Here is a 72,089-nt window from a genome sequence, read left to right as displayed (position 1 = left end):
TCATTTTACAACTCGACTACTGGTTATTTGTGTCTATGTGTCAGCCCTGTGATGAACTGGTGACCTGAACTGGGCAGAAAAACATCATGTTTTTATGGTGATAAAGTCCTGAGTTTGAATCCCTGATGTGCCCCCGACCTTACTGTGAGGAGCTTGCATCTTTTCACCATGTCCTGAGTTTCTTCAGGATGCTAGATGTGATTGCAAGTGTCACTCAATATGTGATGGACTGTGACAAACTGTCTCTCACCCCAGATATGCTGGGATAGACTCCAAACCCTGTGACCATGTAAACAGATGGATGGAAGTGCTTAATATGCTGTAACACATTATTTATAGGAGGTGAATGTGTGTTGGTTGGTTGCTCAACCTGTTTGGAGACATGGAGCTTCCTCAGTTTCCTTTTGTTTCAGCCTTTGTACTAAGCTAAGCTAACCAGCTGCTGACTACAGCTAGATATTTTGCAGACTATTCTCATAGCTGTGCATCAAGCCAAACAGCAAGCAGGCCATTGAGGTGTCTGCACATAGGTGCATCGTTACATCTTAATGCTAGTACTATTACATACATATGGTTTACATTGAGATAATTGTTTGTGTCGCTAGCTGTTATTTTGGTCCATCCTGACTTTAAGGTTATTTGGATAGAAGAAGATATACTTTATTAATCCCTCGATGGGGAATTTCTTTATACCAATTCATGGTACCAAAGAACCAAGGAGCTGTCAGGGGTGTTGATGATTGTATGTTAAAAGAGTCATGTAAGAAAGAGTATCTTAAGTCCCATACAGTGCTTTTTCCCATGTGTGTGTTTCCTTTGATGTGCTTAAGGGAGAGATTTCAGGTCAAAGGTTAAGAGAAAATTGTTGGGGCATCCTGGGAGAGGGGCCTATCTTTTCTTCTGTCCCTATCTTATACTGATTTATACTATTGTTTATTTAGACTGCATGTATTGTATTGCATAACCTCCACGGTATATAAGGGCTCCTCCCGCATAGTTCGAGAGAGTCTCATTATTCAGCCGGAGGCTCTCCAAGTAACGTTTTACTTGTTACGATACTAAACTTATTGTAATAAATTTGTTACAACTAAGATAAAACTGGAGAAAGAGGCAAACAGCAAGCCCTTTTCTTTCCAAACTTAAGCAGTTCTTTTTACAAACCAAATGGAAGCCTCCATGACTCTGAAATGAAGAGCCAATACGGAAGTGCCAAAAACTGCAGTTGCTCAAACATCCACTTGGTGCTTGACAAAAGGCAGGCCTGATAAGATGGTGGCAGCCAGAGCCGCCACACTCTGAACTTTAGTACACTTCTGAAATTTCGATTTTCTGTGTCCACATTCAGAGAAGAGAACAGGTACACTATACTACTGTATTTTTGTAATTGCAAATTTACTGTACTACACTACATGCAGCTGTTTCAACAGATTTTTGTAAAGTTCATCACTCTATGTATTGTACTGCATGAATAGTTTTTTGTAACTGCACATCTACTTTTTGTAGAATTGCGATAAATGAACTGTCTGGCCCTGAACATTGTGCTCAAAAGACAAAATATGAAATTTGTTTTGAGATTAAAAATGTACTTCTCCCTGTGAACTATATGTTTTGAACAATGTATTTTCTATTTTTTGGTGTATTGTTTACTGACTGTAATAAAAAACTGTAATACGTAAATATTACCAGGAACTATTGGCAGCAGTAAGTAATATGTCACCTACAATATGTTCTATTTGCAACAGGGTTGGTAATCAGGCATACATTTCAAGTTAGAGAACTAACACATGTAAGCATATTTTTATGTTGCAAATCTATTTTGTTCCATCTCAGCATAACATCACAGTGACAAACAGCTCTCAAAACATGCTGTTCGAGTTTAACATACGCTCACAGGTTACTTAATGGGAACACACACAACTTATGTTGTTCTGCTGTATATTTTGTACATTTTCAATATATTTTCAGAGTGTTGTATTAGTCGTTTTTTTTCTAAGTTCGAAGTAAAGAATCTAAATACTTTTTCCACTGCATATCAGCATGAGATGCATGTGCAAGTGGTATAGAAGCAATACAGGACCAACAAACGCCAATCAATATTATTTCTCTTTTTTTTTATTTTTATGTCATACCACTAATTGGTCTGCGGGGGAAAACTTAGCCGGTGTTGGTCTCCTCTCCTCCAGTTGGCGTTGGTCTCCTCTCCTCTCCTGGGCTGACGCAAGCGCTGAAGGGTCTTCGCAAGGCTCTTGTAAAACAGGAAAATTTCTTCCTGATGGAGGAGCACATGCTGCTGGCAGAGGCAGCTATCCGCCTGATGACTGGAAACTGGCGTTGCTCTGTTTGGCCTATCTCTGGTTTATCTGTACTCAAACGGCCTGTGGAAAAAGCAAAACAACAAGATAAATATGAATTTCTTCTTGGACCTAGTAAATACATAACACAACAATTTGTGAATGAAAAGCTGACATATGCTTGTTAGTACATGTTCTGAAGTAAATGCAATGAACAATAACAGACAGTGTGCCAATGTAAACTTAAGATAAATCCATGCAGGATTTTAAATTGTAACAATGAACTTAATCAGACCTTTTAACTTACTGTTTTCTTTGTCACTGAGTTGAGAGGTGACTGGCGTGATGGGGGAAGTTTTATTGCAACACAGCTTTTTACACTTCTTGAAGAAACTGCAGATCCTTTTCTTGGCTGTCGGCTTATTATTATTGGAACTGGGACCCTGTGATGTCAATACCATGCCCTCTCGCAAGGAAATTTCATATGTGTTGTAGGAGCCGTGAGAAAAAAGTGAACTCGGGCCAGGTGATGTTATTGGTAGATTGTCTCCTCCTTCAACTACATGGCAATACTCAGAGATATATATCAGAGAGTCCTCGTCTGAAGTGTATGGATCATCAGAATTCACTGGTGTGAGTAGTGCTGACCACAGGAGAATCTGTAGAGCACAACGATAAATAACTTCCTCTGTCCTCATGTAAAGAGCGTGAGCGACAAGGCCTGAGTTTGTGTAGATCCCTCTCCGTAGCTCTCTATAGATCACTGTGTTGCACAAACGTGTTCCGGCTGGCAGTATCGTAATCGGGTAGTCACGCCCCATCATCACCACACTGAAGAGTCTGTCTGTGATTTCTTTTAGCTTAACTTTGTCCTCTAGCTCGAGTGCTTCCTTTGACTGACTGCTTTTTAAGAATGTTTCTATCAGGTTGTCAGTAATTTCCCTAATAGAATCCATCTTGTCGAAATCTAAATAAGGAGATTTGTTGATCCCTGTGGCAGTTATCATAATTTGGCTGTCAGGTATAGGTGATTCACTCTCTTCTATAGTCAACATTTGTATGTTTCTGCCAACTCTAAGAAGAAAGTCTCTATGGTTGCTTGAGGTAATTGGGAAGTATGGCATTTCAGCTCTTCTCCGTAGAACATTCACATTGCGAGTGATGTAAGTCCTTACAAGTTGGCTCAACATCATAACAGTGTTACATGGAAAAAAGACCTCAGGGGACAGTTCATGTCTCATTCCAGCTAACTGATGACCTCTAGTTAGGATGTTGATAAGCTCAAAAGCCATATTCTTGAGATCACTAATGGAAGTGTAACAGCCGCTAACATAAAACACTGGATTTCTGAACTCCAGCATGGGAGTCTGTGTGGTTGAAGCCAAGACTGAGTCGACTGTCTTTGAAATGTGCCTGCGAAGCAACTGGGAGAACACCTGGGTGTCTGCAATGTCCTGCACTTCAATCTGCATGCACTCAGCCAGGGCCTGTTCAATAGAATCCCCCAGATAGTTGTGGATACGGTCCTCAGTTAGATCAAGGACGGTTGGAGAAAAGGTGCCGTAGGTCTTCATGTATCTGTAGACTTGTGGCATCATGACATCCAGGATGGCCTCTGCAAGAGTCTGGACAATATCCATGCACAAATTTCCTACCCAGGTTATCAGTTCATAGCTCGTCACATTGACTGATATTAAGTCCCAATGCCTGTAAGAAAAGTGAATTAAGTTAATTTCCATCTAAACAACTTATGCATTCACATTTTTACACAGTGGAGTTTTGTCACAAATGTCTCTAACTGCCATGTTGTCACTTTTGTAAGAACAACACGGCCATGTCCTCAAGAGAATACTTGTAAATACTGTAATATTTTTAACTGCAGAAACTTACAATGCTGTGAGCTGTATCAAACATTCACCGATGATTAAACAGACGTCGTCCAGATCAGCATGCGGCAGATCAATATGCAGAGTATCAGGCATGTGCATTGATCTGGCAGAACACCCTGCTTTGCTCTGTGCTGGTTGTTCCGACATGGTGATTTTTCTCAGCAGTTGATGAAATCTGAAAGGAAGCAAAGAGACCAAAAAAAACAAAAAACATTTGCATTGAACTGAACATCTGTGCAGAGGTGGTATTTGTTGGAGCTTGCTCAGTAGCAGAAGTGTGTAGGGTCTTTGAATAAATACTGTCAAACACTGGAAAATACTCGTACTATGAAAAAGATTTGAATATGAATATCATGCAAAATATGCAGTTATAATAAAGTGTTACAAAAAATGGATCCTAGTACAAATGATGAAGGAAATCTGTCATGTGGATTTCTTTGATTATTATCCATTATGTACTATTTTCGTTGGTTCAGATAATGTCTGTATCAAAGTTTGTAGGTTTTTTTTTGCATGATATGTGTCAGCATCATGTTTACAGCTACTAATTTTAAGCAAAAAACAAATAATAATTAAAAAAAACAATTTAAACAAACAATTTAAGGTATTTTTCCAGTGTACCTAGTCAACGTCAAAACCAAAAGACTTGTAATCTACCTTGTTGTGTCTTGAAGAATTGATGGTCCGTTTGTTTTCTGAAGAAACAAGTGAACGCTCTCTGACTCGACACTTGAATGAACCTCAAACCAAAAGAAAGTCTGTCCTATGTTGTCAACAGTTCTAGAATCAGAATGGAATTTTGTCTGTGCGCCTATCCATGGCAACTGGAGATGTTTCATAATAATGAGCAAATTAAGAAGTGTGTGTTTTGTTACTATGTATGAGTTAATCTCTCTCTCTCTCTCCCGCTCGTCCACTCACACCTTACGCACATCTGTATTTCCAAAAGGAATGACGCTATTCTTATACCCTACGATAGAATAAGGTAGAGATAAGAAAGGAAGCAGTGAAGCTACTTAGAGAAGTCAAACAGCTCTTATCATGGCTGCTATGTAAATACTTCTGAGTAATTTCACGCAGCTTCCTAAAGAGAATAGACTATTCAATCCAACCCCTGGTCTTTAGTACTGTGTGGGTTGATTGGATGATGGATGAGGAGTAGGCGGTGAGGTGATCAAGCAGGTGTGAAAACTGGAGGCCTGATTCTACAGTTCTGTAGTTTATCAGTACAGACTAAGTCTGGTCAAAGACAGAAACTCACCTCCTCTATAAAACCTGGTCTGTATCCTCACTGCACTGCACTATTCTAAACTCTGATGAACAGTTTGGCTTGTTCCTCTTTATTTCCTGTTGTTGAGTGTGGAGCTGCGTTCACACACAGAGGTGTTCAAGCCTGCTGTCTCCTGTCGTGAAAACCTCCAAACTGTTGTAAATTCTTGTTAGTAACTGGATACGTTACACTGCCAATTCAGATTAACATAAAGCATAAACCTTGCACACTATTCAGTGTCATGGTCAATACCTTCACTAACTGTGAGCTTATGAAGCATCCATCTTTTGCTATAACCTGCTCATATGCTTATATATGAGTAGACAGGAAGGAGAGCGTTTACAACAGGTGGCCTATATTTTATTCTGATGTTGGTAATGATGTCATTTTTTCACTAGGTGGTCCACATTTATATATCCTGCATGAAATAACGCACAAGGGGAAGTATCTAAAGTAAAAATCTTTTGTAGTCCATCTTTTGAACATTGTAGTTTCACCACAGACCACATCAGCAACATCTGCTGTTATATAATTACGTAACCTAGCAGCAGTTCTAATGAATTGTCATTCCCATCTTTCCTTGACCTCATGACCTCTTTCATTGAGGTCAAGGAAAAGGTCAGAGGAAATCAATTTTTAGTTTTTGTTTAACAAATCGACTGCGGCCACATAAAGGACGTGGAAAACGACAGGAAACACTAGGAAGGAGGAAGGCAAACAGCTTCCACAGCGCACTTGGAATGATGTGAATAAATAAATGCAAACAACTGAAGTGATGAAGAACGTCAAGATAATATACAATATGTACAAAAAACAGCATTATATGCTCTAAAAAATAGAACCAGAATAAAGTCTGTATGTAGGATTTAATCAAACACACCAACTGTTATTGTTATTATTATTATTATTATTGTTGTTGTTGTTGTTGTTGTTGTTGTTGTTTTTCATGTGACATCAAGGATGGAGGTTTCAAATTGTAATGCATGATCTGGTGGACACCAAGCACAAAAAACAAACAAACAAACAAAAAAAAGTGAGCGCCTGAGGTAGCAACATCATTTTGAAAATTCAAGATTTTGCAGCAAGAAGAATCAATAAACGTGATTCATCACATTCTTAAATTCTCTGAGCATCCAATGAAGTTCTTTGACCTTCTGTCAGGATGATAAATTCAGAGCAAACTTTCACTCTCTGCCACAGATGGCACGGCTAATATTTACCTTCCTGTCATGACATTTGCTCGGATTTGTGTTCAAACATCCTCTAAGTGCTGAAATATTTACGAATAATCTGCAGTCTGAGGAAGAAGCTCCTTGCCTCAACAGCTTGTTGACTGTCCGTTGATGGACAATTCATAAGAACAATATATGTATATTGTACATAACATAACATGACCACCTGCCAAATATGCGAGGTGGGTCTTCCATGGACCTGAATTGTTTGTCCAGCACATCTCAGATCCTCGATTGGATCGAGTTCTGGAGACTTTGGATGTCAAGTCAACACTGTGAACTTGTTGTGTTCCTCAGGACTCATTAACCTGCTAAAAGTGGCCACTGACATCAGGGAATACCGTTTCAATGACTAGAACAAGGCACATGTGAAAGTAAAGTCCACATGAATGGCAGGGTCCAAGGTTTCAGGACATTGTCCAAAGCATCCAACTACCTCTACTGGCTTGCCTTCTTCCCATAGTGCATCTTGGTGCCATGTGTTAGGTAAACGATGCACACATACTTGGGCCACGTGAAAAAGAAAACGTGACTCATCAAACCAGAACACCTTCTTCCATAGCTTCATGGTCCGGTACTGATGCTCATGCACATTATTGGCACTTGGACTCATTATTGGCAGTGGACAGTGGTCAGGACGGGCATCCTGACAGGCAAGTCTGAGGGCAAAATGTTGACTTTTCCCTCAGAGTTGCCCTTAATAACTCACACTATCACTTACAAACTGTTCTCTGTAAAGATTTAAGAGCCTCCCACTTAAATGAAAACGTCCTTGTAAAATCAGGTGACAGCTGATCAATAGACCTCTGGGCCACCAGAACTGAAGGGCAGGTTATTTTTAAACAAGTTGAAGACATTCCCATCAGCCATGTGTCACCAATAAGTAATGTTTTTTTTAGGTCAGACTTTAAGGCAACCTGCTGTGACAAATAGAGCAGGGTGAACCAGCGCTGGATGTCAGCTGGGACTGGGAGTATGGAGGCTTCCACATGTTGGGAATCTTGATTCAGACTTGTCCTGCTGCAGCACCTAGTGGTGGATTACAGTCATGTCACTCAGTAGGATAAACATAAAAATATGATATATATGAATTACATCACTCAGACCATCAATATGCTGCATTCTGATTACAGATACTTTAATATTATGTATATATGATGTAAATGCAGTGCTGTAAACTGTAATTATGTACAATTTTATGGTACTTTACGAAGTATTTCCATTTTTATATCATTTCATACCTGAACTTCTATAGAAAGTATAGAAAGTAGAATTATAAGTAAGTCAGATTACAATTTGACATAAAGACAAACATTTTAGCTCTCTTACATGGTCCTGTTCAAATAAATGATGGTCCCACTAAGTGCAAACCAGATGAGAATCAGTGTTGTTCTTTAAATCTTTATTACTATTCTTGCATGTAGGTTCAAATATATATGGCAAAAACTAAATACAAATAGAGCAGACGTCATTAATTAAACACAACCACTCAAAATTGATTTCACTTGTTTCAAATGATGTGACACAACCAATATAAGCCAGTTTAGAGAGCAAACAGGTTGTTGAAGTTCATCACTCTATGTATTGTACTGCATGAATATTTTTTGTAACTGCACATCTACTTTTTGTAGAATTGCGATAAATGAACTGTCTGGCCCTGAACATTGTGCTTTCCATTTGTTTACAGCACTGACTGCTCAATCGATTTTGACTGGTTACAGGTTCATATCAACAAAGAACAAAAATGACAGTATCACAGAGACAAAGGACAAGTTTGTAAGATGCAGGGTACAGTACTGTACAAGGAGGAGTAGTCATTTCTGATCAGTTTTGAGCTGCAATGATAGAACATGTTTTTGTTCATCAAAAGACAATGATGGAAAAATATGAAATTTGTTTTGAGATTAAAAATGTACTTCTCCCTGAGAACTATATGTTTTGAACAATGTGTTTTCTTTTTTTGTGTGTATTGTTTACTGACTGCTTGATAGTGTAGATCATTTTAATCGCTTTGGTTATTATTTGAGAGCAGTGTTTGGTTTTGAGCACAGGTAAAACAGGAGTCAGAGGTTTTGTGTTTAACGTTTTAAGAAAATGGAGCAGGGTTTCAGAAGTTGTGTTTTAGCAACTGAGAAAAACTGTAATCCTGCACCAGTGTACACTGCCCTCTAGTGGCCAAGCGTGTGAATAACAAACATGTTTTCATAAATGCAGAGGCAGTGCACTGCACAAGTACCCCTGGCTGCAGCCCGCAGATCGAGGCGTGCCTCAACGTTGAGCCACGCCCCCAACGCTTGACTCCTTTCCGGGGGCCATCTGGTGGCGGAGACTATGAACTGCAAGTGGCCGCTCTGTGGACCACTAAAGAATATTGTGCGCAGACGAAGACGACATAAATCAGTTTGCAAAATCTTTTTTTTTGTTTTGACGTGCTATTTTGTGATATATGTGACAGGCAAGGGGCAAGGAAGTAACATTATTTTATTTCTGAAACAGGTTAAGCTCTGTATGTATTTGCGTTCTACACTGTAGTCAAGCCAGTAGCTCCAACATTGCAAATGCAGATAGATTATAGACTGCAAATAGACGTAGATGATTGAGAAAGTCAGCACTAACCTACTACAGAATGTGGAAAAGTCCAGTTTTCAAAACAAACGAGCACTGCCTAAATTTCATTAAAAAGCTGTGTCTCATAAAACAAGTGTTGTACTATGCTCCTACACCCATTTTTAAATATGAGAATTTAGCTTAATAGCTTCGAGGTCGTGTGACAACCCTGTTGTTGTTGAGCCAATTTCTCTTCCCCTTTCAGTCTGCAGGAAGACCATGAGGCATTCGCACTGAAGTTATGGACACGCGACATTTGCAGGCATTTCTGCTTTTAAAGTGTAGGCTACTGTCTGTGTCTTTTGTTTCCTGTTTTACTCCTCTTTTATTTTGAAGTTCAGTGTTCAGTGTGTTCAACTAAGGAATAAAATATATGCACTAAATGTAACACCTGAAAATCCCTCCCAGTGTATATATTTTTCATTTTTTAAACAATACAAAAATAAATAATATTAATTATATATATATATAATATATATATAATATAATTTATATTAATATATATATATAATATTATATTAATTATATTATATATTTATATAACACAGTAAAATATTATTCCAAAGAGGCGGCCACTTGCAGTTCATAGTCTCCGCCACCAGATGACCCGGAAAGGAGTCAAGCGTTGGGGGCGTGGCTCAATGTGGGCGTGGCTCAACGTTGAGGCACGCCTCGATCTGCGGGCTGCAGCCAGGGGCTTCTCGCACTGCATGCAACAGCCAGCCAATGCTGACTTAATAGGATCTTATTGTTGCATTATACTATATGTTCAACTTAAGGGTAAGTTTGTTTGTATCAGAGCTTTACTGTACGTAACAAACTGCTACAGTAACACGTGAAAGAAAACCAGTGACAATAAAAGAACATGAAACAGGTCAAAACAATTCAGCAATAATTCATTATATTATCATTAAAATTTAAATAATACAAAATATATAATATATCTAACATATGAATAAAATATGTAAAAAAAAAACAAGTGAATTAAAAAGAGGGGAAAAACATAAATAAGTATAAGTATCAGTTGAATTTAGTACGTAATTTTCACTCAAACATGCACTGCAGAAGCACTTACACAATCATTAATAACATTAACTGTAATATAATGTTAACTATACTGCCATCCGTGTCTATGATCATATTTTCTTGATCAAACAGCTGAGTGCTGAAAATCCTCTGGGGGGAGCTGTTGCTCTTTCTTTAAGTTCCAGAGCTGCTCGGTCTCACAGACTGCAGCTTCAGCATCAGGCATGAATGATAGCAAATCTCAAATTATTTTTCATGCTCCGAAAATGAAGTCATTGGTTCATTTTTCCACTATTATTGATTTTGTGTGTGTGTGTGTGTGTGTGTATGATGCTTCTCTTCCCTCTGCACCGTGCATGCTGCACTGTATTTTCACCCCTGTGGTCATCTGTTCCTTCATCCTCACAGTTTTTGCTCCCCCTCCCACTTTCCCATTTCTGTGATATCTCTCCCTCTCCCTCATTTTTCCATTTCACCATTTTGCTCTTCTTCTTGTCTTCCTGTGTGGGTGGAAAGAAGAAAGGGAGGGTGACTGGAGCTGGAGCTGGAGCTCGGCCTTGCATATATGCAGGAGCTCTTCAAATAAACAGTGTAAACTTGCGGTCGGTGTCGGTGGTGAAGATGGCGATGCGGTGGCCTTGCTGCTGTTATAGTAGCGATCACAGCAATAGTAGCAGAAGCAGGAGGCTGGCAGGATGATAAGCAGCAGATAAAATCCAGGGCTTCCATGAATTTTTCATTTCTGGAGAGATGCAAGCAGGCAGGAGAGGGTGAGAAGGAGTTTGGGGGGTGAAAAAAAGTGGCAGATATAGAATAATCCTGAGGTTCAGCTGCTATCTCTGCCTCTTTCTCTTTCTCACTCCACTCATCTGCCTGTTACTGCTTTGTTCCCCTTCCCTTGCACCATGCCAGATGGACTATTTTCATTATGGGATCAGTTTTCATAATTAGTATCAATGAGCTTCCCAGTAATGCAATAAATTTAGAAGCAGATGTGGGAATGTCATTCCTTTCTCTCCCTTGTTACAGGTCAAAGTTGCCAAAACACACATGCAGATGGTTGGGAAATAAAATATATTTCAGTCCTTTAGATTCCAAGCTTCCAAAAGGTCGTCCCCTCAACTGGTGTTTCAGTTGCGGTGGTACAGAGAGATGTCTGGCAAGTACAGTAGTTGGATGAGTATCAAACCACCTTCTGACTTGTATGGAAGCATCTGTCTTAGTACAATAATCTTTCTCTACTTTTTCTTTCATTTCTCATCTGTCTATAGAAAACTCCATGCAGATAATTGTTCCAGAGATGGGGGCCACAGTTCTAGAGGCAGACTCTCCATATTTCTTTATGGAGGTCCTTGGCATGACCAGGAGGATCTGAGGGACCTGCTTGGCACATATCTCTGTAGTGTGTCTAAAAGATAGGTGGGTGCCAGACCATTCAGTGATTTAAAAATCAGAACGAAAGAAAAGAAAAAATGAATGGGCAACCAGTGCAATGATTTTAAAATGGGGGTTATATGTGCCCTCTGTTTGGGGGTCTGTATTTAGGCTGCAGAGTTCTGTACCAGTTGTAAGTGGCCTAGTGTTTTTTGGGGAAGACCAGACAGAAGGGCATTGCAGAAATCAAGCCTTAAGGTGATAAAAGCATGAATTAGTTTCTTTGTGTCAACCTGACTGAGGAAAGATCTGACTTTGGCAATATTTCTAAGATGGTAACATAAAGTTTTGTTATGTTTTTCATATGAGAATCAAAGTTGAGGTTAGAATCTGAAGTTATTCCCATGTTTTTGACCTGGTCTTTTGTCTAAAGAACTAGTTGAGATAAGTGGTCTCTGTGGTCTTTAGGCCCGAATATTCTTCTGATTGAGTTGTAGAAAATTGTTGCCCATTCAGCCACACTAAGCAATGTACTAAGTTGTTAATTGGGCTGAGTTCATGCAGGGTTACAGCAATGTATAATTGTGTGTCATCGGCATAGCTATGGAATTACATTAATAATTAACCCCCCCAGCCCGTCAACTACGCTCCGGTACTGCCAGACATTTTATTACTACCTCACTACAAAGAGGACCCACCTACCACTCAACAATATCCAGAACATTTGCTCTCTTTTTTTTTCTAACTGTAGCACTTGAAATTAAGGTACTTGCCTTATTCTAGGAATTTTGGGGGGGTATCCACATGGATGAATGCACAATCAGATGTGTTAAAAATCAATGATAAGGAAGCCTGCAGTCAATCAGATGAAATATACTAAATTATATTTATGGCAGAAGAGAGTTACAATTGGCAAATTTTACCCAAAAAACAACAGAAGTGTTGATAGTTTTACACGGACTTCACACATCAGTGGTGTTCCCAGTCAAAACTGACCAGCCATGAGAAAAGATGTGTGTTATATATGTGTATATATAACCCATTAAACCCTTTTTGACATGGTGTGTCTCAAAAAGTCAAACCAAAGGAAATGTGGTCTCCAATGTTCCACGTATTTTGTTAGCCAGGGAATTTGAGTAGTCTTTACAGTTATTTTAAAGCAGAGATTCAGTCTAAGGTTCTTGAAAACATGTAATAGATAAAACTTTATTGTTTAACTTTTAATGTCATGTTAGCTTTTTTCACCATATTCACATCATTCCTATCGTATCCTGTAACACCATTAAACAGCGCTAAGAAGTGGTAACATTAGCTGTTGCAGCTCGAGTGATGTCAGAGGAAAATGGCCTCCGTGTAAACGGTAGATGTTAGCAAATTTTTATCCCAGGGTCATGGCATATGTATCATCTGAACAAGGCGGGTCAACTTCAAGGAATGCAGAGGAGGTGGAGACAGACAGGCCTATACTGATGAGTGTGCTGAGTAACGTTACAGGAAAAACCACAACAGTTGGAGTCAATGAAGGTGAGCAGTTATCGTTTAAAGTAAAACAGAAACACAATTTAGGTTTTTATTCCTAAAAATATCCAGACGCTGACACTTCTGTGGTCCATGGTTTGTGATACCTTGGGTACCTTTAACCTTGATTTATCCGGGGAGGCTTTGCTAGGTAGACACAACCCTTTTCAGCATCGTCCAACTTCCCACTTTAATCATCTGACACCTTCACACATGGAAGCTGCCCAGTAAACCCTCAGTTTTCTTCCATTTGTCAAAGAGCAGCATCACTGGAGCAGTTAGTTAATTTACTAAAGGACACGCTGATGGATGTAATTTGTTGAATAGGGAAGTCATGAGCAGCTGTTGCTGCTACATTTTGCTTTATTTGACTCTTCTTGAATGTCAAACCTGATTTCCTTCTGATCTTGTGATTAATTAGCTAATGGCAATCGTTTGCAACGCCTGCCTGTTTTTGACTACATTAAAATATGACGCGTTGGCCAGTCTGATTGCTGTAAGTCTAAACTCTTGACTACACTGTCAGGTTTACTAGGCTTGTCTCTCATGAAGGAAACAACTGAGGGGCAAATGCTGTAAAACACACACATGCCGGCAATCTGGTGATTGCCATAAGTGGTGTAAAAATAAAAATAGGAACCACAGCTGCTCACAAACAGTGTCAACTGACAGAAAGAAGCCTCATATGATGGAGACTGACCTTGAGCATGACATCATCAAAAGAGGTGTGTGTGTGTTGGGTGGGGGTTCTGCACATTCTGCGGTGTTGAAACTTTTGATAGGTGTTGTCATCTAACAGAACTACTTCTGTAGTGGACCAAAGACTCTTTTCTAGCTTGGAAAACCCATTGAGGTCTAGAAATTTGTGGGTCATTGACATGGCAATTTCTATTGATGAAAATTAATATAATAAACATTGTCATCATTTAAACTAGAGTAAATGCTTAAACATTTCTTAGTAAACTCTGTTCAATTCACTCAGGCTTCTGAAGAAGCTCGGAGCTTGTGGAGCTCAGTGTCATGGGCCATTGCAATCTTGGCAGTCCCTCTCTACGACCTCTCGGCTAATCTAAAAATCCACAAAGATGTGGATTGTCAGCAGACCTGACGGGGGCTGTATAATGTCTGGGTGTTCAAACAAACTGCCTGTGATGGCACCCGCCTGTCAATCAAAGCAGTAATGCTGTTAATTATGCAAAATCTTAAGCTTTAATATCATTTGAACAGGTGCGTTCTATAAAAATTCACTCTTAGTACAGTTGTCATGAACGGGGAAATTAGCTATAGAGACCAAAACTGTTTTTTGTACCAGGCTGTAAACATGTTAATTTCTGCTATGAAGTTGGACATTTGAACATGGAGACTGATTCACTTCTGGAGCCAGCCTCAAGTGGCAGTTTTTGGCACTTCTGCATTGTCTTCACTTCACAGCCATGGAGGTTGCTGCTTGTTTTTCGTCTCAGAATTGTTCAAATATTCAACTTTAACATGATAAAAGTGTTACATTTTGTTGTCCTTTGGTTTCCTCCTCATACAGACGAGATGCCTTTTAAGCACATGGTTAACGTTGGTTGCATTTGGGTTAGGTTCAGGAAATGATCATGATGACAAGTCATGTAATGGATCCCGACCTCCGGGGTCAGAGTCCTGTGTTTGTTTGACCCACCCCACCTTATGTAGACTTCGTAACTCTTTATACAACATCACTTGGTATCAATGGGTTACATTGGAGTAGATGTAGACGGCAGATGGGATGACAAACTATCGGCAACCTAAAGGAATGAGATCTGGCTGTGTTTTCAGCATGCCGATTCAAATTTACCAGTGAAATAAAAATGAAATTGACAACAATAAAAACAACACAAGTCACTCAGGCGTTTCATAGACAAAAGCTCTTTTAATGAAAATCATGTTTTTTTTTTTCTGTCAAGTAAAAAAGATTGATCATATGCATACTATTTATAGCTTTAACATAGCAGGCAGTAGAAAAAGAGTTTACATTTAAAATATTCAGAGCATTCAAAAGCATACTTCTTCTAATAAATTGAAACTGAGACATTCCCGTACATCATCGACTCACTACGGTTCTACTTTTGGCTGGTCTGATCGGTGGTGTTCAGCTCCTCGCTACAAGAGAAATGTATACAGTATGCAAGCCTGGGCTCAAATTCTATCCAAAATCCTTCCACATGTACAGACCGGTGCCAGAAATGGGCTGTTAGGAAGATACAATAGATTTTATTGAATCTTTTCTGGGCTCAGTGTTGCTGCATTTGACAGACGTCATTCTACATTTGCAGAGTACGTAGACATGTGAACCAGTCAGCCACATACTAGTAAAAACTTAAATACGGCACAAAAACACCCAAATCAAATGAAATGAATGCAGCAGCACAGACGCTCTGACGCTGTAATAATAGTAATGTGGATGCTGTAATGTGCAGCTCAATCAGTCGCCTTGCAAAAAAAAGGATTCAGGATAATATTTTCACCCAGGTGATTTCACTTTGACACATCTTGTTTTTTTTTGTTTTTTGTTTTTTTAAATTCCTCTTTTTTTTGTCAGCGGAGATAGCGAAGCTAAAATGTCCAAAAAAAGTCTTTTATGGCTGATGAATGATCACCTAGACGTCTGCGTGTATGGAAGACCGCGTGTCCGTTTCACTGCTGCCGTGAAGCTCTGTGTTTTGTCACATGGTGTGACATCTGAGGCTAAAGATGAGTTCATGAACTGCAACAGAAGTCACACACGTCACTAAAATATACGAGCTGACATATATCGTAAATCTATATGCTCTCATCTAGTCCTCACTGGACATCGTGTGTGTCAGTGTTTCAGGGCTAATACATGCCGGTGTGTCAACATACTGATGGTGTTGCAGCTATATTATGCATGCAGTATGTTTCTTATGCTTGAACATGATTCATTTATTAACTGCATTTGAGGATTTGGGTGGATTTATATATGGTTGGCACAGTTAGTGTTTGGGCAATGTGACACTAGAAAGCTGGAGATGATTCTATATTACAATGTTTTTTAATCAACATGGAAAATGTATTGTAAGTTATTTTTTCTATTTAAATTCTGACAGATTTTTTGTGCTATTCTCTCATTTTAGAGACTTGAGAAATAAATCCTTGAACTCTGCAGCCGCACCAGCATTTCTGTAGCCATCAGGCACCACGTCCATACTAAGTCAGCTAATTTGTTTCTGCAACATGCGTCTATGTTCACGTTTTCGGATCAAATTTGTATCAAACAACTAAACTGTGTGAGACAAACAACATTATTCTCATTCGCATAATTTTCTGTTGTCCTCAAAGTATGGTGCCACTTAGGGGTCAAAAAATGTTTCACGAAAATCTGTGTGTAGGTATTGCTCAACTTAGTAAATGGATTGCTAAAATGAACACACAGGTTTGGAGGTTTCGATCAAGTTTCTTGAAACCTTCGTCATCCCATCCACTGTTTGTTAAAGATATATCCACTCAGGAGACTTTTGGAAACACACAAATCCTACACAGCCTGTGTAAGTAAAAGCAGCACGTTAGCATAGCAGCAGCTTCAGTGCTTTGTCTGTGTCTCTACGTGATGCCTTCAGGCACTGTATTAAGCATAGGACACCAGCATTTTGGCAGGGCAGAAGACAGAAGGAGATAGGCATGAGGCCTGATGAAGATGATTGATAAAACAGTTTCTGAAAGATAGTTTCAAATTTGCTGGCTTAGTATGGACGTACTCTAAAACCTAATATAGTTCGGGAGCTGCAATACCTTTTTTCTAAACCAAAATACAGGATTAGAACTGGAGAACCAACTCAACATTTTTACTCTTTTTTACCCCTCGATGCACTACCAACGACTTTCCATCATCACTCCATCGTTTGCTAGCAACCTCGCACACAGTGATCGTCACAGACTGTAAGAAAAAATACTATGTACAGATTTCACAGCTCACTCACTCTCACATTCAGCAAAGGCCAGAGGACTTTCAGTCCCTATTTACACATAGATTCATATACATGTCAACTGGATTCATTGCCAAAAGTCTTCAGGATTTCTTTTTTAGGTGGAGAGACAATTCTATGGGAGTAATTATCGCAGCAGTCCTCAGCAGGGAATTGAGACTGCCTCAATAGGTTGTGAAGAAAAGCAATCTGAATAAAGGGGATAGAGTGGAAGGATATGTTAAAAGGTAGGTAGTGCTGTTAACAAGATTACTAATTTAGTCATGTATATATATATATATATGGAGGGGAGCTGCAGATATATGACATAACCTAATGAAGGAGCAAATTATAGAACCTGTGAACACAGGCACAATACAATGACACAAATATCTAAAGGGGGGGAGACTGGTGGTGTTAAAAGCAAGGCGCTCGGGAGGAGAGGATGTGGAAGTGTAAAAGGAGGAGGTGAGAAAGCGAGGAGGTGGGGTGAAGGGGGAAGAAGGTTTGGATAAGAGGGAGAGGTTGTGGAGGAGAGGAGAGGAGAGAAGAGAGGAAGAGGAGGCATGAATAATCCATCGGAGAATCACGACAGGATTAAGACAAGGTGGGAGCCAAAAATATCCCTGGCCAAGGCAGTTTGGCGCAATAACGCTGCAACGGAGCACAACACGACAGCAGCCACTCCTGCTGCCAGCCTCCGTCAGCTCAGGAAGTAAAACGTTAGGGGGATTATAAAAAGCCACTGTGATGTTGCTGTGTACAGTGAAACTTCCAGTGTCGTGCAGCATAAAGCCGAGCCTCACATTAGTCTTTTTACTTTCTCGTCTGTCTGTACATAAAACTGAGATTTTCGTAATTATTCTATCAAATGTGGGGGAAAAAAACACATACTCAAATTTCCTCAATCATACGGATAGTTCTCTGAATCCAAACTTTGAAAAAAAAATCCATCTTTAAAGGGGTACTCCAGCTATTTTACAGATCACATTCAGTGTATTTGTCACTGATGGTACTACTCATTATGTGAAAACAGCTGTATACTGTCTTTTCTGGCTCTGCAGGGAGCAATTAAAAATAAAAATAAAAATCCCTGATGATGTCATCTGGGTTATTTTGGCTCAGGCTTGGATATTACAGATCTGAACAGAAAGCTTGCATCATACACTGTGATGGATGGAAAACATTCAGGCATTGAGGTACTAATAAAACATCAGGTGTATCAGGTGTTTTTGTAGCCTGACTCATAATGTGCGCCACTGAAGCACAATACAACTGTCATCCTGATTGGTCCATGAAAGTTTGTGACATCGCCACAGACAAAAACACAAAAATGTGAAATTCCTCCTGTCACTCTGTGCCCTGCAAGAAGTACGTAACACATTACAGCACTAAGTCACACCCTACCAACTATTTCGCTGAATCTGATAAACAGAAACAAATATTGATATTATAAATATTTTATGGAGAAAATGTTTTTTGGTTTTCCCTCTGCATCAACTCTCTGAGAGTTTCCTGATGGACAGTAAACTGCAGCCAACTGTAGCTGCTGTTAGCTGAGTTTGTTAGCCTGGCTGCCCATACTGTGATCTCAGAGCAGTGGGGGACTGTTTAGCATTTGTACCACAGGTGTTTTGGACTACCTAGAAGAGGGGGCTTGCAGGTGTGGGGTCCAGGGGAATGCTGAGGAACAGAGCCACTGTTGTGCCAGAATCAGAGCTAGACAAGCGAGCAATGTAACCGGGCTCAGCAGCCTCTATCAACATAATTGCGGAGACGCAGAGGACATTGACAGAGGGAGAAAATGAGAGACTGCCCAAACAAGAAGATGCCGGACAAGAGTAAATCTGGAACTGAATTTTAGTAATTAGTGAGAGCTTGTTGAAAGACAGACGCCGAGCTGGGCTTCTTGCTGTTGGACTAGTAAGTACTATTAGCTGACTGCTATGTCTTGTGTTGTTGCACTTGCTTGATTTTTGGCTAAAGTAATATAATCTTAACAAATATACGTGTACAGCTGTCCATATTTACCACAGTGGAATTGCACCTCAGGAAGTGCAAAACTGGGGGTGTTAATTGGAAAAATAACAATTTCTTCCCAACATTGCTTTAAAATCTTTCTTTCACAAGACCCCCATCTTTAAGTGAGTAGCATGCCAGAATACCTTAAAATGTCCCTTTAAACATGCAACACAATCTGAGATCATTCTCAGGTAAGTCCATCTTCTTCTAACGCAACTGAACCTTGTCTTGACTGTCTTCAACCCCCCACCCACCTTCCACCCAACCCCTCCATTCAGACAACATCCCCCTTCACCTGAAACCTTCCCATCATCCCTGCTGCCGGAATCTACTTCAAATTCAAATGAGGGCTTACCTCCTGCATCCTTTTTTCTTATCTCATCCTTCCTCTAACTCTTCTCTCATCCTTGCCTACATTTACTCTACCTCTTTTTTTCCTCCCCGCTGTATTTCTTTCTCCGTCACTTCAGTCAAATGAGGTTAAATCTTCCTGCTGCTCGGTAAAAAGTATAGATTAGCAAAACAAGGTTCAAGCTCTGCCAACACCCAAGAAGTTGATCGGAAAAAACAAGCGCCACAAAGACCCAGCTGGTAATTTCCTGTTCTTCTTTGAAGAGTATACCTTGGCAACATGTGTACATGTATTTGTAAATGACACACGGGTCTAACAGCTATGTGACATCAGCATTTACATGTCATGGGGAATGTTAACTGTGACGGGGTGACAGGTGGTGAGAAGGGGATTACAGCTCATTCTATAGCAAAATCCCAACATGTAAATGATCATTTCTGGGCACAAACATGCATGCTTCTTCTCTCAGCTTCATAGCAACAGCATAGGTACAACTTCATGTGATTGTGAGTAACTGTTGTGAGTTGAATATTCGAAGAAAGGCATTAAGAATGAACAGCATTTAAAAAGCCTAAGTTCCACAGTACCGCAACAATATCAAATGACAAGTTACCCTTCAACTCAGTGCACTTGCACTCACACCTATTACACAACAGCACGCAAATGACCAACATTAGACAACATTGTCATCTCATCACAGTGTATCTTTACTGCACCTAGTTCTAGAGACGTACCTCAGTCACAATGTAAGAAAAATACTACGCCTTTATAGATATCACATCTCTATTAAAATATTGGAAAGCATATGTGTAAGGCAATGCCACTGGTTATATGAAGAGCACAGACTTATGAAGCTACCAGGCGCTTACAACACTCAAAAGAGGAATACCACCCAGTCTGAGAAACCAGCCCTGTCCAACCTGTCAGATATAGAAAATCAGTTCAGTCATCATCGTCACGATCAAATGTCAAAAACATGAAGTGTAGCAAATGAGAAGTTTGGAGCAGCTCAGAGGAAGATCTGAACTATATTCTAAGATATATTGTTGATTAACTGAAGAAAGTTGTATCTAATGTTCCCTTGAATAAATGACTTACAACCCTTTGGTACCAAGATTACTTCCTGACCACATAAGTCTGACAAAATGAATGAAGAAATAAGATATTCTTCCTCTTACAAATATAAAGTTAAAGTTATTAGACAGTAATTACTTGGTTCAATAGATCTTTCTTGTTCTGCATAGCTAACTTTAGATATTTCCATATGAAGCGACCTACCATTTTGTAATATTGTAATGTACACTATGTGAAACAAAATCATTTTCCTCTTACAATTAATATGTTTAATATATAAGCAATAAAACATACAGCATACAGGGGCTTTGACAGCACAACACTTGACTAATAATAACGAAGAACTTTTGGTGGCTAACGTTAGCAAACTTTAGATGGTGCTGTACAGTATATCTGACATTACTTGATGACTTCACTGTAATATATTTGTGCTGCTTTTGGTTTACGCTTAACAATTACAGTACCTTTACACCATAACTGTCACTTGTCGATGTGCTTAGCTGTTTAGCAGAAGTTACATTGTTTGAGAGTTTTGAGTTATATGTAATAAAACTAGTAATTTAACTACATTTGCAGTAGCTCCTTGGTACCTCAACGACATTCACATTTGCAATTGACAATATTTCCGACATTTTTTGTGAAGTAATTGTAACTAGTGAAATAACAATTACAAATTATGATTGCTTCTCTATGCTTCTCAAAAATATCTGACTATTTGCTATATTTTTTTAATGCTTTGAATCTCAATTTGCCAAACTAAACTTGAATATAGTATCAAGTATTTATTGTTGCTTTTGTAATAACGAATTATCAGAGAAGTTGTTACATGCATTTTAGCTAACCCTGCTTGAACCCCTACTTTGACTACTTTCTGGTTCAGATAAGACAATTAAACATCTCCCAGCAAGAATTGGTAGCTTGCAAAGCAAACACTGAATTCTGATAATGTTCATAATGTGACATAGCTGCACAAAAACACTAACGGTTAAGCCTGCTGACTGAACTGCTTAATTTGAGGCTTTCTAACAATGTTGCAGAGCAAGTACTAACATGGTACAATTTGAACAGACAGCAGAAGACACTTGGCTTGCTTAACTGTTATTGCTTCACTCAAATTACCAAACTGATGTGTTAAATGTTAAATGTTCTTGTACATATTCATTTATGCACAAGGCACACAGACGGTGTGAAGTGTTTATCTCTGTGAATTTCTTTGTATTTTCTGATTCTCATTTGAGAGCTGGTCATGCCAATATGACTGTGTGCCCTCTTAAACTGAGTGGTATACCCTTTTAAGACACAGTATATAAGGCTCAGACTTTGGCAAAATCAAACTGACCAGAATCCTCCACACATGATTATAGTAATTAGAACAAACAACAGAGTCTGGATACATTATTTGCTATCACTGTTCCAGGTGGTTGGGCCACAAATGTCAAATCAGGCAGACCATGAGCAAGAAGAGAGAAACAGAAGCACAAAAATAGCTTTTTAAAATCAACACAAACCTGTAGGTATTGTCATGTTAGTATTTCAAATTAATAATGAAGTAAAGAAATCATTATATAAACATATTCTAGATAGATAGATAGATAGATAGATAGATAGATAGATAGATAGATTCTTGTATTTCAGACTAGTATTAACAGAGTGTGTGGAGCAAACATTATCTGTTTCACCAAGAGGAATTGGACTCAAATGGGACTGAGGTTACTAAAATCACTTCCTCGCTTCCTTTTAAGCTTGTTTCTTTCTGCACATTGTTGAAACATTATGAAAGAATTGGAACTAGACACCATTAAATAAGAGGATTTGATGAATGGAGGTGACGTGAGCTTGTTTTTTTTGGCTCAGTTTGGTTGACACACAAGATGGATGAGTTAGAATAAAACAGTAATTTGTCCTCTGAGACTGTGGTCGAAACAGATCTGCCATGTAGATTATTGAACAAGCAAAGAGGCGATTGCATATTTTTTATTGCCCTGTATTGTGGAAATATTGTGCTGCCCCTGGTTGTAAAATCTGAAAATGTGCTGGTGCATGGTCAAAGGACTCTGTGAGACTTACAGTACACCCATCTACCAGCCCAAACATTGACTTTCAAAATACCACCAAAGATTTGAGCATATTTATTATTATTTAAATTATATTTTGGCTTTTTGATGATCATGCATCATACTTATTAGTTTAGAGAAAAATAAATTCTGAGGCAACCTAACATCCCATTTGAAGCCTATCTGTCATATGGACATTTTAGCTGTCACAGTATTAAATACATTGAAGTTATGATATCTGAAGCTTAAAAAGGACTACAACACACCATACAGCAGGAGCTTACAGAACGTGATCCAGTGAGGCTGATCTATAACATTAGAAAATGTGCAACACTTGAAGAGGTATGACTGTAAAATGGTTGCCATTATCTGTTTTTGAGAAGAAATGCTGCGTTCATGGGTGGTTAGTTTTGACACAATGTTATAGAAGGTAAATAAATGTGACTCAAACAACCTCATTTTTACTACATAGGAGTCAAATCATATTTGTGCACAGAAACATACTCAGATGAAAATATGAAAAAAAAGTTACAAAGCTTAGCTTTTTAGAACAGAAAGCATGTCATTTCTTTTTTTTTTTTTTTAAGGAAAGGGCTGGAATACTGTTCTTAATGTTACTGTCAACAAATCCCATGAAAACACCAAAACCACCAAAGAAATATTGTGTGTCTCCAAGGCCTGAAAGATCTTATTCTCTTCATGTCATAAAGCTTCATTGTTCCAAAAACTATTAAAAAACACAGTTTCATTAGGTGACATATTCCTTCATTACCATGAAGACGGTTTAGTTTGTTTTGAGTTAATGCCACATATACTTATCACACTGCCATAAATACTGTCATACTGCCAAAGGTTTTTTAATATTCAATTGAAAATAGTTCTACAAATACACTGGTTACTATACTGATTACTAGACATCAAAATTGCTTGGTTAGATTTAGGGAAAGATCATAATTTGGGTTTAAATAAATGTTATGTTATACATGCCATGTTGCCATTACTGTAGCACAGTTGTCAAGGTCACATTGACTAGTTTCATACTCTTGTTGGAGAATGCCCTGTAGATCCATCCAGCAAAGGGGTACCTTGTGTGCCTGTATAAGATGCCAAAGGGCATTTGAAGCCTTGGGATAATTGGTATGAGTGTCACAGACAGAGTAGGTAAGTTAAAAACTGTTGAGAGACAGACAAACACATTGTTGGTTTTGGTCTTTGGTCATGGGATTTATTGACAACAGGAACAACGTTTAATAATGTCAAGCTCATGCTTGTTGGATTTTCATCAAAAGAAGACTGAATACACTTTAAAGAAGTGTTTAACTAGCAGATATCACATGCTGTTTTAATAACCCAATAGACTTGTGGCAACTAGTGTGTCACCACAGAACAATCATTTCTGCTAATTTCTAACGACGCTATTTCAATACACAGTACCCTAATCAGACAGCATTTGGTATTGGGAATGATGCTAATTGTAAGAAAGCTGAAAAGTTGTGAATGTGGCAGCAAAGTAACATTAATCGCTGCCAAGTATATTCAGGACTGATGTTCCATAAGGATTAACAATAATGCTAAATATTGAACTTTTTGCTGCTAAGCTTAACCTGCCTTATAGCAAACTGTAATAGATGAGACGCATATTGGAGATTTCCATCTATATTCTGGAAATTTCTAACCTACATTTCTCTTAAAAGTGATCATTATAAAGCCTGATAGACTGCTGTGTTGTTTAAAAAATGGCTGCTGAGTAATGAAGGACTTCTTTAAATGTGAGGGCTAAGAGTCAAGACACACAAACAATAAAATGGTGGCCACAGTTTCCCATATAAAAACGTGAATCATCAACAAACATTGACACTGCAGTGTGCAAGGAATAAGATCTAGTATACTGGTAACATTCCACTGTTTAATACTGGCCTACTGTGTTCAACTTTTTACCCTTTTTATTATTTTTTTTTAAGAAAATTCTGTCATTAAAAATCTTTCTATAGTATATTTTTTTCTTAGAAAATATAGAAAAAGAGTAATTTACAGTTATTTTACACATGAAATATCCTCTGGCTTTTGTTTTGGAACAGATATGACTCATTTTGTTCTTTTGCAGCACATGGTGTTACAGAATATGCATCGAAACAACAAACGTAAGTCACTACAACGTAGCAAAAATGAAAAATACGCAGACTTCATACAGAAAAATCAAATACATGCATACATACGATACAGTGCCATGCAAACACAGTCCATTTTGGGAAGTAAATTATTTAAGAATTGCATTTCTTTCCCGTGTTTCAAACATTTCATGCCTTCTTGCTATACATACATGACATGGCTTTTACATAATGTGATGCCCACTGCAGCTTCTGCAGGTAGTGGCTTACCAAAGACTCATCATTTCTACGTAGGGCAATGTTAGGTTGATGGTTTTTTATCAATTCTCCACAAAAGCAGGAAATGTGTTTGTGGTAAAGTATGACGGATAAAAGATGACTCTTTTTCACTGTGTTCACTGATATTAATTTACACAAGAACCGTGTTTAATAGCCTTTTTGACAACTAGTGATTTCTCACTTGATACTGAATGACAATCTTCTTCCCTCACACACTCCTTTGTCAAACATCAACACATATTTTGGTCCAATGTGAACAGTCTGATTTCTCCCCAGCTGCCCGGTTAGCTGTGCTGCATGTGAGCCGTTCATATTCTCAGTGGCAGCGCAGAGAAACCAGACAGCAGTGACAGCCCTTTTAAGAACCAGCCAGTCCCCTAAGAAGGTATTGACTGTTCTGCAATCAACCACATCTGCTCACATATGGGGCGTCTCTATCACATGCCACCAGCTAAGCTGAGCCTGCCAGGGGTCAGTGAGAGACTGGTATCTGTCGGGGCTGCTGACCTTGAGTGTGTTTGTCTTTGGACTGCAACAGAGATTCTTATCAGGCCTCGGCACACGTAGATAATACTGTTTACCCTCTGGGGAGACAACAGCCATTTAGGACTTCGAAGACTGAATACTGAAGAAGGGTATTTGTGAGATAGACCTCTATTTTTTTTGATGGAATGTCATTTGAAGTATTAGGGCAAAATATACTCAGTTACTAAACGGACCAGCTCCAGGCCTGCAGGTGGCAGTAGCGGTCTGTACCTTCATTTTTGCAACAATAGAGAGCCGAAGTCTTCACTTCCAGGCTCGATGCTGTTCCACCTTTCTGAAAACGCGAAGCACTTCATGTTCATGTTTCACATTCTAAGATCAATGAATCTTTCATGCTAGCATTAGCAATTGAACCCTAATGTTCGTAGCATAGTTAAACGATGAAGTTGTTAGCATTTGAATAACTATGAAATCTTTGCAGCATGGATTTGCACATCGTCGTTTTTTTCCATAGCTAGTATCCAACATCCAGTCTGCTGTGGTAAATGTGTTAGCAAGCAATTGCCTTGTTACACATCCAGCAGATATAGCGCAACATCTTTTATTTGTTTCAGTGCAATATTCATGTTTTAGCTCTATTTTGATGTCCACTGACTACTGAGGGACACGTTCGCAGGCCCGTTGCTAATTTTGTCTGTCTACTGTTTGGTGCTGGCTGGGTAGTGTGGTAAGTTCTGGTTTGACCTCGCTCTCTATCGGGTTTCCACACTATTCAGAGACAGTGTACTTTACAAAAAAAAGTGCCTCACTGTTTAATTTAAAGCCTGCTTCACAAACTTGAAAACATTAGACAGCAATCACTAAATTAGCTTGAATAATTCATGATTCATGGTTGATTTATGTGAAAGTTCCTATGTGAAAGAATTTACTGCGATTTTTTTTTGTTTTTATATAAATCTGTCAAACAAACAAAACAAATCTGTACACTATTTGGCACCACTGCTAGTTTTGAATCACATTCAGATCTTCCAATTTCCAGTGCCATGCCAGTAAGCTTTTAGAAGTAGATCACAGAGACATTCATACTCTCACAGAAACTTTCCATTGTTATCAACCTGCTAGAAAGTTCGATATTTCAAGCGTTGGAAACACTCTTCACTTTTGGTTTTACTGGTCTGGTGCAAAAGCAGTTGAGGATTTACTTAAGTCATACTCAGGCTTACTGCCGTTTCAAATACTGCTGCACAACAGTCACTTATCACTTCCTCTTCATACACTGCAGCCCACTGCAGTTCCTTTTGCCATTGCCTAAGACCTTATATCACTTCTGGAGTAAAGCAGAAATATTTGCCCCTTGCTACTATAAACCTAGACAGTTCTATTCACACGATGCAATGTGCAAGATAATTCTTCATAATGGACACAGTGTATGCCATCTGCCCAGGTCAGCTGTTCGGCTATTTTTAATGTTACAGAAAAGCATGCGGTGTGCTTTCTTTCCACAGTTTCTGTCTTTCCACAGAATTTGGTTTCATTTCTATTTGCTGTTATCAAGGTGTGCGGAGTAAAGTGCGTGCACATTCGTCTCCTGCACAGGTTAATTTGTACACTATCGTATGATCACGCTAACCACTTTCACCAACTTGTGTCCTTGGCTCAACAGACTGCTATGCTCCTCACTCACTTTTGAGTTAAGGGCTGCAAGAGATGAATACAGAATAGCTAATATTTAAATGAACTAAAATACTGTATGTTTAGAATTTCCGTACAGATTTAGCAAGCATCCATCCTGGTAACTAAGTTGTTTTTATTTACCAAATAGTTGGGAAAGAGCTTTAGAACCATGAGCATGTTGCAGTTTGTGCAAATGAGATACACTGTCCAGACTGAAGGACTGAATGACCGACCAGTGGGGCTGCGCTCTACTCTGGCCAGCTTAGCTGCTATTGGTTAGAAGTGACCTGTGCCCACTCGACATGGGACATCTCGCACTTCCCCACACCTCAAGAGGTGCCTCACCATTGGAGAACACCTCTAATCCACCAATAACTGACGGATACCCACTGATACTTGTTGCTAAAATAACAAACTACTCAGACGTTTGTCACATGATCAGGATTCTCCCTGACTTCAATGCACTCTATCTCCTCCCTTTCCCTTTCCCTCTCCCGTTCCCGCTCCCTCTCCCTCTCCCGCTCTTTACGCTTGGCTCGTTTCTTTTTCTTGTGTCTTTTTTTGGATGGCGGGAAGAAGGTCAGGAAGACGGGCAGGATGACGAAGCAGTGCAGCACGGTGCAGCCCGCGGTGAGGAGGGAGCACTTGAACAGTGTGTAGGTCAGATTGGAAGGCACAAACACCAGGGGCATGATCCCGATCACAAAGCAGGATGTGTTCTGTAGGATGGCTGCCCCGTGCTCCTCCAGTGCCAACTTGATGCACTGCGTCCTAGTGTGCTCGGTGGCTAGCACAAAAGTGTACAGGTGTGGTGCACAGTGATCCATGGCAAAGTTGAGGGTATAAATAAGGCACAGGATTGAGATGCTGTCCATGCCAACGTTCCAGAGGGTCATCAAACCCAAGACACCCAGCTCCACGGATGTTACAGTGAGAATGAGCCAGAAGTTACCCAAGGGGTTGATGACCAAGAAGAAAGTGAGGATGAGGATTGTGAGTACGCTGAATCCTGAGGTCAGGATGGGCGAGATGACAGAAGAGCTGTAGCGGTCCATGAACACAAACGTAGGATTGAAGGCAATGAATTTGATGCTGTTGATAAGCATCAACGGACGAAGCTTTTCTAGAAGCTCCACCACCTCTTCACGCTTCTTCTCTGTCGTCCGTGCCACCAAGTACATTCGTGAGGCGATAATGTCATACTCTTCAGTCTCACGGTTCTTGGTGAATATGATGTCCTCAGTGAAGTGCTGGTACTCCGGGCTGCGCAGGAAGGAGCCCTTGAGGATGGTGATGAAGTCACCCTTGGTTGATGCACTTACATTCACCACCCGCAAGTAGTGGAAAAAGTTGTCCATCCAGGAGATCTTGTTGAAGCCATGACTCAGAGTCTTCAGGTGCTCCTGCACCGTTGAGTTCCAGTAGTCGATGGGCTCATAAATGTAAAACCCAATCACAGGACTGTAGTTACTGAAGTATTTTTGCTGGGTCAGAGCATAGGAAACACTAGGAGAGTTACTAGCCAGCAGATTCACAATATTTGATCCATCACTAATTTGTAAACATCCCATGAATGAAAAAGATGCGTAGATGAGATACAGGATGACCACAAAGGGTTTGACATAGGTGTTGGTAATCCATTCTGTGTAGTGCTCACGCAGGAAGTGCTGGATGAAGTGATTCTGGTAGGGGACACTGTCGTGGTGCGTGGACAAGTCATGGCCATCACTCATCATGGTTTTAAACCATGTGGGCTGGCGGTCCAGATACTCCACTGAGGGAATTTTACAACAGAAAACACTGTGGTAACGGTTCTGCTCCAGCTGTCCGGCAAACACCAGGCAGGAGCCATAGAAAGAGAAAACATAGAAGTAGTTGACCAGAATGGCAACACACATGCTCTGGCAGAAAATCTTTACAGATTCAATGTTGGTAAAAGGGCTAGCTCCCATGCCAAAGGTGATGATGTAGAGTGAGCTGGTCATGGTGTAGCACACCATCACGTCAGCAAAAGCATCCGCCACGCGCTCCTTGAAGGGAAGGTTTTCCCTCGTTCTCCTCCAGCCTGCCAGCAGCTCGAACACCCCTTTAGTTCCATGGCCTAGAAGATCAAAGAAAGAACAAATTGAGTAAGAATTATGTTTGCACTGATGTGTTAGCACATCAAAAACAGTCTGAAACCATTTACAAGATATAATGATTCATATGGAGTGAAATGGTCCATTTCTCTGAAGGATCTCAGAAGCAATATTTTTTGTACAACTGAGTGACATACTATGGAATCCAAAAACACAAATTGTGACGCACTACACCGTATCTGAATTATAAAACATAATTTTAGCTCTTATAGCATCAATAGAAGATGGAAACGTATGTGCTACCATAACAACTGCTTTACATTGCTTCAAAAATGAGATAAATATCACCCCAGTGCCGGAATGGTTCAGGCAACCTCATGGTTAGGGCACATACCATAAACCCCCTAGTTTGATATCAGTTAGGGACCTTTGATGTGTATCATACCTCTCACTTTTCCCAAGTTTCCCATATGCCTATAATCTATCCAATAATAGCAAAAATGCCCCAAAATAACCTTTGAATATAATATAATTTTACTGCATATGTTAAGGTTTACATTGTTTGCAAGAAGCACTGCACTGCATATATATATATATATATATATAATATATATATATATATATAAACAAACAAACCAAAGCAAGCTACAAAGGTAAACTCTTAATTTGGAGGGTTGGCTGACTCAGGTGTACAAGTGCTGCTGCACTAAATAAGAGTGAAAGTGGTGAACAAGTAGAAATGACTGCCAACATGAAAGGAGCTGCTACAGTGAACTGAAGTCGTCTCTATGTCTAAAATTAAGGGCTGCAAGCCCTGACCAAACACCGGGCATGCCGGGGGAGCTCGATTCGAGCAGCTCAATTCCCAAGAGGACTCCGAAGGTGAATATTGGTAACATGGTAACAAGCATCCAATTACTGACCTTAAAAATCTGTCATGTGTGCCACTATTTACAGCTAAAACAAGTTCACTTTTGGATCCTGAGTGAATTTGGATGAATGTGATAACCATGGCACCGTGTTTTATTCTCAACTGCAACAACTAAGTGTTTGGAATTCACTGCAGCTTTGGTTTGCACCTCTGGCTGTCTGCTTCAAAATAATAGCTACTGAGGATCATGGTTATCATAGTATATCGAACCATCCACCATGTCAAACTGATTTAGCAGACACAAGAACATTGAGGAAATTATTGAAAGAAAATTGTTGTCAACTGCGTGAAAGCTCTTGTGATGATTACACAAATTATATTTTTATATACATAACTGTATTTATATGTTTTGCTTTCTAGATCCATTTTTGTATGCTGCTACTGGCAGGAAATATGTCAGGACATCCCCTGAATCTAAGATTAGCGACTACCATGTTAAGTACACTCCTCCATACACCTCTTCAAGGAGAGCAAAAACAGTACTGATGTTTTGTGTATTTTTACAAGCACTGGCGAGGCTGCCAAACCATTTCAGTACGACAAGACAGATAAAAAAATAAAATTAAAACATAAATTTGAACAACCCTGCCTTGACTCTAATAGAAGCACGGGCTTTCCTTTTCTCTTCATATCTGAGATAGAGTTGGACACTGTCCTCTCTACCATGCACCAGTAAACAGCACCAAATGTGTCTGCAACAGACCCATTCATGTGAGTCAAATCTGTGGGATTTTCACCACTCAAGAATATAGGCATGAATACACAACGTTCAAAGGCATAGTGGCAGGTATAGTGCAAAATCTCCCACACAGGAACACCCGCCCACCCACACACACTGTTCATTTATTTGTAAAATGTCGGAGCTGCATTTCTGATGGGGGGGTAAAACTGCTGCGAGGGAATGCGTTATGAATTCCTGAGCACTGGAATCAATTTAATGTTCCTCCAGCAAGTAAATATTTCAGTACAAGTGAACACTGAATTCAGCGCATCCATATGTTTCTCTGCTGCTTTTGATCCTTTCAAATCTAGCAGGTGGACAGTGAAGTGAGAGCGGTTGCTAACCTTGACGGCATTATAAATTTCCCCTTGTCTGATGCAGAGAAAAAAAAAGTTAATTAGCTATAAAGGATTAGTCTTATGTAATGAGTCAGCTAGATGTCTTCCTGCTTTTAGTTTTATTAAGCTGTGCTGCAAGTCAATTAGTTAGTGTCAGTTGGTTTAGAGGGTGTGTAGAGAGAGGAAATTCACGCCCATGGTTTTTCCAGCATTACACCAGGGGCGTCTGTGAGCGTTACCCTTCACCAGTTACCAAATAGGATGTTAAGTAGCGTGTCACGACTGGAAAAGCTCTGGGATTCATTACAGTGATTGATTACTGGCAGGTAGGAGCTAACAAAGGAGTTTTACAAATCAGTGTACAGAATATTTACCAGAACGTATCTTTATTTTTGGATTTATACGTTGTATGTTGTATATTGCAATGTTCTGCATCACTAAATTGACATAGAAATGAAGTTGTCAAATATAATAAAACATTTAGAAATGCATAAACACTGATTGAGGAAGACATGCATGATGATAAGGGTTCAAACTACAAGGTATATATATTTTTTACATATTATTTGGATTAGCATTATATTATTAGCATTTGGAGTTCAGATATGGATTAAAAAGAAGAAAAAAAAACATGTGCTTGACATGAAGTACAGGTGGAACCGAACCATGGACGAACTATCCACTAGGCCACTAGTGTCTGACTAGCAATGAGAATTTTTCTAAATAATGGGAGAAGATACCCATCATAAATTTAACATGACAACTTCAAATGCCTTGCTTTATAAAGACCCTAAAGACACTGAATTTACAATGATATAAAGAAAATGAAAGTAGTAAGTCCTCACAATGAAGAGGCTGAAAGAAGACATTTTTATCAGTTATTAAAAAGCAAATCAAGACTTTGATCGAGTGCTTCAGCACTACATGGATATGATAAGTATGCATATATATGTTTGATACCATATACTAGTTTAATTCACACACACTTACTAAAGCCTATACAAAGGAAAGCTCTTTTCTTTTGTAGTGTTTCAGCACGTTTAACTCTTTTACTTTACATGACAAATTTTAGCAGCAGATTTCAGAGCATGCTGTGGTGTTTTTTTGTTTGTTTGTTTTCACTGTTAAGACCACCACTGGTTTACATTTGTTTAACTACAGTAAGGTTATGCTATTAAACCTGGCTCCAGATCAGCCAATAGCAAAATTCAGTTACAATTGCCAGGTTTCAACCAGTAGAGGTCCACTATGAATAATTACAACACAATATGTAGAATTCAAATACTTTGCACTAAAATATGAAGATTTGGACTTGGATCTGTAGCACTACTAAATATTTGAGCTGAAAAAAGAGGTGTAAGGGTTTAGTTACACTTTAATATCTTACATATCTTACAATAATTTTCTATTTAACTCTTTTTTTGAATGTGTTTTTGTATTACCGTATGTTGCTTATGTTTTGTCCTATTACCTTCCATGTTTTCCATGACCCAACCAACAGTTTAAAATTAGATATTCAATTTATAGCTACACAAGACAAACACCAATATGGCAGACTCACGCGATAGTACTGAAAACATAACCTGCTTATCCATATTATATTTAATTTTTGCCATATTCTTTAAATACATCTTACACACTGGACCTTTAAGAAGCATATATAGTGTTGGAGTTGGAGTGTTTTGATGAAGTCTGCTTTCAAAAGAGCACAACTCGTTTTATCAAACACTCAGTGATTTCACACCTGTCTCGTCTCTCTGTGAAGCTACTACATTTGACTTTGAAGGCTCCAAAGTGAGAAGAATCCTAATTAGACAAGATGGAAGTGAAGTGAAAGAGGGCGAGCAGAAATCAAAAACAGCAGCACCCTCACTGGTGGTGAGGGTTAGGGTTATGTACTCACACCCATGTCAAACTGAGACAGATGCTCCAGTGGGCAACATGTTTGAACTGAGCAACAGCAAGGATAGAATCCTTCTTCTCTTCATGCTTAGTGAATATGAAAGTGTTTCTCAAAATTTCCATAAACCTAACCAGGACATTTGACATGATGACTTTATTCAAACAGACGACTATAGATATTTTATGAAACATGACAACTAGGAGTCCAAATATTGCCTTACAAACAAAGCTCAGTCTTGTCTTGACTTTATAGAGGCCTACATAGTTTATAACACCCATTTCTAATCTCTTTTGATAGTGCATATGCATCACTAAATTCAAACATATGAAATAATTGCACCAACTAACTAGTAGTAGTAGTAATGTTAGTAATGGTTACATGGCTACAAAGTCAGCAAAAGTTGCTATTATAGTAGCCACACTGTAAAAAGCACACAAATACTGTTATACCATCATAAATATGGTATAACATTTTCTAATATTACAATAAAAGGATATTATTACTGTTTTTACGGTTAAAGTTGGCATTTCATTACATATTTTACAGCATAAATGCATTCATTTTGCCAAATAATTGACTGAATGATTGAATGCAGGTTTTACCATTAAATATTACACTGTACAATCAACAGTCTCTCATATAAAATACTACTTTATTCTGTATAAATTCCCCAAAAATGGCATATAAATAAAGGTTTTGCCATGAAATGTGACTTTGCTTTATATGGCATATTTATGGTCCCTTGCTGTCATGGTTTGGCAGTTTTTCACCCTAAAATCTACAGACATTTGTTTTATAGTGCATTTAGTGAGGAGTGAAAGCGGAATAGAAAGATGGAATATGGGCGACGTATCTGACCTGACACTTTATTAAACCACTGTTAACTAATGATGTAAGATATGCAAGAAATATTTTAATACACAAAAATAACACAATAATTACAGAATGTGCAAACAGCATTAGCATTACACCACATAACCAAATACAGTAGCATCTGTTAGTTAAGTGCAACTGGAAATTTCCCTGTCACTCCTTTCTACTTGAATACTAGTAACTCTGTATGTATGCACTACTGTATATAGGCCTATAGTTATATACATGTATAAAGACATTTACAAAGTATGACAACTATCTAAACTATATCATTTTGACCACAAAAGCTGTTTTTTTGTTACAACGATGGATGTTTAATAAAAACTGGATACTAGATTCATTCTTATGGAAGCTGCTCAGTTGACGTTGATGTTAAATTTCAGGGCAAATCTTCTGCATAGGTTTCCACGTGGTATGAAAAAGAGCAAGCTTACAAAAGATTGAGTACATTTAAACTTCCAGTCCACTCTTCTTGACTTTCCAAATGTTAATGCACTGAACTGATTCAATTCTGGTGGGGAAACAAGTAATTTTGAGGAGGCCACTTCTTTCATAATGTAAGCTTATGGGAATGATCTTTTAGGGCCTCTGTGTACCACCTGATGGACACCATTGCTGGCCACAAAGCCCTGTACTCGTCTTAGTGTTGGTATAGCAATTTCCTGTTTACATAGTTGATTTCTTTTAACTGGACAATGCTCCAAAGGTTCCATGTTATTTTGGAAATCGCTGGTTAGTGAACTGGCAAATAGTTCCTGAAGACTTTACACAAACAACCCTAGCAATGGATTTTGAAATAGCTGTTGCAACACAGTCTGGCTGATTAAACTTTCATCCAGGCTGGTCTAGTATGGACAGTGCAGGAGCTTCAATCAATGACAAAGTGAAAAATGCAAGGAGGGAAAGGAGCACATGGCTGGCAGCACGACTTCCACTCAATGCTAATCAGCTTTGAAGGAAACTGACAGTTCGCTCAATGTCTGAATGCCGATAGATGCAAAACTGAATGTCCAAATTCTTGTCTGTTAGGAAATACAAATGGCTGATGAGGGAAGAGCGGGGGTGAGGTAAGAGGCAGCACAGAGATTGCATTCCTGATTATTGCAGCGATAAAACTAAACCAGTGTCACCGTCGGTCCCCTAAAAAACAGCACACACACATATAACTATCCTCTTAGAACCTTATAGCCACAGCTACGGGTCTGCAGGGAAGACCAGACTCTCATTTGCGGTTTCTCTCACCATCTTCACCCACACAGAGACACCCCACGCAAACACACTCTGGAACAAACACACACATACACACATATACAGACAGCAAATGAATAAGTCTGCCTCCTTTCACCTCCAGTTTTCCTCTGTATATGAGACTCCAGGTGGTAAAATACACTTTCTGGCAGCTGCCGTGTGGGCCTTCAGCACTTGGTCCTCAATATCTGTGAACAGCTGAGTGCACTGACTGGAGATTGTGTTTAGATAATAACAGGCTGTTGCCAGCAATGTCAACCTGCAAAAACAATCAAAACATGCTTTCTAAGCTGTACGATTTAGCTGTTTTCCAAGTAAAGCTGCCGTTGAGGACATTAAGGTCATGTCCTCGGTATGTTAACTGGAAGTTTTAGCATCTGTGGAGAGATTACATTCCATTTTTATTTTACCTTAATTTGAAAACAAAACGCATATTTATTCAATTCAGTATACAATGTTTTAATCAAAAGCTCTGTGGGCATCAGAAATGTTGCACATTGTAATGCTATAGATTGGATTATCGTTTTGTTTGCCGATGCCCCCTCCTCAGTTATTGCTTTCTCTTAGGTGGTCCCTCAGGGTTCAATCTTGGGTCCCCTATTGTTTCGATCAACATTCTGCCCCTCTCTGGAAACAATATGTCACTATAACGTGGATGCTACACAACTACCCATTCCCTAAACCCCTCCCTGAAAGAGCGACTGTTCAATCATAGCTTGATAACAGTCAACTAGGCACAGCAGTTGTTAGGGTTGATTTCTCTACACGCTGCATGTGGCTTTAGTAAGAGAGATATTTGGGACCCAAAAAGTTTAGAGGCAGGTGGCCTTCTAAAACCAAAAATACAAGCTCAAAGTACATACATGCAAACTAAAAGTGGATGTAGTAATATGTGGACATAGCACAAGTGAATGTCTGAAAAATGCATCTGAAACGCTCTCTGAGAGACTAGCCATTAGACCATCCATTTTCTGTTATCCTCATCAGGATCATGGGGGGCTACAACCAATCCCAGCTGGCCTGGGGCGAGATACACTCCCCGGAGAAGTCACCATTTCATTACAGAACACAGAGACAAACAGCCATTCACACCTATGGACAATATAAAGTGTTTGGACTGTGGGAAGAAGCTGGAATACCTGGACACAGGGGGAACATGCCAACTCCACACCGAAAGCTGAGGTTTGAAACAGGAACTTCTTACCGTGAGGGGACAGTACTAACTAAGTAACTAACTTCTGATTTGAGGAGCTTCACCAGAAAAATGTTTGCTCAACACCGTTTCTCTCTAATAAATGTAACTTCTTAGTTGTTTGTCCTAATAACATGTGTGTATCTAATACAGGAACAATGCTCTGTCTTTAAATGGCTCATTACCACATTAAGATACTGACTTTTTCCCCTCGTTTTCATAACAATATATAATAAGCCACCATTATATAAAGTATGTAGCCATCAAACTGACATTTAAGACCATTTCACGTGGTTTGCATTTTCATCTCATTCCACTGGAAACATTAAAAAGTCAGTCAGAGATGGATTTCTCTCTGTCTGCAATCAAGTGCCCTCTCCGAGATGAATTTGGAGTGGTAAATCTGCTGTGTTATTACAGTAAAATGTATACTGCAGTGCTTGACTGGAAAGCATGACAGAGTAGTAATGACAACAATAGGAAAGGTGGAGTTTACCGCAGGGTGAGTCGCCTGGATTTGTCCTCCATTATCTCGTACATTGCTGCTATTAACTGTTGAATGTCCATCTGAATGACTCGAATCAGATGTTCTATAATTGCTCCCACTACCTGCATTATTAACAGTCCGGCTGCTCTATCAAAATGAGAAGCATGTAATCTTAGTGTCATTTTTTGACTTTGAGCTGTAATGTGATGCTCCAGTCATTACTAAGTACCGCAGTCCTGTTTTATTCCAGGCATATCACCAAAATCAGGTCACGATCCTCTCATTTGCAGAGCCGGACAAGGTCACGGATGCTTTTATCTCCACCGGTCTTGACTATTGTTACACACAAACCTCAGTAGGCACTTACACTTATGACCTCAGTATTTCTAAAATCCTGACCCAGCTGTTTCTTTCATTATGGCCATTTAATTCTGGAAATTCCCCCGACTATGAATACTAGCTAAACTGGTGATAACCCTGACTCATTTTTACCAACAACACAGATGAACCCTTGCGATAAGAAAGCAGCTGCAAGCTTTTACTGAATCACCTGTTCCCCTTTCCTCTAATGGGGGACAGCCTGTGCAGCCACTACAGCAGTGTGTCAGGATGCAGGGGTGGCGAAGAGAGGAAGAAAGATGAGAAACTGTAGCTCACAATAAAAGGAAGAAGATGCGAGAGGTGTATCTCAAGCCTCTCCCAGATGCAGGTACAAGCCTGAATGGATTGTAAGAGGGCAGTTTGTCACGGGCTGTCCTGCAGACTATTTTCTGCAGAGAAGAAAGGTGGGGGCGAAAGAAAAAAAAAAAAAAAGCCCTATAGTCTCACTGCTTGACCATGTCGCTCCTATAATGGAGGCCCGGGCTGCATTTTCCCTCACCTCCTCCCCATGGCCCACACCAAAAAGCCATCGAGTCATTAAACTAAATTACTGCTCTAAAACTTCTGCGGCGTGGAGACCCCCAAAACACATCCATCACGTGGCGAGGGAGTGTGTCAGTCCCTCCCCGCCCACCGTGCATTCTTCCAATCAGGATGACTGTTAACCATGCCGGCTTGTCACACAGGTGGAGATGACAGAGGAGCCAATATCGCAAGGAGCAGGTCTCGGTGCAGAAGAGTGATCCAAACTCAATAAAAACAGATGATGGGAGTGAAAGTGAGTTCGAACACAGGGGAGCCCAAAAAGCAATCTTCACATCCAAATCAATATTTGGGCGATAGACCCAGTCTTTTTTTCTTTTTTTGCAAACATGAAGGAAATGTCTCCAATTTAAATCTCATTTCAGCAGAGCTACCTACCTTGCTAATTGCCTCTGTTAGCTCATTCGCTGTTATAGCTGGAGGTGAACTTAACCCTGCTGCAGTGGGCTGCATACAGAAGGAACGACTACTGAAAGACAATCTCATTACCGAGACAGCAGGATAAGATTCACATAGCCCTCTGAGGCAAAGTATCAGACTGGAATTAACAAAAACTAACAAGTCCAGAGACTCATTTCTCTTTAGCTTCAAATCCCACTGTAAGGGCCTGAAAACCAATTTTCCCTTCAGACCAAAAGGCTCCTACGCGAAGACATAATCTGCTGCCAAAGTGGAGATAGTTAGGGTTATTTTCACATGAGAGATATCTGTATTTGTCTCTTTGTCTGAGCTTTACGTGGGTGGTACTGAACGGGGAAAAGGTGACGTCACTTACTTCTGAGCACAAAGCAAGACTAAGAAATGTTTGAATCGAAACATGACGGCATTTGTGGGGTTGTTTGCTAAAGTTACAAGGTTGTCAATCAAATCTGAAACCACATCTGTCCTGGTGAAGAGTTTTTAACAACTAATGAAACAGTCTTAATTTATTATTGATGCCTCTATATGACCTACATAAACAAAACAAGACTACCAACAAAAAAAATCAGCTGTCAAATATTTTTTTACGCCTGCCAACAGGTAGAACACTACCGCCTTTGGCCACAGGGGTCGCCAGATTCAATACAAAATAAAAGCTCCCTGTAGCTGCTTTAAAGTTTCCATGAATCAGAAAACAAGAGTGCAGTTTGCTGCCTTATTTTTATGTTTCCTGTAAAAACAGTCAGATAGGAAAGGACTTATCACGGATATTGTTTGCCATTTACAACAGACAATAGTGAGCTTGCGTTACACCCCAACTGCTATGCACTGCAGCTACTAGATCTATGATCTTGTGCCAGCATCTACCTTCCAGTGAATATGGCAGGACTTGGGACTGAAAACTACCTCAGAAACTAGGGAATATAGTAGCCTACCAAGGTGGTTTTCTTTCTGGGTTCTTAGCACTCTGTCCATTTGGAAATAAATCACCTCTGTAGTGTAACGTTATTCCCTGTTGGTATCAGACGTTGTGCTCGAACCTGGTTCAGTCCGGCTGCTGAGCCCAGTTTTGTTGCCAGTTAGCAGCAGTTAATTAGTGATTAGGAACTTTGGCAAGTAGTTAGGCTATCTGTCCATCAGGAAACTCTGTAAATCACAGAGAGTTGAAGCTGAGCAGCCAGAGGACATCAGAGTGAAAAGCAGCAAATATATTGTATATAAAATCTAAACCAGTTTCACCAAAGTCAAAATTGTTGGGCCAGATACTTGAGTAAAGATGTCATATAAAAACACAATAAAACCTCATACTTGGTTGATGATTTATTTAATATTTAACGACATGCGTATTCTTGTCTGTGACACGTATGGTTTTAATTGATATTACATAACAGTAATGGAATTTCACATATTGAAGCCTGTGAGATCAAATGATGTAAACCTTATAAAAAAAATACATTTTGCACCAAGGCTGAAAAATTCTATACTGCCCTGCTGATAATATCTGCAAGTTTTGCTGCATCGCACGTTGCCCTCTTTGTATCTGTATGATATGGGACACACTCACCCACATACGCTCGCACTCCCCGCCTAGAACAGCTCAGCAGCAACACTATCCTGGATTCTGAGTAGGAGTCTGGGTTTGAAACAGATTCTCTGGAATTTCCCCCAGGTGTGAAACAGCAAATTTGGTTATTTGCATTTTCAAGTCTCCTTCTGGAAAAAAAAACTATGATGCTGTTTTTTTCTGCAGTAAAAGATGGAATTCACGTCTGTTTTTTTTCTTGGTTTTCTTGTTAAAATCTAATAAAAAGTGCAAGATGTAAAGAGATATTCAACAGTAATCATGTTTTTTTTTCTCTATCTGTTGCCTGTGTGCAGTGTGGAGAGACACTGTGATTATTTTTATTTTTCAGTGAGTGAGCTGCATGTATTTGTGTATGCATGTCTCCATTTATTTATAGGCTTTTGTTTCTGCTCGTGTCTGCCTGCAAATACATAACACACAAGCTGAGTTAGTGTTAAGGTTGACACCACCACTAAAATAGCACCTACATCATTGACTTGTTCCCATGTCTGGGACAAGGAAACCAGGGGAAGAAGGATTGACCTGGGCAAGTAAAGTGCAACGTCAGGCTAGTAAATCTAGCAACTCACTTGCCCGAAGAGGGAGCAATCTTGCTTCCTGATTATCTTATTAAAACTGGTGGTGGGTAAAGACAAAGCTTAAGATGAGCTGAAGCGCAAGTGACCCTTTGATTATCCTGAAAAAAGGAGTTTATTGTGGGACCAACTATGTATTGCACAGTTTGTTTCTGGATTGCTGTAATAAGAGCCAACAGCATCTTCGGACCAGATCATCCGGACCATAGACTGTATAAAATATGGACATCGTATCACCCACAGGTTTCTAAAGAGCTGTTGTGAAGATCAGTGTGGTGGCTCTGGTCACCGCCAGCTTCTGCCGCCTCCCAGCTAATCTAAAAATGGTCCTGAATGAATAAAGCCTGATTGCTCAAAGAGCAAATGTATACAGCACCTACCTGTCAATCAAAGTGGCCTGCTGTTAATTATGCATAACTTAATAACCAACTCAATGAATAATTTCCCACTTCTGCCACCTCCTGGCAATGCTCAAAGACGTTTGTTTGGTGGACCTGAGGTGGGTGGAATGAAGCCTGGCTGCTCAAACAAGCCATCTGTAACAGCACCTACCTGTCAATCTAAGGGTCCACGCTGTTAATTCTGCATAACTTTAAGCCTTAATATAATCTGAACAGGTGAGTTGTATATAAATTCACCCTCAGTACAGTTGTCATGAACATGAAATTAGCTATAGAGACCAAAACTGTTTTTTGTACCAGGCTGTAAACATGTTTATTTCTGCTGTGAGTGTGGGCATTTTAACATTTAATGTAGACTGACTTGTTCTGTAGCCAGCCTCAAGTGGACGTTTGAGCAACTGCAATTTTTGGTACTTTCGGTTTGGCTTCACTTCAGAGCCACAGAGGTTGATGCTTGATATTATTGTTAGGGCTGGCTCAGGTCATCCCTTAGTTATGCTGCCATAGGATTACACTGCCGGGGGACCCCACCGAGGGTTATGCCTAGCAGGCACGGTATTTGTTGATAAGATGCACACATCTCCCTTACCGAAAAACTCTCTCACTCTCTCTCTCTATCTCTCTATCTCTCTATACTCTATCTCTATATATATATCTAATCTCTTATATCTCTCCATATCTCTCCATCTGTGGACATGTTCATTATGCATGTTCTAACCAAACTTCCCGGAGTTTCTGTGCTCTGTCGTCCAGCAGGTTCTCATGGATCGTGGCTGCTGCTGTGATCCTGCATGACGCCCCACTAACATATATATTACTGTCATTATTACTACCATATCTATTACTGTAATCATTTTTATCATTCATTATAATTCATTGTCATTTTATCAGTCATGTACAATATGTTTGTGTTGATTTGTCCTGTACACGTGACATCCATTGCACGTCTGTCCGTCCTGGGAGAGGATCCCTCTCTGTGGCTCTTCCTGAGGTTTCTTCCACATTTTTTCCCTGTTAAGGGTTTTTGTGGGCAAGTTTTTCCTCACTCGAACCGAGGGTCTAAGGACAGAGGGTGTCACTCCCTGTACAGATTGTAAAGCCCTCTGAGGCAAATGTACTTTGTGACTTTGGGCTATACAAATAAAATTGATTTGATATGGACAAACTGGCTTTGGGTAAATAGATTTCTAAAAAAAAAAAGAACATTAACTTTGTCATTACTTTGGATGTTGTTCAAATCATGCAAATAAGAACCCGTCTGTATCCCTCTGCTGATGCCTCTTCCATAGCTGGACTTTTTCAACCTCACAGATGAGGCATTGATCTCTCTATAAAGCTTCAGATTTAAGTGGCTCTGTTTGACTCTGCCAGAGTCTTATACATCAGATCCAGAGAGTTAATTAATTCATAATAATAATACACTGAAATACGCTCTTGCTGTATTTTAGCACTGTGCTGTTTGGGATTTTGACTAACTTGACAAAAAAGAAAATAAGGAGTGGAAAAGAATCATTAATTTGATGCACGAACCAATCAAATGCCCTTTTTAAAAATTTCTAAATATTTCCGTGGTGTCCAAAATTTCACTGTCAAGTAAAACCCACGTCTAGCAACATGAGTCTGAAATAACACGAGAGGAAAACATCGCTGCCACTCTCTCATCTTTGATGTGAAATGACTTCAGAAACACAGTGACACGCAGTGCGCCAAAAAAACGCCACGACAGACTGAAATATGCAGTTACAGGAAGTACAGTGAAGAGATTGACCTTTTTTTCCTGTTGATCCATTAAAAATGCAACACCTCACCACTGTTTGATGCTATATTTAGCGCTGTTAAGAGGGATCCTTTGGAGACCCCACTTCCTGCTCAATGTTCCATTAAATATGGATTAGCCCCCCAACAACACCTGCTCATCGACTCCGCTCAGTAAAAGTGGCTCTCATCCCGGTCAATATTGACACACTCACACTAATGGCCAATGTAATGAGAAGGTGAAATGAAGGGGGTAAAATAATGTCGCTTGGTCTAATTAATTACTGTTTTTCTACCGTGCACAATCAAAAAATCTGTTGATTACAGCATTCACAGAAACCTAAACAGTGCTTCAAAATCTAATTTAACTCTGATTCAACACTGTAATTTAGGTTGCAAAAACATATATTATAAAATCAGGGATCAAAGAATCTTTATTATCCCTGAGGGGCAATTTGTTGTGCTTCCATGGGGCTAAATTAGAAATGAATAAATCTGATTGCAGTTTTTCCGACCAACTCTGAATATAAAAAATGAAATGTTAGGTCTGTATTAGAGGGCTAAACAAAAATCAAATATGCATTTTGTTTCTAGATAAAATGGGCTTTTGTATAATGATTAAGCTGCTCATTGAGGCCTTCCAAATTGGGATATTTTAATTTGTTTGGTAAAATTAGTTTGAGTAGCTTTTAATAATTCTACCATTTTTGCAGTTTTCCCAAATGAAAAGTTTGGCTAATTAAATGCAACTAATGTGATTGAGATTAACACAGTACTCATAAACTCTCAGTGGCTGACAGCCAGCGAAACCAAATGAGTTTATTCGGTTCCAGCTCGGTTGAAACTTGTTATCCTGTCAGATCTTTATTTAGCCATGGCTCTGTGGCAAAGGGCTTGAATTCAAGGCTCTGATTGGTCTACTTTGTGTGAATTTAGCAACACTCCTAGCAGTCAGCTTTAAAGTACATTCATGCTTTCTGGTTTTTGATTCAAAAAGGTTTATTAGACTCATATTTAGCCAGATATTACAATATGAGTTTAATAATTACAACATTCATAAGTGGTATTTAGCAGCTAGCCTGCATAGCTACCCAGCTAGCTACTAGCTACCTATCTGAAAATTATGCAATGCGATCAGCTAAACTGTTTATGAAGAGAACGACTCAGTACTCACAAACACAATGAACTCTGGTCCATTTCAAACATCAAAATAATGCTCTCTACAGATACAATTCCATACAAGAAAAAATTTATCAAACGACACCCAACACTTAATTTTGCGTTTCTGCCAACTCTTTGAGAATTAAGCTAAGAAGCTAGACATTGAAGTAGCTTGAAGAAAAGCTGACAGTTGACTAAACTTTTCACCTCTTACAGCTTGTTGAATCCAAGTGGCAACCTCTGTGGCTGTGAATTGACTCAACACATTAGTGACAAAAACTGCAGTTCCTCACACGTCCACTTGAAGGCTGGCTCCAGAAGTGAGTCAGTCTCCATAAGTCCCCATGTTCAAATGTCCAACTTCACAGCAGAAATAAACATGTTTACAGCCTGGTACAAAAAACAGTTTTGGTCTCTGTAGCTAATTTCCCCGTTCATGACAACTGTACTGAGGGTGAATTTATATACAACTCACCTGTTCAGATTATATTAAGACCTAAAGTTGAGCATAATTAACAGCATTGACAGGTAGGCGCTGTTACAGATAGCTTGTTTGTGCAACCAGGCTTCATTCCAAGGGCCACCACACTCTCTAAATAAACCTGTGGGTGATGTCACAGTGGCTACGTCCATGTTTTATACAGTCTATGGTTAAATCTCCGTGAATAATTTAAGCTATACTCAAAATTGTTGCTCTTGCAATTTGAATATTGGATATTATTACTGGTAATCATTGTGTACCATCATCACTGCTCACTGTCCACTAGTTGTCTGGTCACCGATAGGTCTTTTACACTTAGGAATTAGCTTACCAAGCTAGCTGCTAGTTCATCAAAATGATAAGAACAGTGTTTCTTTTCAAGAAAAGCAGACATAAATAATACAGACAGCAGCAGGCAGGGAGCAGAATTCACCAGTTAACAGCCAAGAGCTTCATCGTGCCAGCTCGAGGAACTTGATTTGTCAGCAACAATTGTCATTTAAGTTGGCACAGTCGGTGGCTGCAGACTGAAATTTTTACAGTTTATTAAGACACTAAACTGCAAATCAGTCATGCGATCCAACTCGTGTCTGTTGCTATTGCACTCTTTTACATAAACACACACAACACCAAAGTAAAGAAATATCACAAGAGTGTTGGTGCCCTAGAACGATACGGATCTGAAGCCATCAGCTGCAGCAGTGGCCTCAAATCCCCATTACTCCCCGTCACACATGCTGATGAAGAATTACACGGCTGCTAGATTAATGGCATGTAATATGTGACACTTGGAGGGATCTGTAATGAGAAATTCAGGAAGGTTCCCTCACGTGTTGATTGGAAATCTGCAACATATGACAGCACACTGCCAAATCAATAGATTACAGTTAAAGTATACCTCATGCTATGCTCTGAACAGAAATACAATCGTGATTAGCTCAGGGATGCAATGACTCGTACCATGTGATGTGCATATGCATGCGTGTGTGTGTGTGTTACTGGTTTACCTGCCTGTTTGTCAAGACCAGAGAACTCTGACAGTAATGTGAAGATCAATACTTTCTGACGTAATGAGGAGGAGCCACTCCTGGAGAGCATCTCCCCGTATGACACGTGTATAAATCACACACTTAGGCTGTTACACATGTACAGAGGCCTTCATTTATTCCAGACATTCAGTCGCTTCTAAATCAGACCAAACCAGGTCTTCTGACTGTATGGAGGGCTGTGCACGCAGATTAACTTACAAGCATGTTTAAAAAAATGCACACACACACACGCGACTACACGATGGCTGGGTCAGATGAGTCAAGGTTGGTGGCGGCGCGGCAGTCAGGAATACAAATGACTGTCCTGTGATGCAAAAGGGGCTGACAAATAATGCTGTAAAGCAGATTATCTGCCGTGTCTGTGCACGGCTGTGCGGCAGCAGGCGTTGCACCGCGTCTGACGACATCCACTAGGATTTGGTGTTCGTTTTGAAGCCGTTTGAAGATGCAGAAGTTATGAATAGAGTCCTATCAAAGTAAACTCTTGAAGTGTGGAAGGAACAGGCGTACCTGAGTTCTGTTTCTATGGTAGACAGCTTTAACATAACAATCATGTCACTTAAACAGATAGGTTGGGGTTGTATCAGGTTCTGGTCCACACTGCTGTAAAAAGATTCAACTAAAAAAAGTCCAAAGCTGTTTACATGTATGCTACATTAAGAACATTTCCATGTGCCAGTGTCTTTTTTTGGCAGTAACTGTAGAATTTCCATGTTCCTATGCATACGCCAACTATACTTCTACAATATTACGCTATCGATCAGGTGACAATGTCCACAACAGTGCTAAGAGCATGTCTTTGTAGCTAATGCACTGGCTGCAGATAAGTAGCTCTTACAATCACACTTCAAATTACCCAATTTTGCCTTGATGATGCATTCATGGCTCACATAAAAATATGAAGTGAAAAAATGAAAAAAGAAGAAGAATGAATGGTGCAGATCAGGTTTGTGTTCCCAAAGATGTCAGATGATCGCAGTAAAAAATAAAATGACATTTTTCTCAATCTGTTTTTTTTTTTTTACTTTGTTCATCTTTACAACCAGAAAACAAAACCAACAGTCGGATGATGAGACAAGTTTTGTCTGTTATTAATCGCAACATAGACTACTTAATGATAATATGAGCACAGTGAGGCTCTGACCACTTTCGCTGCATAATATACTTAATATACAGATTTTAACTTCACTAAGTTTACCTCTTTATACTATATCTCTACAATATGTAAGCTCACATAAGTGTTTCTGAAAGATTCTCAATCATAACCAAAATAAATCTATGGAAATTATTCTCAGTATCATTAGTCAAGACTGTAACAGGACATCATTTGTCATAAATATATCAAACTAATTAAGCAATTTGCACACAGATGAGAAAATGTATAGAGTAGGACACAAAACCTGCTGTAATTCACTTTCACAAAAAAAAAACAACACTTTGCATGAACATAAAGATTACACGGTTTGTCCTTTGACACTTCCTGTAATCGGCAGATGGATTCAATAGCAGTTTTTTTTCAATTCACGCTAAAATCACACGCGCATTCTCATGACTGACACCTTTCACACCTCCTCACGCGTGCAAAAATGAAGCTGCACACGCAGCGCGTCGAGATGAACTTCCTCTTTCCAGGAAGCTGTCCTCCTGAGTTTACCTAGAAGACACGTTACCATGGAAACGTGGAGAGACGGCTCAGCCACAAACTGTGTGATTTCTTGTTGTCTGCTGTGATTAAACTGTGACTTTCCCCTCACAGTCACAGCTCACCTGGAACAAACACAGATGCTCTTTATACTAGAAATACAGCAAAACGCAAATGTGACAGGCTTCAGTTAAAGATGCCATGAGACTCGCTGATGAACGCTGAACATTGATTTTATAATTGTGAACTGAGCTACATAAAATCAGTACGAGAGCATGAGACTGGGAATGGGACCAGGAATAAATCTAGTTCCCAGAATATAAAAAAAATAAAAACTCCTGTTGCCAATGGCAACATTAAATTCTGGTGGAAACATTGTATAGACTCCTAATAACATGCTCTTCCAGAAATAGTGTATTTTTCCATCTGGGAGTGTATCATCATGGAGCTATATTAATTGATGTATGGACCTGGTTTATGATTCCTCCCTGCAGCCCTTAATAATGACCCTGAAGCCGTCATACCACCATCATCCCAGAGCCACTCACGGCAATAACATCCAAAGATCGATCATCCGTCATCTGGCCCTACTTATTGAAACAGGCAGGAATTCCCAGAGGGCTTTTCACCGTCAGCAGAGATGGCCACTGCATGTGACTGGCTGGGAAGGTTGAGTGTCACTATTCATCTTACCCTCACAGGATAAAATATATATATATATATATATAAATCAGTCCATAAAAACATGAAGGTCCAGAAAGAGAAAACTTGAATAGCTTGTAAATCATGAAGCGACGCTGACAGGAACGTCACGGGCTCAGATAGATGTGACAGAACAAAGAGCGGAGGCGTGAGGAGGCGTGAGGAGGAGAGGACATCTCATATGACCCTTCCTTCACACAAACGTAGCTGCCATGTATGTGGTCAGAACAGCGCCACCACAATGTGACCACCGTACCACACAACCACCCCTCAACACGTACCATAGACTTCTTTTATGGCCGACATTTTGACGAGTTGAGGCAGACGATGGCTCCATTCAATTAAGTAAGCCGTGTTGCCGTGTGGGCATGCACGATACCAAAGCCCTGGAGCTCTGTCACCTAAATGGAACTGCTTTGACAAGTGAAAACATCTGAAAAGGTATATTAACTACGCTATTTTCCAAGTGGGCAGACATGCTTGTATGAAGAAGAAATAAGCACGAAGAAGTGAACACGCTCTGCAAGACTGACGGCTACACAGAGGTTTACTTCACGTACTTGAGCCACCAAATTATCCAGGACTAATGAGATGAACTCAGATAGAGCAATAAGTTGACATTTTTGGAAAACAACAACAACAAAAAAAAACTCATTACTTTAATGAGTGTGGACACTAAATATGAAGCCAGCAGCTGCTGAGCTTTACCTGGCAATGGGAGAAAAGGGCGAGCCAGGCTCTGTAACCATCGTCTTACCAGGACCTCTAAGTTATATCACAAAACGGTCTGGTTTTATGGAATATTTCTGTTCCTATTACTCACTCAATCATTTCCATTTCCAGAGGATGCTTTATTGTTGTTAAACACAGCTTTAAAGCATCACAGATTCTAAATGTACATTCAAAATGAGAATGCAACGCTATCCGTGTTTATCTGATCGGCAAACAAAAGCAGATTGTACAAAAGGTCCATCAGCTGAGAGTACTGCCATCACCGTAGCTGCAGCATGTTAGCAATACTGTGCACACGGTTCATGTGAATTCATACTGTGAATTATGTAAATACGACGCCAAACCAACCCATCCAGAGATGTAACTACGCCATCTACTGACCAAAAGACGTGACCCAGCAATCATAACGTCTCATTTACAGTTGCTGATCTTCCGTGTTGCTGCTGGTAGGCTGGCTGTTTTTTGGGTTTTTTTTTTTTGATGCTCTAGTTCAACCCAGTTAATTTTGTTAGATTCTTCATCATGTCAAATAATCACATTTAAAGTATTTCTGCTCAAGCACGCGAAGCTCTCTCCTCGTTTAGCGGCTTCTTGCTGATGTTGTTTACAGGCTTTTAGAAATCTGATTATGATTGTCTGAGCTGCTTTCGAAGCCGTCGTGAAATACTCTATGAACACACACCTGTGACCGCGTTACATCAGTATTACTGCGCCAAAACAAAAGCAAACTGTCGGGTTTTTGAAAGTAAAATGAAAGAGCTGGAAAAGTCAAGGACTGTTAAACATGCAGAAATATGCAAAGCTGTCAATCAACAAATGTAAATAAAAGAGAAGATGCCAGCAAAAGAAGAACAACCTACAAACAGCCAGAAAACCTGCTGTGTGCCCTCCCTACAATTTGACCATATTGACTTTGCATGCAATTACTTCCAACTTTATGTTTGCACTCGATCTGTTCTTTGCTTGTTTATCTATTTTCTATCTAAGTCCAATCTTTATTTTGGTATTTTAAACACTAATGTATGGCTTGGTAAAAAGAAAAAACAGCATTATTGTCAGTAAAAATCCCAAAAAGAACATCTGGAACCAGTCATAATGTCACAGAAACACCTGCTGTAAACGGGTTGATATGACCCTAACAGTGACTATTAAAGGTACAGTGTGTCAGATTTAGTATCTGACACACTGTACAGTAGTGTTTATTTGCAGGAAAGGAATCAATATTCATTAGTATGTATTACTGTACAATCACCTGAAAATATTAATCTTTTTGTTATCGTCAAAATGAGCCCTTTAGAGAGTGGGTCCTCTTCCATGGGGTCCACCATGTTGAACTGCCGTTTTTCTACAGTAGCCCAGAACAGACAAACTAAACACTGTTCTAAATATGACCCCTTGTTTTTTTATGTGAATTTCACAGCCAGAGTTTTTCTTACATGCTTGGAGGTAGAAGGTGAGACGTCTGAGTATTCATCAGGTTGCAATCTGCAACTTCATTCCTCGGTGCCACTAAATCCCACCCACTGGACCTTTAAACCACGTATGGTCCACTTAATGAGATTTTTCTTATAGGACTGTGATAGAACTTTGTGAAAAAGCAAAGTAAGTGGACCTTGTATCTTGAATATTTACCATATGTGTGTCCCTGAGGTCGATAATGAATCTCCACACTCGAGTTTCTGCCATCTTTGCTCACCCCCATAAACTCAACACTTCAGAGACCACAGATAATGTTGGAAGGCTTTTCTTCCAAAAGAAGGTGAAGACTGAATTACAGCTCGGCACCACGGAGCAGCACCATGTCGCAGTGGGATGTACAGTGCCTGCATGTGGTAAGTAAATAAAATTGCGTTTGGGAAGATCAGTGTATTGAGCTGATTTAGGCCCGACAGAGCTGTCACTTCCTCTGTAATGTCACAGCATGTATGTTTCATGAGTCCTGCTCTGCTTTCTTTCCTCTCCCTCCTCTCCCTGCTTGCTGTTTTAACACTTCCAACAGCCATCACATATCCAGAGAGGGAAGGAAGTGACAAGCTCAGCTCAGCAGTAATTGGCCAGCTCGCAGGTGACAAGGCAGATAGACACAGGGGGAGCCAGACGGGAAGAGAAGCTGCTCCATATTAAACAGGGGTCCGACCGCACGTGGCGGCACCTGCCTCGTGCGGAGCCTCTTCCTCTATGTGATTCAAAGGGCAGAGATGACATTAGCTCGATTGTTCAGAGAGCATAATGGATTACTGCGATGTTAAAGGAGGCTTTGATGGAGCAGATAAAGGTAAACCATGACGCAGATTTACATTTAATGAGCCACGTTCAGCTTCAGAGGGGAGAAACTTCTCGCATGCACTTGGACGCTATAAAAGTTCATCACAGTGGAGCAAAAATGAGTTCGTGCTCGTGCAGAGTATTAAAAAGTAGTGCCGTCCTAAAAGTCTTTGTCCGGGCTGCTAACAAAAGCTAACCAATTACGCACTATGCTGCTATCACAACATCTTACAAAGATGTGCGGCACCTCACCGCACATAGCACTTGGCATTTAGTTCAGGGTTTAAGTTCCGTCTCGTCAGACTGGAGAGTTTTTTGGCTTTAAGTGCTAACACATGTACGCCGGTTGTGCAGGTTTTACTCAGGAGTGGCTTTTAGCGGCCCACTCCGTCCAACACAGGGCTGTGATAGATGTGGAGGTGCAGAGATGGATGGATAGATGGAAGGTTTTTGGTTTTTACGAGCCTCTTTCACTTCACAGTGATCTGTGCTGCTGGGAACTTTCAGTGCTAAGACATTTTGCTCCAGATCTACGCCTCTGCATAATGCTATGTTCGACATCTATGAAGCATTAAAGGAGCAGTGTAGCTGCTGATTGCAACCCTATTGCCTCACTCCCTACTTCCTAGAATGAAGGAGAAACTACAGTGGCTGTAAAATGTGTAGAGTCAATGTTTAGTTTATCTGATCTGGGCTACTGTAGAAACAAGGCAGTTCAACATTTTCTGGTGATTATACACTAATTACAACATAGTTATGAATATTTTATTACATTTCTGCCATATTCTGTAAACAGAGACCCTAAATCTCGCAAACTTTTGGCTTTGTAACATTGACAAATGCGACCACATATGGACAAAAATGTGTCAACCAAGCCAACATGCCAACAGGTTAATTCTACTGATGATTAAACACTGGAATATTAGTGTATTAGTTTTAAATCCTGATTGTCTTATAGCACCCAGTGGCTCCAATTTGAAATATTTCCACAGTCACCTCTTAGAAACTCACTTGGAAAAGCTGTTTAAATACTGTAAACTACATTCAAGAAAAGACATAGTGGTAATTAACAATGCACAAGGCTAACCTCAAATGTTTCTCTAAAGAAAAACCTACAGTGCCAGAAAATGTGAAAGTTTCTATGGTGACATAATAATTCTACACGCAGGAGCTTTAAATAGCACACTATGATTCCCAAGTGTTATTGTAGCCTCCACAGAGAAGATGAAGGGGAACAAGAACCAACTAAGAAGCCATGGGACTACACTCAGATAAGATAATTAGGTCTATGGTGTATATCACCAGGACTATGCAGAACGAGGCCCAGAAGTGTCTGATTAACTCTGCTACAGCAAAGCTGTTTGTTAGCATGTGGCCAACAGATACCAATTAGCTTAGCACACAAATAACATGAATGTAAACTAAAACTAGGCCAACATTTTTTTGATTCATTTCATGCCATCAGATACTTGTACTATGTTCCATAGCACAATTTCAGACGATCAGTATAAACAGTGAAAAGTGTGTATATTATGGGTCACCTCTTTGTACTTACAAAGATGTCCAAAGGAAAAATAAGGAGTAGCAGCTAGAAAATGAGTGAAGATTTCAAGACTGGTTTCTTGGCAAGTGACCAGCATTAGCCGCTACCTAATGCTATGCAACACTTCACAATGTTGTAAAGTTTGCTGTCATATACAAGGACATACCAAAACATGACCTAAAACTGGCAAGAGTAATACTATACTTACTACAGAAATTAACATGCAAGGATCTGCTTGCTAGGCTTATCGTATCCTGCATTGCTCAACAAAATGCTAACTCCTCACTACCGTATGTTTATGGTGTTCTATTAAACTATAGAGAGGAAGAATTAGAGGCGAGACCAAGAGAAATGAGAGCAAAGGGAAGGTTTCCCTGAGCACTGCACACAACCATTGCCCATTGTTCCAATGGCCCATTATTCCGAAACCCCAACAGTCCGAAAAATGTCCCATTGGACCCAAAACCTTTTAGTCTGACAGCCTATTGTCCCGATAACACATCCATTGGTCTGAAGGCCAATTGCTCTGAAAATACTAACATGGCATCACGGCAAAGCTTGGCTATGTTTAGGTATCAGTTTAAGTTAAAATGTTTCGAACCTGGTATAACGCCAAAGCTTGTAAACACACACACACACACACACACACACACACCAGTCCACCATGTACATTTCACCAGCTTGAAATCTAGTTTGGTGTAAGTCCAGAAATAACGGCTAATAAGGGCAAAACCCCCACTGATCAGCACCAAGGACTGGGTCGGCAGTCACTGAAGTAATAACTGCAGGGTGTACAGGGTGTGTATTTTCGGAGCAATGGTCCTTCGGAACACTGGACGTTTGTTTTTGGGGGGAACAGGCTGTCAGACATAAGGGCTTTCAGTCCAATGGGACATCTTTCTGACCATTGGGGTTTTGCAGTAATGGCCATTTTGAAGTATTGGTATGGGACGGTTCTTCACCTTCATAAAACACACCCAGGGACAAAAGCTAACTCTTTTTCCTAACAGGGAAACTGTAGAGTCATTGTGTAATTTATGAATCCTTCACAAACATAATAATTAGAGGCAAAGTCACATTAGTCAAGACGTTAAAAATACAAACATTTAGAGAAAAAAGACAAACTGACTATATGACAACTAAGTATGTTACATAATATACACTCTAAACCACCATAAAACTCTCTCTAGGAGACACTATTTCTATTGAGAGAGAATATGTAATTTGTCGTCCTTGGATTTGATACATATTATACACTGACAGATGTAATGTCCCCCCAAAATGTAATCGTAGCAGTAACATATTACTAGTAATATTATTATATTTACCAGTGAATGGTTTACTATTAATAAAAGAATCATTTTTATTGTCACCAAGCAGCAAGATAGCTTAGAAGTAGAAGTCAAATGAACAATGGGTGCCTGTTGCAAAAGCCACAATGTTAAATCTCCTGAAACACTTTCTACAGCACATTAACATGAAGCTCATCGAAATAACAGCAGGCTACAAGCGACATAACTATTGAAGGTTGTGGCTGATATTTAGTGTATGAAACGTCTCACAGGCAACAGGAGGTAAAAATGAATTTGCAGAAACAGATCAAAGATTAGTATTTGTATCATCAAATTAAGAAAGATGAGCTTTTCCTCCAGTCTGTAACTATTTTAAACCCTTAGCTGTGCTCACGCTCAATATCATATTTGGTTTAATAGAGTATTTTTAGAAATACACCATGGCCATTTTTTTTCCATACAGTGTGCATTCACACAGTAAATAATAATACAGTTATCAACCAAACCATAATAATATTTAATAATGTATAATTTCCATGAAATCTGAACTTTAAATTAGAAAATCTCCAACCTACAAGTTGGCCTTTAAGTTAAAAACTAAACAAAGTTTTAAATAGTGATGTCATCTCAACAGGGGGCGCCACACTGCCGTTATAGATTGAGTATCAGGATCCATTTCAGTCCTCAGCATCTGCCCTGATGTGGCGTTGATATAGTGATTGGGTTTTGCCTCAGTCAGGACCTCCCAAGAGGAGTGTGGGCATCTGCTGCCTCTGAGGTCCTGTCACAAGAAATTACAGACTTAATCAAGTCCTCTCCATCTCTTTCGCACCCTTCTCCACCTCCACCATCTCTATGTGACTTCCTCTCTCCTCTACCACTTCTCTCTGTCACTTCTGTTTCCTATACATCACATACATTTATACTCCTCGCTGTTTTCTCTTTGACTTTCCTTTTTAGCCTCTCTCACCGCCATCAACCTCCCTCCCTCCCTCCTCCTCTCCTTTCCTCTCCTCTCTTCCTCTGCCTCTAGGTCACAAGGAGCCGATCCAGCCTCCTGTTCCTGAGTCTTACTTAAACTTCAGTTATGTCAGCCGGCCTGCAGCAGAGCTGTAACCAAAGCCCCAGGGATCCAGTGACCTTAGGAGCGCACATGGAGGAAATGCAAGATATACTGTAGTGTAAATGGACAAAGTCTGAAGACGCAAAGAGAGGGAGAAAAAGACGAGGATGAGGCTGAGGGAGTATTCCAGTGTATGTTCTACTTTCATGACAATAGACTTATTGTGGTTTGATCTGTTGACTGGAACAAATAATTTTAAAAAAATGCTGGCCTGTTGATGCAGTTTTATTTGGCAATGTGATCCCTTTCAACATAATGTTGGTGCTGGAGCAGCATTCAGACACAATATGAGATTTTTTTATTTGCAGAGTGTTTTTGCAGTCCAGTTTTTCCACACTGCCTCTGCGTATCGACTGTACAGACATTATAGCTATAGCTGGCCATATATCCGACCCAAATTTTGCATTGAATTCTTGAAAAACAAATCGATACAGTTGTCAGAAAGTGATTTATCCAAAGCCTCTTGGTCTCTGCAGTCCTTTCCTTCCTGTGTGCATCCTCTCCTGCTGGCTGGCTGGCTGGCTACGCTCCCCGCTGAAATATCTGCTCTGATCCAACCACAACCATTCTCCATCGTGAACAAACTCTACATCGAATGAATAATATATACCCCCTCAAACCCCTCTACGCATTTAAGAATGTATGTGTTAGCAGCTAATGCTATGTCCAGCTGGTCCTATGTCTTCCCATTTACTGAAGCAATGACCTGTGTGATTTATAAAGACGCATCCATACAATATTACAGTATCCACCAGATTCAGAAGAAAGACCGGGACCTGAGGTTAGGTTTAAATAGAAAATTGACACTTTTATTGTCAAGAAATTCAAAAATATCTAACTGTAAAAGATCTGATTGAAGCTTAATCAAATCAGCTGTATGTATAATCAACATATCATATAGTTATACATTTAGTGAACTTATATTTTGCTGACAACTGACAAATTCTGTTGATTTCCTTAATTTTTCCTCCATTTGTGCCTACCACAACAAATTCACCACCCTTTGGTTCTAGCAGTTACAGTACACCCAAAGTCCAGACCTCTTCCTCTTTCCCCATGTTTCCTCTCTGTATGTACAAGGTCAAAATGTAATTAAAAAAATAAAATAAAATAAAAACTTTAAAAAGTTCAACTTTTGCAATACAGTCGTCCCTCGCTATATCGCGGTTCACTTTTCGCAGACTCGCTGTTTCGCGGATTTTTTTCAGCATAATTTTGCATGCTTTTTTTCAGCGTACTGTACAGTATGAACTCGCATTGTGTTCTGCGTCCTGATTGGCTAAGGGAGAACCGCACGTGTGTTCTGCGTCCTGATTAATTAAGGGAGTACTGTACAAAATGCGTGTAAAAAGGTGTATAAAAGTGTGTGGTTAGGGGTTTTATGGCCTTAAAACATGTATAATAATTGTAAAACTTACTTTGCGGATTTCGTTTATTGCGGGTTATTTTTAGAACGTATCCCCCGCGATAAACGAGGGACCACTGTAGTCATAAAAATGATTAGTGCTTCTAAAGCCTGATTTAATGCATTTATCACCAATTGAAGTCACAATAATGAAGATTATAGTTTCCATTGGATAATAAATGGAAACCAAATAAACAAACCGTGAATGAATCATCCTCTTATGTCAAAATTAATGACTGTAAAAATATCCAACCTGTACCTGCTCACCCTGAAACATGTTACAGTCACGAATTTTATTTAGGTTATTAGTTCAAATGGATGCATAAAAAACACATAAAACTTTCTTTGCTTTCTCTGGTCGAACTTGCCATGTTCAGAGCACTCATTCTAACATTACGTCTTTAAAAAACAATGTGTCAAATCATCTTAGTGTGACACCCCTGAAATGTGACCTAAAATGCAAATTTCAAACATGAATAAATCTATTTGTGTGAGGCTTCATATTAAATTCCAGTGTTCTCTCGGATTCTGATGTGTGTTGTGCTGCTCCTCATATTTGATATCCACTGTAATAGAGTTTATTATTAAATCCACAACACTGAGGATAACATCACCTGAAGCTCAGTGAAATAATGAAAAATCACAATTGAATGTGTCCTCAATGCAAAAGAATCACAGATAAGAAACGTGCAAACTCGCCTGACAAAGGAAGAAGAACACACACACACCTCACTCTTTCTCACATTTTCCAACCAAATTGAACAGCCCTCCGAGGAAAAACCCATCACAGTTTTGCTAATCTCTTCCCCAATCAACGCAATGTCAGCATCAACCAAACACTGTACACACACACAAAATACACAGTCAGTCCCACTCACCCATGGCAAAGAACGGAATCCCCAGCAGTGTAGAGTTGAACTTCCCGTCTGATATAAAGAAGATCCCTGCGGCGGTCACATTGGCGATGCAGATGGTCAGCACCCCCAGGAGGCCCAGGAACGGCTTCCCCCTCAGGCAGTCCCGCATGGAGCTGGAGATGGTGGCGGCCAGGAGCACCAGCACCAAGCTGACCAACACCTCCCCCTTGGCCAGTACACCCGTCTGGTGGAAGTCCCGCCACAGGCTGAAAGAGGTGAGTGACTGGATGTGTAGCTGGTCAGATGCGTGTGGTGCCTCGGCTGTGGACAGCCGGCTGACCAGGGCACAGAACTCGTTCTCCCAGCGCTCGGCGATGGCATCCTGCACCACGGGTCCGTGGTTGCGGAGGTAGTAGGTGATCTGGACGGCACGGGCGAATTTGACCTGCTGATCACGGCTGTTGGGCGAGAAGGACACACCGCCCAGCTGGTGGCCGATAAAGGACACACGACCATCCTGTAGGAAATTTAGAGATATCAAACATTAGCCCTAACAAAGAATACAATTTAATATACCATTCAGTCTATTTCCAATACTTCTGGAAACACTCCAGTGTCTTGACCAGTTGCGCTGCCCTTGACAGCAGACCGCAAACACTGTCTTTGCCGCCTGTCATTGGGGATCTCTATTTGCTTCAGTGTTGATTTACCATTTAACTTGAACTCACCTTACAGCTGTGGGCAGACACGGCTGTGAAGGTTGATGGGGTGCGCCATTGTAATGACTAAATTAATTTTATTATATTGCACATGCAAGACATTACAGTGACAAGAGTTTGGAGATAATGTAATTGTGCAAGAAGAATTGTGCAGAGCAGCAAAGAGTTCACGGAGGCAGCTGGGACCATAAAAATGGTTCTGTCAGTCTGTCAAGAAGAAATACAGAACTATAGCAATATGGGGTTATTGCTGGCACAAACTTTCCCATACTTAAGCTCTGAATGTTGCCAAGGTGGCACTGTAGATGTACATTATGCGACAAGCTACAGTATTTCATATTTTGAGGCACTCTGTGGGCAGTAGTAAAAAAGAAGACGGTGACCGAAGGATGTCTGCTAAAGTCTGACACAAACTGAAACAATAGAATTTCATGTATATTTAGCTATTGTGGGTCACACAAAGGTCTCTGTAGGGATGTTTCAAAGCCTCATATTATTAAGGATAACTACTTATCAGCATCTATACATTGATAGCACTATTACCTGTACTTATCATCATTTGATTTGGTTCAATACAAAGATTTGTTGTCACTGACTGAAGCAATGTAGACCTAACTAACCACCTCAACATGACCTTGTCAAGGTGCTTTCTGATAACCTTCAGTCTATAAGTTCATTTTGTTCCTTCTTTGAATGGTTCAGTACCTGTGAACTAAGCCTATATCTTTTCAGGGCTGGTAGTGCTAACATACTTTTCCTCAGTTAGCATGTTAGGCTAATGACAGTTAGGAAATTTGTGTTTTCCAGAATGTGTCAAGCAGCTTTTTGGAAGCTCTGATAGCATGTTTTAGTATATATTATTGCCTGTAAACAATATTTATTGTCCTATAGGATGGCAATTGGATTACCAACCCTGATATTCTTACCAATCTCATGCCTAAATCAAACCAACCCAACCAACGAAGGAAACAAGCACTTGCCAATCAAGAACCAAAAGTCGTTGAATTGCTATACTAATAAAAGTCCTTATTTTTAGTCATATTTATTTGGCTGTTGATGGTGCAGTGTCCCTTAGTAACAGGGCGACTATCTGGTTTTTGCCGAAAATGTATTTGTAGTTGACTGGTTGCTGTGGGCCATCGGCAATATGAAAAACAACAAAGCCTGTTATACGTACAACTTGTAACTGTGCTCTTAGCAGGACAACCAAAATCAATGTTTGCTCAAACTCTCCGCTAATGCTAACTCACACAAGTCACATAGTAGCTAAAATGGCTGACAGACTTCAGGGCGCCCAGGCTGAAACGCAACATACGTACTTATACAGCGGAAATCATTTCAATTGTTAGCTTAACATATCTAAACATAGTCGCATTTATAGTGGTTATTCTTTATTACATAATAAGGTTGCACATCTCGCTGTGATAAACGATTCGATACGCATCTATATACACAGGTTACGGTGCGATTAAAAAACGATATACTTTTATTACAGACCGTTTCGATACGAATCGATACAGTGTAAGAACAATACGATTTGATTTGAAAGTGACTATCTTACAGTACAGTACAATATTTTTTTTTCAAATATGTAAAAGACTACATATCCCCAAGCATTGTGGCTTTATGACTACATATCCCCAAGCATTGTGGCTTTATGGCACTGGCAAAAATAAAATTTTTAAAAAAGAACAACAACAAAGTCACATGTATTTATTTTTGGACCAAAAAAATTCTGGCTAAATCAGCAGCATTTGTTCAAAATAAAATACCTTCTGCAAACTGCCGGTCGTAAAAACAGACAAAAGCGAAACTAATTAACTACGTAGCATATTTACACATGTTGAAGCATGTTTAGAAGAACATACACTGGGAAAATAGTTAAATCTGAGCAAGTAAACAAAGTCTGGCAGGCTAAACGCTTGCTTCTGAAATGCTCCCGATTGGGTTTGAAGTCGCGTGCAGGACGGATTAAATATGCCACGCTCACGCAATGCGCTGCGAACGGGCCCGGTGGATTTTCCCGAAAGTGTGTGAGAAGTCGCGTGCAGGACGGATTAAATATGCCATGCTCACGCAATGCGCTGCAAACGGGCCCGGTGGATTGTCCCGAAAGTGTGTGAAGCCACCAACTGAATCTAAGTCTCGCGATAAACGATCCATGACTCTATAATGCTGGTCGCATCGGTTTATTGTTCACAACCCTATTACATAACCCTGTCTTTTACCGTAGTTTGGCATCACCACACCTTTGGTAGTTTAATTGGATTTTCTGTGATTACTGAGCCATTAGCTAAGTCTCTGTTTTAGCTACTTTTGAATAAATAGCTAATAAATGGTTACCTAGGTTAAAGAGCAGTGTGTAAAGTTTAACAGCTAATCAACTGCCTATCTGCAAAAGAGTTTATCTGAGAATTATATCTTTTGTATAAGTTTTGACTAACTAACCAGGAAGTTATGATGCTATATAACGACTAAGCTAAAAAAGTGGCACCTCTTCAGAGACTCCAATGGGGAAAAAAAGAAACTGTTCATGATTTGAGAATGATACACAGTGACAGTTTGAGGTTCAGAGTTAAAGATTAGTTTTATCTTAATTTTGCACTCCAGCATTCAAGGATAATGGTGCTGGGCTTAGGATACATACAGAACATTTCTTGAATATGATATATATTAATGCAGTCTTGCACATATATCAAAACTCTATGCTTAATCACCAGGTCTAATTGTGAACAATATCTTAAAACAGACATAATAAATATTTCCCCCAGTTCATTTAATCAAGAAAGTGAGGCACACCCACACAACATTTGTGATGTGAATTTGAGCTCCTGCATGACACTGGTTTGTTGAAACCAAAACAATGTCAACTTTAATTTGCAGCTTATTGTAGATATGATTTATCTTGTTATGAACACAATAATCCTGCACAATCAAACAGCCGCAATATGCTGCTTCACAGCGGGGGATTTGATATAAATCTCTCGCTTCTAGATAAATAAATCCCCCTGATTGTTTGGTGCAATTTCTGTAAACAATTTACTGCCCGAGGGGAAAAAAAGTGGATGAGTTATTCTGCTGTGACATTATGTGGACAACACATTGATAAGTGTTGGTGGCCACAGTACCTTGAAATCACATAATTAATAACAATCACCCGTCAACAGCTAGGTTTTCTATCAGAGTCAAACATTTTTATGACTGGCTACCTCGAATATATCAATTCATTAGGCCAGATCTCACATTATTTTTGTGCTATATTATTACTCTCAAAACACTCCCACTCCATGCTTCAAATTTGGCATTTCATGACAGTGTACAAGTGTGTTTATGTAATGTAATCAGTCAGTAATTGCTAAAGGAACCCAGAAAGCTTTAGCTCCAATTTCACTTGTGTAATTGCACAAAGCTCAAATCAGTCCACCACACTGACTTTCCAAATTCACTAAAGCACTTAAAATGAATCACAACTTATCTATAAACTTGTCACGACTGTGCTGTGCTGAAACATGCAGGTCTTTAATGCTCTGACATAGATAATAATGAGATGTAATCAAAGAAACACTTCTACATCACTTGCAAAATGTCTGTCCAGTCGAGGTTTTTGGAAATGCACAAGCTTTGTTTTCTATTCTTGTTTTTGGCACCCTTTAGCAAAGAGAAAATATAGTTCTCAGTGTGTGTGTGTGTGCGTGCCTGAAGGAAGGTTTGATGAACATATTTAATCAGTGGAAGCATTTAGTTCAAAAATGTTATTATATTTTATTTCTAAGACAACCTGACTGATACATTTTGGTTAAAGGAGCACTCCAACAATTTCATGTCGAAGCGAAATGTCTTCTGTTGCTCTGGAGGAGGAGATCGAGACGATGTGGAGGTTTGACTTGCTACATAATATTTCAGTCTCCATAAGGGCCTGTATTAAAATGTCCCTGTTGGTCTCTATAGCTCTATGGCAATCCATGAGTTTGGACAAAAGAGGTCCAACCAGCTGACCAGCACTGTCATCTCTAGAGCCACACCAAGTGGCAACCCCTGTGGTGGGGAAGTGAAGCCAATGTGGAAGTGCCAAAAACTACAGTTCCTCTAACGTGAAACTTGAGACTGGCTTAAGTCCCCATGTTCAAATGTCCAACCTTACAGCAGAAATAAACATGTTTGCAGCCTGGTACAAAAAAACAGTTTTGGTCTCTATAGCTAATTTCCTCGTTCATGACAACTGTGCTGAGGGTGAACTTTTATAGAATGGTGCTTCGGAAACCTATGGGAGATGTCATACAAATGCTGTCCAGTCTTTATACTGTCATTGGAAAAGATTATATGAACTTGCATTATGGGAAATGGAGGATCCAGTGTTTTTGGTGGACAACACATACTAGACTAAAGATGGATTTACATCTATTCAAGTAATTGGTTGCCATAATCATTCGTTGTTTATACTGGCAGCTAATTGAGAGGGGAGAAAACACACAGTGCTGTCTGTGCAAAACTTCATCTCAAAATTTGGCTGAGGCTTATATGAGGTTTCAGCAGTATGCTGTAGACGTAGCTACTTCAAAAAAGTCTTATGATGAAATTCTGCCTCTGTGCTTCAGTGAGTGTACAGGTTTTTTTATTACAGTAACACAAAGTGGAAATCTGGTCCTAAAAAATACTGTAACTTTGAAAACGACCCTCTTGCTTTGTCTAACTTGGACTGCTGAAGCACCATATTAATTTATGCTGAATTTAATAAGATGGGAACTGTGGATTTAGTCCAGCATTACTTAGGCTTACATTGAAATTGCTGTAGAAGGGGTTCCTTTGTTGCAAGTATGGGCAAGAGGAGCAACTACAATGACCAAAAACCTTTGTCAGAAAGGAAAAGGGTGAATTCTGTATACTTAAAGCTCCATCTGAACTCCTTTCAGTCATAAATTTCATGGGGAAATAGAAGTTACCTGCACTATAAGCTACATAATTAAAGCAGGACACGGTATGATCATGCTCGAAACATATTGTTTCTTCATTTTACAATTCTGTTGTCCAACTTAAAGACTCAAGTAAAGTGTAAACATTAAAACAATTAATTTTATTCTGAAATACTTGATTAAGCGCTTTAATGCATTTTCAAGAGACATCTGAGGATTGTACTGATTGTATTGTTTTTTTATTGCCATGTACCCAAATACACCCTAGGGCACGCCAATTATTGACAGACATATAGCTAACCCCATCAGCTTTGTCCACTCTCCCATCTCCAATCACAGCTCCTCTCCTGCAGCGTTTAAACGCTCGCAGACCTCCTTCTGCATATCAGCTGTTTTTGCTGCTTCCTGGCCTCTGCCTCGCTCGCCTCCAATTTTATGATTTATTAAAGAGAATGGGGGGGTGTAAAACAAACGTTGACCTTAGCTTGACATTGCCACGCAGCATACAACCCAAACTGCACAATAACTTAATTCAATCCAGCACTCCATTTCACTGTCCTCTCATGAAGGTAACAAGAAGCTTGATCTTGTCAAACACAATATTATTAGTGTTAGAGTAATGTAATGCAGAAAGAGCACACCTCTGCTGTTTTATAGAAATCCATTTAGACTGTCAGAGGTTTTTAACTACGGAAGCTCAAAGCTGCCAAAGGTATTCTTTTATAGAGTCTCTTATTATGATAAGATGACACATTAATTACCTCATTATCTTGAGATATTAAACAGGAAACAATTAGGACATAAAAATCTTAAAGACACAAATCACAATGTTGATGACAACCATGTGATCACATGATCTCATTAATGTTAAACTTGTTATGCTAAATCATATCATCTGCAGACATAATGTTATAAACATTTCCATTGATTTGATTAATAAATTAATCAGCAGGAAGGAATTTTGATTGTCAGTTAATGTTGAACTAGGACCAGACATGTGGTGATGTACTTTTTCTATATATTCAGCCATTTTATCATCCATCCATCCATTTTCCATATCCACTTATTCTTATCAGGGTCATGTGGGTGCTTGAGTCACCAATTAACCTATAGACCTGCATGTCTTTGGACCGTAGGCTTCTGCAAAAGACATTGAGCATGGGTGGATTTGAGGTGGGTCTGTTGGGTGTTTCAATCAAAGTACCTATTACATCATTAATTATGCATAACTCAATACAATTTAAAAGGGGGGAGTTCTTTTTCAAAAATCAGCCTTAGTACATGTGGAAATTGGCTATAGAGACCAAAAGTGTTTCTGCTGTTTAATATGGGGGCTTATGGTGATGGGAATTGCAGTTTTTGGCACTTCATGTTTTAGCCTTGGAGGTTACTACTTGGTCTACACAGTACAGCTGAGACTGATTAATCTATGACCAAATACCTGCAAACTTTAATATTTTAAATGTTCCAAAGTGGTAGAGAAAGTGAAAATCTAACCGGCTGAACACCACATTGATTTAAATCGAGTAAATGTGTCGACTCGAATGTATGCCAAATTTCACGGCAATCCATCAGTTTGGACAAAAGCGGTGGGCCAAAAAGCTGACCAGTGCTGTCATATCTGGAGCCACATCAAGTGGCAACCCCTGTGGTGGGGAAGTGAAGCCAATGCAGAAGTGCCAAAAACTGCAGTTCCTCAAATTTCCACTTGAGGATGGCTACAGGACGAGTCAGTCTCCATAAGCCTCCATGTTAAAATGTCCAACTTCACAGCAGAATTAAACATGTTTACAGCCTGGTACAAAAAACTGTTTTTGTTTCTATAGCTAATTTCCCCGTTTTAAAGCCCTCATGCATCATTCAGCCCACTTTAGGTCCGCTAATGATCCACGTCCTTGCCAGTTTTTAGAGTAGCCAGGAAGAAGCAGTATGGCCAACATGGCGGCAGCCAGAGCCATCCATTCTTGATATTGTTAGTGAGCCACACTGCTAACATGGCTAGTAACCTTCAAGTTTCTTATTCAATATGTGTTCATTGGTTTTTGAAACTCTATCAGCTGTATAAGGTTAACGGTCAAGAAAATTTAACAGAAACTAATATGCTGAACCACGGTTGATCTGAGCTTCCAAAGAGCTACAAAATGCTGATCTATAACATTTGGGCTGGAAAACATAAGTCCATATTAGCGTGACCTGAGACAAGCTGTGCCCTGACTGACTCAAATATTTGGGCCCTATTGGCTATCAGCAGATAATCACATAGCAGCGTTGCCATATGTCCAATCTGTTGCTGTAACAACTTTGGCACTTCAACCAGCAATCAACAAGCTCTAATTAACCATCGGACATTAGCGGGGCGATGTGGTTGCTGGTGGCATGAATGCAGGATGAAGTGCAATGCAAGAGCTGGCAGGTAATTCTTATATTTCCAAAGAGTGCTGCAAATTTGTTCTTGAAAATGTTTCAATCAATATTAATTTTCATATTAGATACAGTCCAGATTTAATACAGCCCCATTTGCTGTATATTTCGCTTGATGTATTTTTATTTTCGTAATAACTGACAGTTTAAAACGATTATACAACTGAAAGAAATACAGCAGAGAGAGGAAAACAAAGAACATATATTTTAAGCATTTTCTCCTGGGAACAGAGCTAAAGTTCAGCTCAGCAAAAAGTAGCACTTTTTATGAAGACATACGTCTGTATAACAAGCACAGAAATAAACCCGCGGTCGTGACATCAAAGCAGAGGATGAGGCATAAGAAGCCGGGCAAATGAATTAGCCCAGACAGCTCGTCAAACGGGCAGACGGAGAGGAGAAGGATTCGGGGAAGATGGAGGGTGCACAGCGCCCGATACACAGCGAGGAGGAGCAGGAGAGGAAGGAGGTCACGTCAACCTTCAGGAACAGAAGTGTAATTCATGTTGGAGAGCAGCTAATGATAGTATGAGTGTGCTTGAGTACATACATGCTTGCTGTGTACAGCACGTCCGGCACATGCCAGCATGTACATACATCAAGACTTAAGGTCCAGTGTGTAACATTTAGAGGACTGTATTTAGAGAATATCTTCTATGGAGTCTGCCATGTTGAACCGCTATGTTTCTACAGTAGCCCGGATAACCTTAACACTGCCGATAGGGACTTTTGTATTTTTCATACATTTCACGGCCATAGTTCCTCCTTTGTGGTGAGGCGAGGGACTTTCATTCAAGTACACCTCTAAAGGACCAGTGTGTAGGATTTAAAGGGTAAGTTCACCCAAATAACAATAAAACTCACTTGTAGTGCTTATGATCACTTATATTATTACTTATTATACTAATATTTGAGAATAATCAACCAGCTCAATACTCAAAAACTCACTCTCACACTGGTTCTGTTCAAGGTTTCTGACTGTGAAAAGGACGTTTTTCCTCGCCACTGTCACCAAGTGTTTGCTCATGGTTGGAATTGTTGGGTCTCTGTAATTAATATCATAAAGAGTATGGTCTAGACCTGTCTCATGAGATAACTTCTGTTATGACTTGTTGCCATATAATAAAACTGAATTGAAAATGTTAACTGGTTCTAGCATTTCATTTGCATTTCTGGGTTTCAGGGTTTTCCATCACTTTAATACAAATATTTTGGGTCTTGGACTGTTTTGGGTGTTGTAGATAGAATTTAAAGACGTCCCCTCAGGCTTGAAGAAACTGTGATGGATATTTTTCAGTATTTTCTGACATTTTTGGACCAAATGATCAATCATTAGTAAAAAAAAAAAAACATCAGATCAATCGTTGCACCCATTGTGGTTATTTTCATCTTTTCAGTCGATAAGCTGATTATTTTCTCTATTAATCATTTCAACATAAAAAACAGACAAAGCTGCTATCGCTCTTTTCATTGTCCAAGGTCTTCCACCCCCCTCCATCAAAGATATTCAGTTCATTATAATGCAAGGCAAGAAGGAGCAGCAAACGCTCACTGGAGAAGCTGGAACCATCAAATGTTTGGCATATTAGCTTTGTTTGAAAAATGACTCGACGGAACAATGAAATCTGAAAAACTCAACAGCAACTTGCTGTTCCAATAACAATGTCATAATACACAAGATAAATCACAGGCTTCACAACACTTCTCAACTACTGGAGCTACTTCTTATGTAACCTCAAAGACTCCACACACCACAGACACAAAACTGTATTGTAACTCTGTCAGGGCAGCAGCACCGGTTTAACGAACTAACCCATTACCAGATATTAGTGCATACAGTCTGAATGTGCTCCATGCAGAATGTAGTAAACTCTGCTAAGTGGCTGTCGAGTCATTGTGTGAGAAGACACTGAAGTGACTCACTCTAATTGCGTGGTTCTGTTTTGTCTTCACATTAAACTTTATGCTGATCATTCCTACAGGAGCAGACAATTGTGCAGCTTTGGAGTATTATGACAGTGAAGCAATAAAACTTTTTCACCGTGCATATTTTGACACGTTATAACAGAAGAAGAGCACTGGTCGTGTTTGATGACACTGATGATGGCCGTTTCCCACTCTGGTGTTTCACATGCTGGCTCACTGGATGAGCTTACTGGGACACGTAGTGGACCTTTGACAAGTCAAAATGTCTGCAGGTCTGTGACATAAGAGGCTTGTATAAAATGTGTGACACTGCATATTTTGTAAGGGTTTATTTGCCTTAAGAGGTTGAATTTTCTCAACCTCAGCCTTTAAAGACGCATGCACTGATGATATGTGAAGGTCTGCTACATTCACAAAGTGATGTAATGCTTTAAAATTGTATAAACAGACGAAAAATTGCAAAGATTTACAGCCAATATCTGACTCCCACTTGTCATCCGAAACAAGAACACACACTGTGGACCTGGACCTGAATATCAGGAGCCAAACAGCCTGCAGCAGGACGATGAATGGCCTCACTACTCCACTCAGACACTGATGCTGCTCGGATTGGCTCCCACCGCTGTGCCAATGGAAGTTACAACCCGCCTGTTATACACTGAATATGTCATATGTGCGAGTGTGTGTGGGAGGGTACAGTGGTGTGTACATCATAAAGCCTGGTGTTGAATAAGCTGCCTGTTTTAGTGACTTAACATGCGCGTATGTCCATGTAATATCAAACCTGCACTGTAACGTGAACAAGGCTCAAGGCCGTGCAACGGAGAGCGATGAAAACCTTCAATAAACGCTCACATCATGCAAGCATGCATGTGTGCAACAGCTTTTTGTTTTTTGTTGTAAAAGCCTGATGAGATAAAAAAAGGGCGCCAGGCTCCAACTACAGAGCTGCACTTGATGCATCCATGGATCTACTGGATGTGCACCTGTATTGTCTACATGCAGCATCCTGACATGTTTGGTTGTGTGTTACTGCTGCGTAAAAAATAAAAAAAAGCTTGTGTATGTAAGTGTGTGAATGATACGGCTGCATGTGTGCAGTCAGATCCTGCTGAGCAACAGAGAAGCAGGATACCTGGGAGTCTATTATAGCTACTGCTGGAGCCATGTCATGCTGCATGTGCAGCTGGGATAGAGAGAGAGAGAGAGAGGGAGAGAGAGGGGAAACACTGCATCAAAAAAAAAAAAAAAAAGGCAGGATATCCCTGTCTGTGTGTGTGTATGTGTGTGGCTACATGCAGCCAATCAATTCACCTGCACCAGCACAAGGGAGGGTAAAAAACTGCAAAGCCGGCTGTCTTGTGCTTGTTCCGGAGGAGAACAGAGGGTTCCCTCTCTCTTCTCTCTTCTCTCTCTCTCTCCCCGGCTGATAGATGGAGGGACTCTGCAGCTCCACATCACAGCCTGAGCGGATACAAACCCGCTGCTGTTCATTCAGAAATTATAGCAAGCTCCGAGGGCCAGCCTGCTACTCACATGCTGACTGCTGCTGCACTGTCACCCTGATGGAGAGATTTTCTGTGTGTGTGTGTGTGTGAGGGGAGGAGGGGGGGAGGCCCGGTTGACATGCAGTAAAAAAAATAAATAAATAAAAAAAAATCTCACCTTTAATGTTGTGTTTGGGTAGCTCACGGGAACCTTATGGAAAGTGCTGTTGGAAAGCACAGCCTGCCTGATGTCTTCGAAGATGGTGATGATATCATCCAGGAGGCAGCGCTTGTCCCTGTGGCTCAAGACGCAGAGGTGCGCGAACGTGTAATTGAACCCCTTGTAATTGACGCGCAAATCCAACACCTGCTTGTGAACCTGCAGGACCTGATCGGCCAACTCCAGGATGTTCCCGCCGGACTTGGCCAACAGGATCAGCCTGCCATATCTACCCGGAGTGTGCAAATCCGAGTACAGCTTGTGCTTCGACTGGTCGATTGGAAACAGGCTGTTGGCGAGACTCCTCTCGATCTTGGCGAGGCTGTGAGTAGGGGCGACCAGCACCTCCAGGTCCGTCTCCGGCTTGAATCGGCTGAGCACGGTAGATCCGAAAATGATGGTGAGGACCGCGGGGACGGTGAGGAAGAAAACGGGGTGCCTGCTAACGAATAAGCCCAGCCAGTAGAACGAAGCCTTGAGCCCTCTGTGTATCACTTGCCGCAGCATCCTCCACAAAATCCAGCTTGCAGATGCCCCGTCTCCTCCGATGAAGCACATGTGACATCAGACTCCGTTCCCCGGCTTAGTCCAATTCGTAAGAGAATTACACCAGGCTACAACACCACCACCATGCACACACTCACACACACACACACACACACCACACACACACACACACACCACACACACACACCACAACACCTGGAAAAAAAACAGCACTGCAGCAATTCGCGGCAAGACGGACAGACACACACACACACACTCACACACACTCACACACACTCACACACACACACACACACAGCAGACAAGTCAGAAAATCATCGTGCACGAGCCGATAGAGCCGAGTCCGTGTTGTCTGCTCTCAAGCCATTCCGCCTCCGTGTGATGGAGAAAAAGAAGGAGAAGATGAAGAAGAAGAAGCTGCGAGTCTCCTTCGCTGCACCGGCTGCAGTAGCAGCGACGAGCCGCGGCGGCGTGAGGTGCATGTGTGTGTGTGCGTGTGTGTGTGCGTGTGTGTGTGTGTGTGTGTGTGCGTCTCCTCCTCCTGTCTGCCTCCACAGCCCTCACACCAGCGGTGGCGCCTGATTTATGTACTTAACTGTAACCATGTGGCGGGGTTGAAAGGAGGAGGAGGGGGGGATGGAGAGGAGGGGTGCCGGTGCCTGGTTATTTTAGGAACAGTGGAGGCAACAGGCAACATGAGAGTTGTAAAATTGCTCCTGCAGGTGGCTGACTGACCAAAAAAGAAAAAAGAAAAAAGAAAGAAACAGCACACACACACACACACACACACACACTCACACACACACACACACACACACTGGGATGAGTCAGTGTTGGCTGCTTCATGAATGGGGAAAACCCACCTTGTGTCGTGCTTCATGCTGAGAGGTTTATACAGGCCAGGCAGGGTGATGTGACAAGACCAGGCAACACACACACACACACACACACACACACACACATATCCCAGGTTTTTTCTTTTCTTTCTTTTACATGTCTGTTTAAGTGGCTAAACACACACACACATCTAAAACCCCAGTCATTACCACTCCTGTTAATCAAGTATATTGTTTAAAGTAGACGCTGCCATTCAAGCAGTCACTAAATGAATAGAGCAGATGCATGAACGCTGCATGGCTAAATATCAGCAGTGTGTGAATGTTATAGGACATGATAATTGTTGGGTTGGGAGCGAGTCGCTGCCCCAAATGAAGGAGTTCAAGTATATCAGGGCCTTGTTCACAAGTGATGGGAAAATGGATGATTGGTGCGGCGTCTGCAGTATTGTAGACAGTGTACCGGACTGTTGTGGGGAAAAGGGGCCTGAGCCAGAAGAGATAGCTTCTGATTTTTCCATCCATCTGTGCTCTACAAACCGTCACCTGAGGTCAGGAGCTTCGGGTAGAGACACAAAGAATGAGATCTCAAAGACTGAAATGAGTTACCCCTCTGGTTTGGCTTGCCTCAGCCTTTGAGATAGGTTTAGGTACTTGGATGTCTGCCAAAAGGAGCCAGCTGAGGTGGTTCAGTTGTCTGGTCATGATACCCTTTTGTAGACTTCTTTTGGAGGTGATCTGGGCACGTCTAAATAGGAGGAGACCCCGGGGCAGATCCAGAAACACTGTAGGGATTATACAGCCCATCTGGTCTGGGAACGCCTCGTGATCTCCTGGTGGGAGCTGGAACGCGTTGCTGAGGAACGCCGTGCTAACCCTGCTGACCTGATGGATGGATGATAACTGAATGATGGCAACGGTTCAGATGGGCAGACATATTGTGTCTTCTAATAAATGACCAGATTTGACCTTGAGTCACTTCAGTGTTGGTGGCATTACAGAACAAAAGCTTCAGTAATATTGAGAACTTTCTTTTGCATTTCAGCCTGACTCATCATCAGTGGCCTTGATCCGACCAGCAGTGGCAGAATGGAGTGCACTGCAGCCAAGCAGCGCAGCCTTCAAATTACCATGGTTTTTATACAATGGATGAATTGTGATTTTTGTTCCTCTACACCGGCTGATAGCACGTTTCTTTCACCTTCAGGACTAAGTCCTCCAAACTGAATTGGAAAATAAATAATTTGTCCAATCTTTTCATTTCTTTTTCTGTCCTTTATTTACCAGTGCCTTCCAAAACAGTCGTGGACAGGTTTCATGTGACGTACTGTATATTCTCATCTAGTTAAGGTAGTTGACTTGTTGGGGTTACAGAAACATAAGATAAGATTAGAAACTGAGTAGGAGTTGAGTCAGGTGTGTAGGTGTCAGGTGACAAGCTGTGATCATAGTTAATGAACTCTGCTTTAAATACCCAGGTTCAACTCCAGCACACTGCAAGTGTAGACTCAGCCACCCAGTCAGTCTTGTCCAAACTTTTTTGATTCCTGCCTATTTGTTTAGCTTTGTCACTAACCTTTGGTCTTGTCTGTGCTGCCTCTTGCCTCTGTTCCACTCCTGCTTCACCTGAACTCTCTCTGGATTGCTCATACTTCACCTACTTCTCCCCACCTCCCTCAACATCATCCTCTGGCTCAGCCTGCTCAGCTCCCTGCTCAGACGACAGACTCTCTTCCCGATTATATATTATAATAATAGAATAAAGCTTTTTTTGCTCCAGCACCCAGTTTCCTGTGTCTGCTTTATGCATTTGGGTGACTTTTTATTAATCCCATGTAACATACATGAAATGGAAATTTGCCTTGTGGCATTCTGGCAACACTGTTAAACACACAGTAAAGGGCAGCTCTCAGCAGCAGCAGTGCTCATGGACTGTGGGACCTTGGGTGTCCTGCTAGATGGCAACAGCTGGAAGGATGAGAAAAAGGGTGGGTGGGTCATTATTGACCTGGGTTGCCTTTTTGTCTATGGACTGGTTGTGTAGGTTCTGGAGTTATTTCCAATGATCCTGCTGGTCTGATGGACCACCTGGGTCAGCTTGTTGCTGTATCTGAGTGGTTCCCACATCAAGAAAATATGAGAGCACTCTCAGAGTAATCTGTAGACCATGGCCAAGG

At 40.2% G+C, this 72,089-nt stretch overlaps 2 protein-coding genes across 3 annotated transcripts; both read right to left on the bottom strand.

The window, feature by feature from the left end:
- Nucleotides 1-2,154: 2,154 nt before the first annotated feature.
- Nucleotides 2,155-4,956, bottom strand: LOC113746891 (uncharacterized). Its single transcript, XM_027284325.1, has 4 exons — nt 4,838-4,956; nt 4,182-4,355; nt 2,599-3,998; nt 2,155-2,375 (listed from the first exon to the last, which is right to left on the bottom strand). Exons 2-4 carry the CDS (start codon nt 4,325-4,327, stop codon nt 2,155-2,157), a joined length of 1,767 nt encoding a protein of 588 aa, XP_027140126.1. The 5' UTR covers nt 4,328-4,355; nt 4,838-4,956.
- Nucleotides 4,957-25,421: 20,465 nt separating this feature from the next.
- On the bottom strand, nt 25,422-69,252 carry ptchd4 (patched domain containing 4). Of its 2 annotated transcripts, none has more exons than XM_010751736.3 (3): nt 68,528-69,252; nt 56,908-57,403; nt 25,422-29,304 (listed from the first exon to the last, which is right to left on the bottom strand). In XM_010751736.3, exons 1-3 carry the CDS (start codon nt 69,125-69,127, stop codon nt 27,623-27,625), a joined length of 2,778 nt encoding a protein of 925 aa, XP_010750038.2. In that variant the 5' UTR covers nt 69,128-69,252; the 3' UTR covers nt 25,422-27,622. The 2 variants fall into 2 exon arrangements, with proteins under 2 accessions (XP_010750038.2, XP_019112515.1); XM_019256970.2 differs by lacking the exon at nt 25,422-29,304 and adding an exon at nt 54,092-54,282.
- Between the last annotated feature and the right edge of the window lie 2,837 nt (nt 69,253-72,089).

The sequence above is a fragment of the Larimichthys crocea genome, chromosome XI, assembly GCF_000972845.2.
Source record: "Larimichthys crocea isolate SSNF chromosome XI, L_crocea_2.0, whole genome shotgun sequence".
NCBI classification, from domain to species: domain Eukaryota; kingdom Metazoa; phylum Chordata; class Actinopteri; family Sciaenidae; genus Larimichthys; species Larimichthys crocea.
Note: the sequence above shows the minus strand (reverse complement) of the source record. Positions and strands in the feature narration are given on the sequence as shown.

Bases quoted from the DNA above. Each gene is read 5' to 3' on its own strand.
- LOC113746891 (XM_027284325.1), bottom strand. From the start codon at position 4,327: ATGTCGGAACAACCAGCACAGAGCAAAGCAGGGTGTTCTGCCAGATCA. The intron at 3,999-4,181 runs GTAAGTTTCTGC...CTTTTCTTACAG, and splicing joins TTGATACAGCTCACAGCATT to GCATTGGGACTTAATATCAG. The intron at 2,376-2,598 runs GTAAGTTAAAAG...CTTTTTCCACAG, and splicing joins ACTCAGTGACAAAGAAAACA to GCCGTTTGAGTACAGATAAA.
- ptchd4 (XM_010751736.3), bottom strand. From the start codon at position 69,127: ATGTGCTTCATCGGAGGAGACGGGGCATCTGCAAGCTGGATTTTGTGG. The intron at 57,404-68,527 runs GTGAGATTTTTT...AATTTCCTACAG, and splicing joins ACCCAAACACAACATTAAAG to GATGGTCGTGTGTCCTTTAT. The intron at 29,305-56,907 runs GTGAGTGGGACT...TTGATCTTCTAG, and splicing joins GATTCCGTTCTTTGCCATGG to GCCATGGAACTAAAGGGGTG.